Source organism: Lactuca virosa, chromosome 3 (genome assembly GCF_052849685.1).
Source record: "Lactuca virosa cultivar CGN04683 chromosome 3, Lactuca_virosa_CGN04683_v6, whole genome shotgun sequence".
In the NCBI taxonomy this organism is placed as follows: domain Eukaryota; kingdom Viridiplantae; phylum Streptophyta; class Magnoliopsida; order Asterales; family Asteraceae; genus Lactuca; species Lactuca virosa.
In genome coordinates, this window is record NC_136428.1 from 357587309 (window position 1) to 357659397 (window position 72089).

At 40.0% G+C, this 72089-nt stretch overlaps 1 protein-coding gene, 2 long non-coding RNA genes and 1 other non-coding gene across 4 annotated transcripts; 2 read left to right on the forward strand and 2 right to left on the reverse strand.

The window, feature by feature from the left end:
• Positions 1-18817: 18817 nt before the first annotated feature.
• Positions 18818-22578, reverse strand: LOC145164888 (uncharacterized). Its single transcript, XM_079083548.1, has 3 exons — positions 20890-22578; positions 18964-20421; positions 18818-18865 (listed from the first exon to the last, which is right to left on the reverse strand). Exons 1-3 carry the CDS (start codon positions 22576-22578, stop codon positions 18818-18820), a joined length of 3195 nt encoding a protein of 1064 aa, XP_078939674.1.
• Positions 22579-23182: 604 nt separating this feature from the next.
• Positions 23183-23289, forward strand: LOC145168037 (small nucleolar RNA R71). Its single transcript, XR_013741632.1, has one exon. It is a non-coding gene; the product is annotated as a small nucleolar RNA R71 (small nucleolar RNA).
• Positions 23290-35912: 12623 nt separating this feature from the next.
• LOC145163137 (uncharacterized) lies at positions 35913-37178 on the forward strand. The gene is made up of 3 exons (XR_013739597.1): positions 35913-36266; positions 36562-36714; positions 36811-37178. It is a non-coding gene; the product is annotated as an uncharacterized LOC145163137 (long non-coding RNA).
• Positions 37179-37723: 545 nt separating this feature from the next.
• On the reverse strand, positions 37724-39365 carry LOC145163138 (uncharacterized). The gene is made up of 3 exons (XR_013739598.1): positions 39040-39365; positions 38038-38221; positions 37724-37949 (listed from the first exon to the last, which is right to left on the reverse strand). It is a non-coding gene; the product is annotated as an uncharacterized LOC145163138 (long non-coding RNA).
• Positions 39366-72089: the final 32724 nt, after the last annotated feature.

The window sequence follows — 72089 nt, forward strand, 5'->3', positions numbered from 1 at the left end:
AAATTCAACCCTTATACTTTATAATATTATAAGTTAACAATATTTATATATATGTATAAGAGTAAAGTCGTCTTACCATTAGTAGGCCTCATTCACGAAGCCGGTCTATAAGGGGGGTATAAGGTTACTGCCTATAAAATGGCAGTTTAATGGGTGTCCACTCTCACCCACCGCTTCCTTGACCGGTGGAGGGTCGTTAGCCGAACGGGTAGGACAAGGACTATAATTCTCCCTTCATTAAAAGTATTAATGATAAATACTAAGTAACTAAACTCTTATTAATACCCAATCTTAGTTACTTAGGAAAATGTGAATTTGGTGCTAACCCATGAAATTACACTTTGCACTTTGCATAAGTCAGCTAGTGGAGCGTGTGTGGTTAACCGGCACACTAGCTTGATTTAACAAGGTAGGCAAAGGGTAACTTAATGTTTATCATAGTATCGCTGGAGCGTGTGTGGTTAACCGGCACATCTATTGAGGGGTAAATATTAAGGGTACCAAGTATATTTGCATGGTTATTCACACCTTGTTTTGTGATCCTCGGCATCCCAATCACAAAACCTGAAGGGCACACTCGAGATTGAAACATTCCTTTGAAAAGTTCAATGAATCTCAAAAGAATCTAGGAGTTTCAAAACCAATTAAAACCTAATAATACATTTCGTTTATCGTGGTGGAAATTGGTGAATCGTCATTCACCTACCTTCAAATATTTTATAGCTTGGATTACGGCATCCCTCTTCCAAGTTATAAAATAGTTTGTTGGGTCCTAGCCTTAATATTTCATATTGGGTGTTATATTAAGGACTTTAGATCAACTATCTTGAATATCTCCCAAAAAGATGTCTGGTTCAGACATCTATGATCCTCCTAAATCTCTTGGAACTTCACTTCCACCACCTCCTCAAATTATTCTCCCTAACCCACAAGTTCAAGGTCACTCAAGCCCTATTGGCAAGCAAGGTCTATGTGTGATCGCATCTTGGAGATGAAGTCACATATTGACAAGCCGGGAGAGTTGGGTGTCAAACTCTTGAGAAAGTTGGTGGTTCAATCACTTTCTAAGTCACATAGTGAATTCCTTTGGGACTACTATGAAACAGACTATGACATGACCCTTAATGTTCTTATCTATTTGCTTGGTGCTTCTGAATCAGCAATAATTTGGAGCACTGGGAGAGCAAATTTGATTAGTAGATCAACTTCCCAAACTACCATGGACATTGAAAATGGTAACATTGGATATCTAGAAAAGCCTTCTCTTCCCAAGGAAAGGGATTGACCATGGTCAACTAGGTTGACCAAATGGTAAAGAGAAAGGATAAGTCTGCGATAGTCCCATGTACCATTCCCAAAGACTCCCTATGTTTCTCTTGCCAAAGGATGGGGCATTGATTGCGAAGCAGCCTATTTACCTGAAAGATCATAAGGTTGATCAAGTCAAGAAGATTGACTCTAATTCAGGTAAAGTCCACTATCTAACTCTGTTAAGTTTCTATTCTGAGATTCTTGTTACATAATGTGACTGGGTCACGTGTTGATGTTTTAAGAATCAAAGAAAAGTGAAGAAACTTAAAGGAAGTATATGCTGATTCTGATCGCGAAGATGGATCTCGATCGCATGGTTCTGTGATCAGAATTTTGAGTTGTTGCTTAGGAGTTATGATATATTGCTTAGGAATAGATAACAACAAAGTTTTTCATGTTCTTTTTCACTGTAAGAATAGTTTTTCCGCAAAGCTTTTAAAATAAAAGAAAAAAAAATTGATTTTATTTATTTTAAAATATCCTTACAATGGCATTTGTGAAAAGGAAAAAAATTGTTGCTTATATGATTCCATTAATAGCAAGAGTGGAAATATGAATTTGATTCTTTCATTTGTGGTAGTGTCTAAATTTTCCAAATAAGGAAAGATTCTCATCACCCAAGTTTCAGTTGGATAGAAACTTGGAATCATGCAAGTTGTATAGTATGATGAATGAGAACTTTCAAGCATTGGAAAATTAAGACTAATTACTTGTTCACATGGATGTGTGAGTCAAGTAAAGGACTAAGGGATCGAGTACACATTCTTGTGCACTGATCAAGCCACCACAAATGTAACTTGAGTGACACATCTTAAAGAAGGTTTATTAACACTAGTGAAATGTAAGAGTAAAAGGTTTTCTACTCTTGTACATTTGAATTTGGTAAGTTGTGATGTTTTGGATAAAACAGAGACCAACTTAGGCCAATTGTGTTAAGTGTTTGTCTTGATTAGAATCCACACTATCTCTTGAATATTTGGCAAGAAAGTCTTATAGGTCAAGGAGACAGTGGGAGTCTAAAAGATCCTGAAATAGTTTCAAGAACTAATCAAGAATAAAACCTGTATTTCATCACTAGCACACGACTAGAGGTTTATAACCTATCGTGTTGACATTTCTGTGCCCATTCCAGTAAAGTTGGCTATACATTTGAGTTCTATATGTTCTCAATTGTTTGCATAACGACTTGGAAGCAATGGCAGGCCCTGTAGTTAAGATTGCACAAGTTCAATCCATATGAGTTTGAATTTGTCACTAACCTTGTCTTTTGTCTATGGTTTTGACAAATTCACATGGATAAGAACACATATACCATAAAATCTAAGTGTCATAAGGTTTCTCTCCGACTCATGAAAATGATGGTGAGGAAACACTTTCACTAAGTAGATTTTAAGAAGATAGCAACTGTGATATTTGCAGTTCTCAAAGTCGTTAGTGGAGCGTGCATGGTTAACCGGCACACTAACATGGACTTATGAGAAAATGGAAAAGGTCTAAACAATTGAGACTATGATTACGACATCCCTTTTCATAGTTCTGAAATTGTTTAGACACACATGTGAGCTATCTAAGAAAAGGTGTATGATTTTGATAAAGTCTTATCAAAGCAATCTCATATCAGAAATCTGAACTTTGGTAAGAAAGTCAATAAATTATTGACTTCTAGAAGTCCAGCTGTTTTCTGGATACATGTCAAAGCTAGTGGGAGCAGAAGTGTTATGCTAATAATCATCATGTTAGTGGGAGCATGATAATTATGATAAGTATTGCAAGTTAGCAATGTTAATTATAGAAAACAAAAGTTTCAATTCGTGAAGTTGCAGGGGTTGAAAAAGTTGTTTTGCTATAATTAAGGGAGAGGATATACTTCATTTCAGTTCTAAAGGCTTAGATTGAGACCTTAATCATCTTTAGTCAAGAATATAGATACGAATTTCATGTTGGATTGGTTCAACTTAAGGAAATTCTATATATTGCGTTCTCAAAATTCGATTATGATTACTGCATCCCTCTTCATAATCAAATTTTGAAAACATGGCAAATAAAAATATTATAGCAAAAGACTGGTCTAGAATCATGTCTTTATGTGAGACATCATGAATCGTGTCCCATTTGCTTTGGGTACAGGATTGATTGCATGTGCTATAATATTTGTCCTTTCTAAATTTTCCAAATGCCCAGAGGCATTAAGAAGGGAAAAGGTCTAGAATTGGATATGACTAAAATGATTAAGCAATTGTCGAGGACAATCTAAGGTTTACCAAAGATTGGTTGCTCAGGGACAGTTGGAAGTATAGTGCTAATTCTGGAAAGACCATATTGACATATTCCGAAAAGAGGCATCTCTTGTTCAGAAGTGATAGTCAAAATGAGAATATGGATTTGTCTCCATAGGTGGAAGTTATCTGTGTAAGATTAGAAAACTTAATGCAAGAAGCATGTTCAAAGCAATGTACTTTGAATATGAGACTTAGTTTCCATGGAGTGGATCTCCATTGGAATACCTTATAATGATTGTTGACAAGTCTTTGTGACTTTGTACATATTCATTACAAGAGGGTCAGTGCATATAAGTTTAAAATCTAAACAGATTTCGATAAATGATAGGAATTTGAAATTCTCACATTTTTCGATAAGGATTTGGGAGTGTGAAATTAGAATCATTGAAATTATGTTCAATTGGTTTATTTCACAAAGTAAGGATCATAGAAAAACATAGAGTGCATACTTGGTGTATGGCAAAGCTATTGTTTTGAAAAACATAGTGTACTTGCTTGGAGCATGGGACAACTAGTGTTTTAATTCAAGTATAAAGTTGATAAAACCGAAACAATGAATAATGAGTAATCAGTATGGTGATAAATGAAAAGTGTTTTATTTATATTCATAGGTTTTGATACCGTATTAGATTCATTTATTCTTGTGTTTCACTTTGCATGTTTTGACTTCCATAATAACTAGGTTATTCTTCCGGAATGACTAAGTTATTCAAACCATCCACAGTCGATCATATGTTGGAAGTAGATATGAATCAAGACTGTCATGGGTTGGCTTGTAGAGGTCCAAGTTGGCGGACAAAGTTGTGTTACAACACTCATGAGTGCTCATAAGTTCTGAGTACTGGATTCAACCCGCACTCATTTGAATCACTTCATGGATTTTATCACGAGTGATCATGAGACGATAATATCTTATATTCTTCAAACCTAGAGATATGAGTTGTTACTATGATTTGGTTGTACATTGATTGCACGAAAACGCATTCGGTAACTCGATGTTATAAAACGTGCCTTTGTGTATGATTCAACAAGTAGTAGAACAAGCCATATGAGTCGAAGTTTATCCATTCCTTTTATCTTCGGGATAAAAGCAATATCTGTGGGCCCCTCGATGATTTAATGATGACACATGTGAGTGCTTGGCCAAGCCAGGACTGATTTGATTTGTTCAATCAGTCAGTCGTCATAAATCGGAAATCAAGAAACAACAAATGGACAGAGAGAATGATTATAATCCATGTCTCAGTCCATATGATATCTAGAATGGAGGAATATATGATCCCTTATCTAATGGACAAGTCATTGACAAAGGTCAAAGTTCGTTGACAAGATCAAAGTTCGACAGCGGCTTTAAGAGCTACGATTGCCAGTTGGTTTTTGAAGTCATACTCAATAATAGTTTTAGACTTATCCAAGTGGGAGACTGTTGGATTAATGTCTAAGTCCATAACTATATTTGGTATGTACTTGACCCGACCCGGCATGGTCCATTTGGGTTGCACTTCATCGGCACAATTTATATGGATAGTCTTTTGAGAATAGTATATTTATGATTTATATTAATATATTATAAGTTCTAATATGTTAATATATAATCATATTATTTAATTAGTATTGATCAAGAATTAATTTATAATTAATTAAGTGATCAAAAGGAACTAATTAAATATGGACTCTTAGATATATATGTGTAGTGGGCCAAGTTCATTTAGGTTGGGCTAAGTCTTCATGGATAGTCCATGGAGCTTTAACCCATGGATCCTAGGAAATGAAAGGTCATGGGTATTAGGGTTTAACCCTAATCCTCCACACTATATAAAGGGTCTTATGGTTCATGAAATTAGGCTAGTGGCTAGTGTGGATACACTAAAGAGGGCAATAACTGATTTCACAAGTGTGAGCCAAGTATCCATATTCTCTAAAGTCTTCCAAGGTGTTTTGGTGATTTGTGATTCCACTTGAGGCTTCCACACTATTGGGGCTAAGCTCTTAAAGTTCAAGACTTCAAGCTTCATTAAAAGGTATGTATTCTAACTTGTTATATTACCCAAGTATCAAGGATTGTATGCTAGATAGGGTAATACCTTGGAATATTCATATTTGCATGTATAATAGAGAAAACATAGATCCAAGGTATTTAGGGTTGCATGTACACTTAGGAGTGTTAGAATGCTCAAAACCCAACAATGTTCTAGCGTTATTTTTTATGTTTTTCAGTAAGACCGCGAAAATTTCATTTTCGGTAGGTCAATATGATGTCGATGTTTTTTTCCCAGAATTTGGTATATTGTAGACCTGTTTAGGGCCAAGTTTTCCAGACTTTATGTATTCAATATGCCAATTTAATCAACATGCATTTTCATACTCTTTGAAAAATAACCACTCAATTTCATATCATCCTGTTGCAAGTTGTACATGTTGTAGACTTCTATTTCCAATTCATTACAAGATTCATGTTGAACTATATGTTTTAGTTCAGAGATATCAAATTCATATTCACTCTTGATATCTTACCATATTTGTATCTTTTAACTTTTATAGAGAAAGATCCCTCCTCGTAGAAATCCAAGACGTAACATTGTTAATGAAGAACCGACGCCACCTCCGCCACCACCTCCTCAGTTGGACGCTGCTATGTTCCAAGAAGTGGTCACGGAGGCTGTAGCGGCTGCCATGTCTCATATCAATACTCCTGGTACTAGTGGGTCGGGAGCTGGTGCACATCCTTCTAACCATGGCGAGAGTCATGGGCATTCACGAGAGTGCACTTATAAAGATTTTTCGAATGCCAAACCCAGGACCTTTAACAGGACTGGGGGAGTTATGGCATTAAGACAGTGGATTGAGAAGACAGAAGCAATTTTCGAAATCTGCTCCTGTCCAGAGAGCAGCAAAGTCAAATTCGTTGCTTGTACCTTTTAGGATAGAGCTTTAACGTTGGTGGAAAGGCCATGTTAAGTCGCTGACTCTCGTAGTGGCTAACTCGATAAGCTGTGAGAACTTAAAAGCCATGCTAATGCGGGAATACTGTCCGCGAGGGGAAGTTCAGAAACTCGAGCAAGAGCTCTGGGGTCTTACAATGGTTGGTTCTGACATATCAGCCTATACCAGTAGATTCTGTGATCTGGCAATTCTTTGTCCGGATATGGTTGCTCTGGAGAGTAAAAAGATTGAGAGATATATTTGGGGAATGTCGCCCCAAATTCAGTCAAGTGTTTTTGCTTCAATGCCTGTTACTTTTGACAGCGCTAAAGAGCTGGCATAATCTCTTATTGACCACAGAGTCCGTCAAAACTCAGTGGTTGCTGCACCAGAACAACCGAAGGGAAACAACAACAACAACAATAACAACAACAACAGCAAGAAGAAGGGTTGGAACAAGAGGAAGCGAAAGTCTTCACCGAAATCCTCAAAGAAGCAACAGCTAGTTGTGGTCAATGTTGCTACTGTACCTGCTGCTGTTCCTGCTAACCCTGCACCAGCTAAGCCTTATGCTGGTAACCTCCCCAAGTGCAACAAGTTCAATTTTTACCATAATGGAAATTGTCGGGAAATGCAGTGTCGTAACTGCAACAGAAAAGGGCATACTGCCCGATTCTGTAGATCACCACCCCAACCGCTTAACCAAATACCTGCCGCTAGAGTAGGTCAAGCATGCTACCAATATGGTGATGTGGGGCATTTCAAGAGAGATTGTCCAAAAGATGGAAATGCCAGTGGAGTTGGGAGAATTTTAGCTTTGGTTCATGAAGAAGCGGTAGCAGACCCTGCAGTGATCACGGGTACGTTCCTTCTCAACCACACTTATGCATGCATTCTATTTGATTGTGGTGCTGAGAAGAGCTTTGTGAGCCATAATTTCAAACACTTGCTAAATCAAAACTCCCAACCACTAAAACAAACATTCACAGTCGAAATGGCTAACGGGAAATCTGAATCCACCAATGATATATACATAGGATGTACTCTTACCTTGAATAACTTTTCGTTCCCAATAGACCTTATGTCGGTCTCTATCAAAAGTTTCGACGTCATAATAGGTATGGATTGGTTGTTCCCTAACCATGCTGACATCCTATGCTTTGAAAGAGTCATTCGTCTGAACTTGCCAACTAATGAAACTCTTGTTATTTACGGCGACAAACACGGAACAAACCTTCAGATCATTTATTGCATCAAGGCACAGAAGTACCTTCGCAAAGATTATTGTGCTTTCTTAGCTCACGTGGTAGACAAAAAGCAAGAAGTGAAAGATATCGCGAGCACTCCTGAGGTCTGCAACTTTCCCGTTATTTTTCCCGATGATCTTCCAGAAGTGTCTCCCCAACGACAAGTCGAATTCAGAATCGACTTAATCCCTGGGGCTACCCCTGTAGCCAAATCCCCCTATCGTCTTGCACCTTCTAAAATGCAGGAATTATCCAGCCAGCTTAATGAACTCCTCAACAAAGGTTTCATAAGACCAAGCTTCGCACCCTGGGGAGCACCGGTTTTGTTCGTAAAGAAGAAGGATGGATCATGCCGTATGTGCATAGACTACCGTGAGCTGAATAAACTTACCATCAAGAATCGATATCCTCTGCCTCGCATTGACGATCTGTTCGACCAAATTCAAGGTGCGAGATACTTTTCAAAAATAGACTTAAGATCCGGGTATCACCAGTTACGGATTTTGGAGGATGACATTCCCAAAACCGCATTCAGAACTCGTTATGGTCATTATGAGTTCGTAGTGATGTCATTCAGATTGACAAATGCACCTGCTATGTTCATGGATCTAATGAACAGAGTGTGTCGTCCATTCTTGGACAAATTTGTCATAGTCTTCATTGACGACATCCTTATCTACTCAAGAAGTGAAGAGGAACATGGGCAACATCATCGTCAAGTATTGCAAACTCTTAGATCAGAGAAACTCTATGAGAAGTTTTCAAAGTGTGAATTTTGGATCAGGAAGGTTGATTTCCTAGGTCACGTGGTTAGTTCATAAGGAATACACGTTGACCCTTCCAAAATAAAGGCAATTGAAAACTGGTCAGGACCCAAAACACCTATAGAAATCCGTCAATTCTTAGGTCTTGTTGGCTATTATCGTTGATTCATCCCGAATTTCTCTCGAATAGCTAAACCTCTTACCACCCTGACGCAAAAGGGTGTAAGTTTTAGTTGGGGAGAAAAGCAAGAAATAGCGTTCCAAATGCTGAAGCGAGCTTTGTGTAGTGCACCAATCCTGTCTCTTCCTGGAGGGACAGAGGATTTCGTAGTGTACTGTGATGCTTCTAATCAACGGCTTGGATGTGTTCTTATGCAAAGAGGAAAGGTTATATCCTATGCCTCAAGACAGCTAAAGACACATGAAGTCAACTATACAACACATGACCTTGAACTAGGAGTAGTGGAATTTGCTCTGAAGATCTGGAGACATTACTTATATGGCACGAAATGCACAGTATTCACGAACCATAAAAGTCTACAGCATATCTTTGATCAGAAAGAGCTGAACATGAGACAACGACGGTGGGTGGAGCTACTGAACGACTACGATTGTGAGATTCTTTATCACCCTCGTAAAGCTAACGTAGTAGCTGACGCCCTTAGCAGAAAGGAATACTCGGGATGCAGAGTAAAGTCGTTGACCATGACAATCCATTCACATCTGTCCACACAGATTAGAGAGGCTCAACTAAAGGCCTTAAAACCTGAAAACGTGGCAGGTGAAACCTTGAGAGGAATGGATAAAAACTTCAAAGTCAGGGATGATGGAGTCTATTGTTTAATGAACCGGATCTGGACACCAAAGTTCGGTGGTTACAGAGACGTGGTTATAAATGAAGCACACAAAACCCGATACTATATTCATCTAGGTTCAGACAAGATGTATATGGACCTCAAGAAACTATACTGGTGGCCTAACATGAAGGCCGAAATTGCTACCTTTGTGGGCAAGTGCCTTACTTGTGCCAAAGTCAAGGTAAAATACTAGAAACCTTCAGGTTTATTGCAACAACCTGAAATCCCTGAATGGAAGTGGGAGCGGATTACAATGGATTTCATAACTAAGTTACCCAAGACATCGGGTGTATATGATACTATTTGGGTAATCGTCGATAGATTAACCAAATCCGCACACTTATTACCAATCAAAGAGACCGACAAGATGGAGAAGTTAACAAGAACTTACCTCAAGGAAATCGTTAGACTGCATGGTGTGCCAATATCTATTATTTCTGACCGAGATAGTAGATTCACTTCTCGTTTCTGGCAGTCTTTACAAAAATCCTTGGGAACTAGGCTAGACATGAGTACAGCCTACCATCCACAAACTGAAGGACAAAGTGAGAGAACGATTCAAACTCTAGAAGATATGTTTCAAGCTTGCGTGATTGACTTTGGAAAGGCATGGGATACTCATTTACCCCTTGTTGAATTCTCTTAAAATAACAGTTATCACACTAGCATAAAGGCTGCTCCTTTCGAAGCTCTCTATGGCCGCAAGTACAGATCACCTCTGTGCTCGGCTGAAGTGGGTGACACGTAGCTAGCTAGAAGTCAGGTTCCTGAAGGTGCTCTCACTGGTCCGGAAATCATTCGCGAAACTATGGAGAAAATCGTACAAATACGAGAGTGACTTAAAGCTTCCAGAGATAGATAGAAAAGCTACGCTGACAAAAGAAGAAAACCTTTGGAATTCCAGGTTGGTGACAGCGTCATGTTGAAGGTCTCACCCTGGAAAGGCATGATACACTTTGGAAAGCGTGACAATTTGAATCCAAGGTACATAGGACCATTCGAGATTCTTGCTAGAATCGGTCCAGTAGCTTACAAACTCCGACTGCCTCAAGAACTAAGTAACATACATCCTGTTTTCCACGTCTCGAACTTGAAAAAGTGTCTGTCCGACGAGACTCTTGTAATTCCACTCGACGAAATCGAGATCGACGAGAGCCTCAACTTCGTGGAAGAGCCAGTAGAGATCATGGACCGAGAGGTCAAGCAAACAAAGCAAAGTCGTATTCCTATAGTGAAGGTTCGCTGGAATGCCAATGGGGACCTGAATTCACTTGGGAGCGCAACGATCAAATGAAACTGAAATATTCTCATCTTTTTGCTTAGTTATTTGTAATTTATTAATTGCTTAAACTCTAATTTAGGGACGAAATTCTCTCTAACAGGGGGATAATGTGACAACCCGAAATTTCTATCTTGTACAGTTATTCAATTTAATCACAGTCAGACTCGTTTCTGCTATCTTTTAGCATTGTTTAGGGTCTCTTTGAGTGTTCTAAGCCTAGTGCATTCAAGGTTTGGGTTTAGGGATGAGATAACTTAAGTTCATCGTATTGCATTCGGGCGAAACACTTCTTCAAGAGGAGTGTACGGCCGTACACATGAGTGTACGGCCGTACACCCAAGGTGGTCGTGAACCCAAACCCATATATAAGCTTTTCCCTCATTCTTTCACACTTTCTCACACTTTCACCTCAAGAACCTCCATTCTCTCTCAACTACAAATCAGGAACACTTCATCTAATCTTCAAAAGTGGTAAGTGATTCTTCATGTACCTTGTTATACTTGAAAGACCAATAGATCCAGGCCTTAATTCTTCATGATTCAACATCCCTTCTTGATCTTGAAGGGAGTACGGTCGTAAACCCTTCATAGGTTTGCCGTACACACCTTAAAAGGGGTCCAAATCCATTGTTTTGCCCATCTTCTTGTTGAACATTAGACCCACTAGTTTCCCCATGGATCAAATCACCCTTTTTGCATGTTTCTTCCATGAGTGTATGGCTATACACTCATTGGTCGTACATTCAGTGTAACATCCGGATTTCTATGTATCATAATTTAAGTATTTATTTCTGAGTTAAGAAGAGGGACTCGACGAGTTGACGCCTAAACTCGCCGAGTAGGATTGCGACTGATGACTCGGATTAATGAAGGGACTCGACGAGTCGGTGAGTCAACTTGACGAGTCCACGCTGTTGGCAGAAACCCTAAATCTTTGGGCCTGAGCCCTATTTAAAGGCATTTATAGCCTTCAATTGCGGCTACGTTCCCAGAAGAGAGAACCCTAGCGAGCTTGAGTGTGTAGACTGAGAGAAAGAGCTATCTTGAGCGTTTTGGTGTGATTTTGCAAGAAAGGAGAAGAGTTCCAGCAAGAGGGGCCAAGGAAGGTTATTGTTCTGAGTCATCCAAGAAAGGAGCTTCTTTCTGAGGTACAAAATCGAACCCCTTTCCTTCCCTATTGTGTAGATTCCATTTTTGGGGGTTAGGGCTTGAATCACTTCATCTTTGGGGTTTTGAATGCCTCAAACCCCTCTTGCTAGTTTGTGTTTTAGATCTCGACCCTTCTAGGTCTACAGAGCCGAGAATATGAAGCTTTAGTAGAGTAAAACCTTAGTGTTTGAAGCTAGGAAGCATGTATGGGGTTTTTATGGTATATTATGCAAGATACACCATGCATGGACACCAAGTTCAGACCTTTACATGATTTTTGGGTGTTAGAAGGCTAGATCTATAAGTTAGAGAAACAGATCTGACCTCAGAAGGTCAAATGAGTATTGACATGGAGGAAACTCACCGAGTCCATAAAAGGACTCGACGAGTCGAATCGGGTTGCCCCGCGATTCGTGACCAGTGGTAACCCGATGAGTAGAGAGGTTAACTCGACGAGTCGAGTGAGGCCTTAGGAGGAGTCAGTGGACACGTATGGACTCGCCGAGTCACCCAAGTGCACTCGGTGAGTCTGGTCAGAGTTGGAGCGTTGACTGGAGTTGACTTTCATTGACTTTTAGGGTTGGTCAGCATTTGTATAATTGGACCATTGGAGGGGTAAAATGATCTTTTTCCCTTCTGGAAGAGTATAGGTAGGGATTAGTCTAGCCTATGAGAATCGTTGTTAATTAGAGACAAATTACTTTATGTGATTAGGCGGAGGCTAGATCGGGGATATCGAGCATGAAAGTTTACTAGACATCATATGAGGTGAGTCTTCTCACTATACCTTACCTTGAATGGTAATTATGTGTGACCGGAAGGTCTTATGTGCTATGACGAGTATGTGATATATGTTTCCATGTGATATGTATATGTTATGTATGTTATGAGTAGTATGGTATGGACCGGAAGGTCAGCAGTGGATGGACCGGAAGGTCAACATGCTCTGGACCGGAAGGTCAGCAGTGGATGGACCGGAAGGTCAATATGGCATGGACCGGAAGGTCGACAGAGTAGGACCGGAAGGTATACTCAGGTTGTGGGACCGGAAGGTATACTCAGGTTGTGGGACCGGAAGGCCCCTGAGACACATTGACCGGAAGGTCTCGTAGAGCTATAGCCTCGAGTGGCTTATGTGTTGTATGTAGTATTTTGGGGAACTCACTAAGCATGCGTGCTTACCGTTTATGTGATATATGTTTCAGGTACTTTAGAGGACCGCGGGAAGGCACCGGCATGATTGTACACACACACTATGTTTTGGGAAGAGCTACTGTGGATCCTGGATTTTATGAGATGATTTTTGAAAACTTTGTTAAATGAATAATTGGTGTTGAACAATATGATATATGTCTTTATGAATTAAAAATGAAAATTTTGGTTTGAATTTTCACGATGTTACAAGTTGGTATCAGAGCCTTGGTTTGAGGGATTCGGATACACCTTCAGGTATATCTGAACTCAAACTGAGGATTTGAGAAAAGTTTTCAAAAGAAACAATTTTCTAAGATAAGTAAAAGATTTTCAAGAAAGCGGAAAAGAGCAGTGTGTACAATCAGCCAGCGCCCGAACGGTGATTTCCCAAAATACCCTTAAATTATGTGTTATGAGACTAGAAACTTAAACACACCACCTACCAAGTAATTAACTAATCAACTAAAACAAGTAAAAATTCACCAAATTTAATAAAGGGTTTCTGTTTAGGTCCAACCAATTCACTCCTATGGTTAATTTTATGATAAAGTGATAAATTAATTGTTATTGGTTACCAACTATAGTGGTTAGATTCGCATTCACTATTACTAACCCTTAGAAAATTAATCAATTCAAGCAGTGGCCAATTGTTTAAACTAATTAACTCCCTAGTTCAATTATTTGGATTAAATAAGATTTGTAATTGGTTAATCAAATTAGTAATTCAACTAACCTCTTGTTTGTTGGTTTCTCAAACAAGCTCACACATTAATTTACCTATTCTCTAGTTAATCCTAGTTTCATATTCACTAATCCTAGGCATATAATGAAGTGTTCACATAAATCATATGAGGTTAACAATTAAGAGATGTTCATGCAGCCTAATTGTCTTCCAATTAACAGATAATAGTTATGGTTAATGCATAAGGTTCTTTAACAAACTTAATTTAATAAAATCACCAATAATCAATCAATAAAAGTATAAATCAAATCATAGGAGTAACTTGGTCTTTCCTAAACAGAAACTATGAAAATTCAGCTCGTGATTACAGTAAGAACAAGCTCAAAAATGAATTTAGTTGATATAGACATGATTCACTTCTAAGATTAAGTGGAAAATTTAACCTAATTCGCCTTGAGTCTTCAAAAGATCAAAGATTAGGGTTCTTCAGGTCTCCAAAGGTTTCCTCAGTCGCAAGTTATCGTCCAAGAAAAATCAGAAAGTCTTCTTCAATTCGGAATAAGATCCTTTATTTATACTTATCTCAAAACAGGGGCAACTCAGCGAGTAAGTCTCCAACTCGCCGAGTACCTTTGAGAAGTCCGTGTGCGGTAAGGATTCTGGATATTACTTCGCGAACATTCTTCGGCACTCCCCGAGTAGCTTCGTGGACTCGCCGAGTAGCTCCAGGTTTTCTCTTCTTTCTTCATTCTCCAGCTTCTGATTGCTTCTCCTTCTTCCTTTTTGCTCCAAGCATGTCTTCTGGACTGAAAATATAATTTAGACCTTATTAAGTACCTTTTGTCCATATTATGCAAATAATTAGCTAAAAAGTAATAAAAATCTATACTAAACATATAGCTAATTATGCACATATCAAAATACCCCACACTTGACTTTTGCTTGCCCCCAAGCAAAACTGAATTTTAGCACATTAGAATCACATAAGACAACTCCAATTCAACCCAGCCATTATGCCAAGACCGCAACGCATACATTTGTGTCTAAAATTTTCCTAAAGAGCCCCCAATACTCTAAATACTCACAATCCTCATAAACACTCGCCCACTTCTTTTGAACGATGCTCATTTTATGCATCCCTCCGAATCCATCCGCAGAAAACCTCCTAGCCTCAAGGTATTTTTGGTTGAGCAACCCAAGCATACATATTCTAAAAATTACAATTTTCGATACCACTATGGAGCTTTTTGGAATTCTTCACTTTCTTTGATAGTTTGTACTTTAATTTCTTTGAATTCTTCAAAATTTGCCACCTTTTGATTTTCTTTGATTTTTGGGTATCTTCAACTTTTGAACTTTGGAATTTTGATCTTTTGATCTTTACTTTAACTGCTCCAAAATTTCTTCAAACTTTTCTTGTAATTCTCTCATGTAACTCACTTTTTTTTTCTCACTCAATACCTACATGCTTAAGCAGGGGCGCTCAACTTCAACCTTTATTGATTAAAGATAAAAATTTTCCTGGATACATTTCTGGTACACGATGCTAAACATATTGCATCCTTCAAACTAAGTGAGGTTATGTTTTTGTCCCATGATTTCACTAGAATAAGGAGGCCACAAATGCACTAGAACGTGTATAAGCTCAACTAAACATTTGGGTCTTCATGCAATCATCAACATAATTCTAACATGGAATCCTAATTGTTTTTACCAAAGTTTTCTAAGTTAAGTCCTAGGCAAAAAAAAATTTATGCAAGAATTTTAAAATTATGCCTAAAATTAAGATTCTAAGTTAGCTAATGTAACCAACCCCCTACCCCACACTTAATTCATGCAATGTCCCCATTGCATGTTATGCATGATAAAGAACAATACTAAAGTAAAGGGGAAATTGGAACAAACTCCCCTGTGATAGTAGTGGCGAGGTTGATCATCTTCAATTAAGCTCCTACTTCAAATGACTTTAAGCATGGGAACAGCTCATCCATGCCTTGGGTGTCATGTCGCGTGTGGTAAACATCTAAGTAGCTCCAAATGCTTAGGAAAAAGCACTCAGAAATCTTCCAGGAATGAGTCTCCACATAAGACATGGATAAGAACTGCAGTGAATGTGCTCAAAACAAATTCTGAGTGTGAAATGTTGATGGACTCGGCGAGTCAGGCGTGAACTCGGCGAGTAGATCGGCATTTAGCAGATAATCGCGGATTTACACATGCACTCGGCGGGTTCCCTAGGTGCACTCGGCGAGTAAGTCGCTGAGTCGAAAATAAATTTCCCTGTTGTTGGTTCTTGACTGAGGTGCTAACTCAAAATACTTCAGTGGCTCTTCTTCTATTTCCTTCAGTGATAACACATTGTGTCACTCTCAATCCTAACGGACTCAACCTTAAATGTAACAATTCGCACTCTCATCTAAACCAATCCTCACTTTAGTCTTGACCAATGAGACTCCTAAATGCATCCTAATCTTCAAACCTGAAAAACATATATCCACAAGTGAAAGCAAACAAACCAAGGTCCTAACAATCCGAGTTCAACAAAGTTTAACATCAAACAAAATAAAACACATCCAAATAAAAACAAATTTCATGCTTCTTCTTCCACGTCTGCCCCTCCTGCGCCACTTCCTCCTGCTTGATTGTTCCCCCTTTGCATACGCTCCTCCCAACTCATGATGTATGGATATCCGGGCCCGGGCCTTGGGGCGATGTTCATTTATTGAAAGAGATAATTGAATGACTCATTGTTATAGTTAACACCTTGACCAATGTCATCCAAATACCTCATATATTCCACTTGATTCCATCCCTCATTCTCATCTTCCACCGGAATAACCGGTGGGTCTTCTCGGGCCCGTTCGTTCCTTTGCCTAACTCTTATTCCCGGCCTCTCGGGAGCAACCACCTCATCTACATGTGGAATTGCAAATGAATCCCCAAATTTTTCCATAATCCTTGCCCTCCGGAATAATGTAATGCTAAACGGAGGAGGAGAAATTACAGTCAACGCCCTTGCCTCTTGCATGTCCAAAATGCCATATGACCTTGCGAGTCTTGTCACAAACATACCCCTATTAATTTTGGAGTTAATCTTCTCTTTAACCGCTCCTTCCGCAAGGTATTTTGCCAAACAATAAGGCAAGTTGCAAAAGACGTCCGGGGTAATGATGCTCCACAAATAAAAAATGTCGAGGGTAGGAACTTTGTCATCATCCTTCCTCATATTTATGGTACTAGCGATAAGGCGGTGGATGAGACGATGGATCGGAGAACGAATATGGCCCTCTTGAGCAGAAGAGGGAATATAGACCCGGTTTGCAATAGTATTCCACCAAGTGGAGGCAACGACTCCCTCGAGAAGATCCTTGTGACATTGCTCCAAAAATGTTTCAAAATCCTCCGTCATGATGACATTTTGGTCATAGATACCAACCCTCCAGGCGAGTTCCGCTATGCTGCAGTGGCGCAGCTCCCCTCCGAGGAAAAAAGTGATAATGTTGGTGTTATAATATTCACTACCACCCCGGAATGAGAGAGTAGCGAAGAATTCCCAACATAGTTCTGCAAACACAGGCTCTTGTATTTTGAACAGCTGCAACCATCCATCACAAATTATTGTTGATCCACCCACGTCAAAAGATTTCATCAAATAAGGTGTCAATTCTTCTTCCAACCCAGTTTTACCCAACCAATCCCAATTAATTGCATTGGGTAGATGAATCTCTTTCTGCTTCAAAACCTCCAACCTATTCTTCGCCCTAACTTGAGAAGATTTTGAAGTGATTTGTGGAAAAGTAAGCCATGGAATGTCTCCTTGACCCCCTCCTCTTGAACTCTGACCTCTTCTGGACATGATTTCTGCAGAAAAACATCAAGAAAACAAACAAAACCCAGCAATTAAAGTTAACCATAACAGGTCTATCACAGCATCTACTCGCCGAGTTCATGACCTACTCGGCGAGTAGGATGAACTGCGAGAACAGATTTCAATTGGACCATATTAGGTCAATCAAAACACATAAATTTGCAAAGGGGTTTGTTGTTCTAAGTCCCTTAAACACAAATCCACAAGAAATTTTGTCCAAATCTTCCTAATTCATAGTAAAATCGAAACCCTAGAATCGGAGTAAACCCCTAAATCTGGATTTAAGCAAAATAAGAACCAAGAATTGATAGAGTTATAGCCTTTAACAAGAATACAAAGGAAAAATCATACCTTTTTGCCTTGTGGATGGAGATTCAACAAAAATCAAAGGAATGGCTTGAGAGGAAGAGAATGCTCGGCGAGTAGGAATGTGTTGGTGAAAATGAGTAAAGTAAAAAGAAACCCTTTTTTACAGATTGTAAAAACCCGTTTAAATGCTTGTACTCGTCGAGTAGAAATTCCTAATCGCCGAGTAGGGACGCGTGTTCGCGTTTTGTCATGATTTTCAAAAGTTACTCGCCGAGTAATCGTATGAACTCGGCGAGTATATCATTCAGTTTGAAAAAAAACTCAATTTTTTTTTTAAAACCACCACCCCATACTTTGAGCATTGCTTGCCCTCAAGCAATCATTGTAAGCAGAATTTTAGAAGAAGAATGAAAAGAAAACAGATCCTAAAAGTGAAAAAGAAAAACAAAGGGAAAAGAAATGCAAACTCTAAACTCGGGTTGCCTCCCGGAAGCGCTTCTTTTTAAGGAGTCGTTAGCTGGACTCCTTCCGTTCTACGTTTCTGCCATGCCCTCCAGCAGCAGCCCTTCTTCTATGTCTTCATTCCTCGGGATTCCTTCTTCATATTTTTTCACTCTATGTCCATTAACTTTTACAGGAGTGCCATCTCTTGATAATAACTCGATAGCTCCATGTGGAAACACCTTCTTCACTAGAAATGGACCATCCCATCTTGACTTTAGTTTGCCCGGAAAGAGTTTGAGCCTTGAATTAAAAAGTAAAACTTTTTGCCCTTCATGAAAGTCTTTATTACCCTTGATTCTTTTGTCATGCCAACGCTTGGTTTTTTCTTTATAAATCAAGGAGCTAGTATAAGCCTCATTCCTAAGTTCTTCTAGAGCATTCATTTGCATCAACCGGTTTTTTTAAGTTCAGCTATATCAAAGTTGCATATTTTTAAAGCCCAAAAAGCTTTATGCTCTATTTCCACCGGTAAATGACATTGCTTCCCATAAACTAGCCTATATGGTGTAGTACCAATAGGTGTTTTGAAAGCTGTTCGGAAGGCCCAAAGTGCATCATCTAGTCTATCCGACCATTCCTTTCGATTGCTACCCACCGATCTCTCCAAAATTCTCTTTAATGCTCTATTTGTCACTTCAGTTTGCCCACTAGTTTGTGGATGGTAAGATGTAGAGAATTTATGGGTTACCCCATATTTCCTTAACACCTTTTCTAATTGATCATTGGCAAAATGAGTGCCTCGGTCACTTATAAGGGCTTTAGGAACTCCAAATCTTGAGAATAACTTCTTCAAAAAGCGCACCACCACCCGAGCATCATTAGTTGGTAAAGCTTGTGCCTCCGCCCACTTGGATACATAATCAACCGCCACCAAAATATATTTGTTGCCCTTTGAGATTGTAAATGGTCCCATGAAATCGATCCCCCATACGTCAAATACTTCGCACACTTGAATACTATGTTGTGGCATTTCGTTTCGGGAGGAGATGTTTCCCGCTCTTTGGCATGCATCACACTCTTTGACATATTGGGTAGCATCTTTAAAAATGGTGGGCCAATAAAACCCAATATCAAATATCTTCTTTGCCGTGTAATGTGCTCCATGATGTCCACCGGTGGGCCCGCTATGGCACTGCTCCAAAATTTCTCGGCTTTCATTCCCGAATACGCATCTCCTTATGATCCCATCCGCGCAGCTTCGGAAAAGATATGGCTCATCCCAAAAGTAGTATTTTATTTCCGAAAAGAATTTCTTCTTTTGTTGGCGGGTAAAGTCTTTTGGGATGTACTTGGTAGCTAAATAATTAGCTATATCTGCAAACCATGGCTCTTCCCCCGTGGTCACCAAAATGTATTCGTCCGGAAAATCATCTCCAATCTTTTCTTCTTCCAATGACTCCAAATGCGGGTTTTCTAGCCTTGATAAGTGGTCGGCTGCTACATTCTCCATTCCCTTCTTATCACGTATCTCGATATCAAATTCTTGTAGAAGTAGGACCCAACGTATCAATCTTGGCTTTTCATCCTGCTTGGCAAACAAGTACTTAATAGCAGAGTGGTCAGTAAAAACAGTGGTTTTAGATAAAACAAGATAAGGGCGGAATTTGTCAAAAGCATACACCACTGCTAGTAATTCTTTTTCAGTTGTGGTGTAATTTTCTTGGGCCGGATTCAAAGTCTTACTTGCATAATAAATGGGTCGAAAGTGCTTATCAACCCTTTGACCAAGGACAACTCCTAATGCAAAGTCACTTGCATCACACATTATTTCAAAACGTAAGTTCCAATTCGGGGCAATAATGATCAGGGCATTAGTTAATTTTTCTTTCAAAAATTCAAAAGCGTCTAGACACTCTTTAGTGAAATTAAATGGTGCATCTTTTAAAAGCAATTGTGTTAGAGGTCTAGCTATTTTAGAAAAATCTTTTATGAAACGGCGGTAAAAACCCGCATGTCCTAAAAAACTCCTAATGCCCTTTACATTAGTTGGTGGAGGTAATTTGGCAATTGTATCTATTTTTGCCCGATCCACCTCAATTCCCGATTTGGATACCTTGTGGCCCAAAAATATACCCTCTTTAACCATAAAGTGACATTTTTCCCAATTAAGGACTAAATCGGTCTTTTCACACCTTGCAAGCATTAAATCAAGGTTAGTAAGACAATCATGGAAGGAAGATCCAAAAACAGAAAAGTCGTCCATAAATACTTCCATGAATTTTTCCACCATATCGTGGAATATGGCCGTCATGCACCTTTGAAATGTCGCAGGTGCATTGCATAACCCAAAGGGCATGCGGCGATAGGCAAAAGTCCCACTCGGGCAAGTGAAAGTGGTCTTTTCTTGGTCCCTTGGGTCTATGGGTATTTGGAAGTAGCCCGAAAATCCGTCTAAGAAACAATAATAACTATGGTCGGACAATCTTTCAAGCATTTGATCAATAAAAGGTAAAGGAAAATGGTCTTTACGAGTGGCATCGTTTAGCTTTCGATAATCGATGCACACTCGCCAATCGGTTACCGTTCGGGTCGGAATAAGCTCGTTCTTCTCGTTTGTCACGACCGTCATCCCTCCTTTCTTGGGCACCACTTGAACAGGACTAACCCATGAACTATCGGAAATAGAATAAATGATCCCCGCATCTAAAAGCTTGACTACTTCCTTTTTGACCACTTCTTGCATGTTTGGGTTCAATCTTCTTTGGTGTTGCACTACCGGCTTTGCTGCTTCTTTCAGGTTAATCTTGTGAGAGCAATAAGAGGGGCTTATTCCCTTGATATCGGTGATACTCCATGCAATGGCACTCTTCCTCTTCTTCAAGACTTTAACTAATTCTTCTTTTTCAGATTTGGAGAGGTCAGAAGCTATTATAACAGGTTTTTGTTGACCATCTTCAACGAATGCATACTCCAAGTGATCTGGTAGTGCTTTGAGCTCAGTTTTTGCGTTCTGCATGCTGAACACGTCGAGTACAGGTAAGGGACTCGTCGAGTCCTCTTCAAAATTTGCGATTTCTCGGGATTCTTCAACTGGACTCGGCGAGTAGATCGCTTCAACTCGGCGAGTAGGTTGCTCCATGGTCTTCATTAGCTCATCATAATCAGCTTCTTCCAGCAGTCTCTCTATTTCCAGTAGGTCTTTTTCAGCATCAAGTTCTTCAGTAAAGGGGATGGTGGACTTGTTTGGATCTTCATTATGCCATTCCTCCATCAATTCATCCAACATATCAATTGAAAATGATGTGTCATCACTATGCCTTGCATGCTTCATGGCTTGATCAACCCCAAAAGTGACTGAATCATCCCCCACCCGTAGAGTAAGTTTTGAATCTCGCATGTCAACTATAGCGCTTGCGGTGTTAAGGAAAGGTCTTCCAAGGATGATCGGGACTTGAGGATCTGCTTCCATGTCTAGAATTATAAAGTCCACGGGAAATACGAACTTATCTACCTTCACCAATAGATCTTCACATATTCCTCTTGGGAATGTAACAGTTTTGTTTGCTAAGTGGATTGCCATTCGGATTGGCCTCGGTTCCGGGAGATCTGGTTTCTTGAAAAATGAATAAGGCATGAGGTTTACACTTGCTCCTGAATCGGCTAAAGCATGAATGGTGGCCAAATTCCCAAATTGACAAGGCAATGTTAAGCTTCCCGGGTCACCCTTCTTCTTCAGTAGCTTGTTTAACATGGCAGCTGAGCAATTCTCATTAAGAACTACTTCACTCACTTCTTCCATCTTCCTTCTATTAGTTAGAAGCTCTTTGAGAAACTTAGCGTATTTTGGCATTTGGGCAACCGCTTCTATGAATGGTATGTTGATTTGAAGAGCCTTTATATGTTCTAGAAACTTTTGACTTTTCTGATTAGGTAATGGCTTTGCAGGAATCTGACTTTTCTGATTAGGTAATGGACTCGTCGAGTCCATATTCTGGACTTGGCGAGTAGGGTCTGTGTCATGCAGATTTTGATTTTGGCTTTGTTTTTCTGCATCCTCCTTTTGTAACTGCTTGGGCTCTTCAGACTGAATTGGGGCCAGAGGAGTAATTATCTTTCCACTTCTTGTTGTCACGATATTTATATGTGCGCCTCGTCGGTTGTTTTCGGTTTTACTAGGAAGTTCTCCCGGTGATCTTTGATTAATTTGTTGAGCAAGTTGCCCCAGCTGTGTCTCAATGTTGTGGATAGATGCTTGTTGATTTCTAAGCATTGTTCATGTTTCTTGGATTGCAGCATCATGATCATTATGTCTCTTTTCTGAAGCAGCTACAAACTTAGTAAGCATCTCCTCCAAACTTGGTTTCCTTTCTTGTTCCGGCTCCTCCTTTTGGTAAAAACCTCTTCCTTTTTGTTTAAACTTCTCCTCCTTAGCCCTCTTGTACTCATCATAAGGAAGCCACTCTTTCTTGGGTTTCCGTCAATATTCATCATATCGGTCACCACTTGAGTAACATACTTGCACCTTCTTATTCCCATTCTCGTCCAAGTCACAATCTCTAGTAAGATGAGGTCCATTGCAATTCTCACAACCCACCCGAATAGCATGTATCGTTTGATCCATTTTATCCATCCTCCTATCCATGGTTTTCAACATAGCCATGACTGCTGACAAATCTTCTGAAGCTGCATAAGCTGATCCTCTTGTCACATCATTCTTTGGGTTGTGGTATTCTCTAGAATGCTTAGAGAATTCTTCAATTAGTTGCTTTATCACCGGGGGTGCCTTCTTTGTTAGTGGACCTTGCGAGTCAAGTAATTGCCTTGTTGTAACATTTACTCCATCATAAAAAATGGAGACTTCTTGTTGACTATTGAGGTCATGATGTGGGCAATTCCTTAGCAGACTCTTGTACCTCTCCCAAGCTTCATAAAGTGACTATCCAGCTTGTTGTTCAAAGTTGGCTATGGCTTTCTTTAACTTAGATATCTTGGAGGGTGGGCAAAATTGATCAATAAACTCTTCTTTCATCTTGGCCCATGTAGTGATGGATCCGAGGGGAAGTGACTTGAGCCAATCCTTTGCAGCACCCTTCAATGTAACCGGAAGCATGCGAAGTAGCTGAGTTTCGCGAGGCACGTTTGGAACATTAAAATAATCAGCTACATCATTTACTTCATCCAAGTGTTTGTAAGCATCTTCGTGGTCTTTTCTGTGGAAGGGGATCTCCTTGAGTAGAGCAAGAATGTGACCCTTAAGCTCAAAAGTGGCAGTTGCGGGAATTGCGGGTTGCACAAGTCCCGGCCCGGTATCATCGCGTATCCTCTTCTTCCATTCCCCCATGGGGACTTCATCGATGTTAGCCATAGGGATAGCTAATTCGTCGTCGGAATCGGAAACGTGCCCGAATGTAGGGTCTTCTTCTCCTTCGGTTTCATACTCGGTATCCTCTTTGATTGGGTCTTCGCTTGCTAAAGAGGCGTTGGATGCTCCTGATTTGGTGCTCTTCTTCTTGCTGAAAACGGACTTGAGATTCTTCAAAGGTGAATTCTTTGAAGAAGCGGATTCTCCAACGGTTTTTCCTTTGTTCTTTCTTAAAGCGGACTCCGGGTCTTCAAGTGGAGGAACCAAAGACGTATTGGATCTTCGGTTCATGTAACAACTGCAACCAAAGCAAGAAACGCGTAAAAAGAACAAAAAGAAAATAATAATAATAAGTGCAAAACTGCAATGGACTCACCGAGTAGCTTCGAATGCACTCGGCGAGTTCAAGGCAGAAACAAAAAAAAAATTAAATTAAAATTCTAAAACAGAAAACTATTAAAATTAATCCTAATAACTAAATTACTTAAAAATAACTTTGTGCAAGATAAATCTCACACGAAGGATCGATAAAACTAGAAATTAGTGCTAATTTTTGAACCGTTCCCCGGCAACGGCGCCAAAAACTTGATGTGTGTAAAATGCACTAGTTTTATTCCTACTTTAAAAATATAGATTTAGCACACAAAGGCAGTGAACCTGTCTTTTAGTGGTATAGTTGGATAAGTAGGGTGTCGAACTCAGGGAACGGAGATTAAACTAATAACTAATTTTAACTAAACAAATAATAAAAGTAAAGGGTTTTTCTCTAGTTTTACAAGACTAGAAACTTAAACACACCACCTAACAAGTAATTAACTAATCAACTAAAACAAGTAAAAATTCACCAAATTTAATAAAGGGTTTCTGTTTAGGTCCAACCAATTCACTCCTATGGTTAATTTTATGATAAAGTGATAAATTAATTGTTATTGGTTACCAACTATAGTGGTTAGATTCGCATTCACTATTACTAACCCTTAGAAAATTAATCAATTCAAGCAGTGGCCAATTGTTTAAACTAATTAACTCCCTAGTTCAATTATTTGGATTAAATAAGATTTGTAATTGGTTAATCAAATTAGTAATTCAACTAACCTCTTGTTTGTTGGTTTCTCAAACAAGCTCACACATTAATTTACCCATTCTCTAGTTAATCATAGTTTCATATTCACTAATCCTAGGCATATAATGAAGTGTTCACATAAATCATATGAGGTTAACAATTAAGAGATGTCCATGCAGCCTAATTGTCTTCCAATTAACAGATAATAGTTATGGTTAATGCATAAGGTTCTTTAACAAACTTAATTTAATAAAATCACCAATAATCAATCAATAAAAGTATAAATCAAACCATAGGAGTAACTTGGTCTTTCCTAAACAGAAACTACGAAAATTCAGCTCATGATTACAGTAAGAACAAGCTCAAAAATGAATTTAGTTGATATAGACATGATTCACTTCTAAGATTAAGTGGAAAATTTAACCTGATTCGCCTTGAGTCTTCAAAAGATCAAAGATTAGGGTTCTTCAGGTCTCCAAAGGTTTCCTCAGTCGCAAGTTATCGTCCAAGAAAAATCAGAAAGTCTTCTTCAATTCGGAATAAGATCCTTTATTTACACTTATCTCAAAACAGGGGCAACTCGGCGAGTAAGTCTCCAACTCGCCGAGTACCTTTGAGAAATCCGTGTGCGGTAAGGATTCTGGATATTACTTCGCGAACATTCTTCGGCACTCGCCGAGTAGCTTCGCGGACTCGCCGAGTAGCTCCAGGTTTTCTCTTCTTTCTTCATTCTCCAGCTTCTGATTGCTTCTCCTTCTTCCTTTTTGCTCCAAGCATGTCCTCTGGACTGAAAATATAATTTAGACCTTATTAAGTACCTTTTGTCCATATTATGCAAATAATTAGCTAAAAAGTAATAAAAATCTATACTAAACATATAGCTAATTATGCACATATCGGAACGTTTGGCCCAGGAGTTCTTGTCCCTCAAGCAAGGGACGGAGTCTGTGACGGTGATCACGCGGATGTTTCATGAGAGGGCGTTGTTTTGCCCTGAGCACGTGTCTACTGAGTAGGCACGCATGAGTCGATATTTGAGCATACTGAGGAGAGACATTCGGGAGTTCCTGGCGAACTCGATGTACCGAACATTTGCCGAGCTCCAGGCAAATGCTCGGAAGAGGGAGATTGAGCTAGAGACTCAGGCCAGGGAGGAGGCCGAGTCTCAGAGGAGGGATAGGCGGCCGGTGCAGTCTTAACCGGCAGCCAAGCGGGCAAAGCCCACCGATATGAGATCTGGAGGCCAGAAGGGTCGCACTTATGGGAAGTGCGGTAAGGGACATGATGGAGTTTGTCGAGCAGGTGCTTGCTACAAATGTGGCAAGGAGGGGCACATAGCCAAGGATTGTCCCAAGGGATTCATGGTTTGCTTTCACTGCAACCAGACTGGCCATCGGATGCGAAGGCCGAGGCACCAAAGGCTCGCGGGAGAGCCTTTCAGTTGACAGTGGAGGAGGTGCGCGCAGCGCCCGATGTCGTGGCTGGTATGTATTCATTTATTTACTTATACTGAGTTTGAGATATTGTCCTTATATTGTGGTATGCATAGGTACTTTTCTTGTGAGTTATGTACCTGCTTTAGTGTTATTTGACTCGGGTGCGAGTCCATCTTTCGTGTCATTTGCGTTTAGCCAGCACATCAGTATCCGACGAGAGGCGTTGAGTCGACCTCTATGAGTTTCTATAGCCGAGGAGTGAGCGGTGTATGCTACTGAGGTGATTCGAGGATGTGTACTCGAGATCTTCGGTGTTGAGTTCCCGATAGATCTAGTCCCGATTGTGATGGGGGACATTTGTGTCATTGTGGGCATGGATTGGTTGAGCCGATTTAGAGCTATTATAGACTGTGAGCGTCAGATGGTGACGATACGAGACCCTAGTGGGGGAGTGCTGACAGTATATGGCGAGGGTACCCGATGTGGGTCGGCATTTTGCTCGGCTGCCAGGGCGAGACAAAGTATACAGCAGGGCTGTAGGGGGTTTGTAGCCTATGTGATGGATACACGAGTTGCCGCAGAGAGGCCGAGTTCTGTCGGTGAGGTTCCGATAGTGTGAGAATTTCCGGATGTTTTCCGTGAGGTCCAGTTCTTGGGACATCTCGTTAATCAGAATGGGATATTGGTCGATCCGGCCAAGATTGAGGCTGTGATGACTTGGGAGGTGCCGAGATCCCCCACCGAGATCAGGAGTTTTCTGGGTTAGGCCGGCTACTATCGGAGATTTATCAGGGATTTCTCCAAGATTGTCGTTCCCCTCACCAAATTGACCGGGAAGGGCGTCGCTTTTACTTGGGGACCAGAGCAGCAGACCTCGTTTGAGACTCTTCGCCAGAGACTGTGCGAAGCCCCGGTGTTAGCCCTTCCCGAGGGAATAGAGGACTTTGTGGTTTACTGCGATGCGTCTATATCAGGGTTGGGTGTGGTACTCATGCAGAGAGGGCACGTGATAGCATACGCATCGAGGCAGCTGAAGCCTCACGAGACGAGGTACCCCACCCATGATTTAGAGTTGGGGGCAGTGGTGTTATCCCTCAAGATATGGTGCCATTATTTGTATGGGGTTCGGTGTACCATATACACGGACCACAAGAGTTTGAAGTATTTGATGGATCAACCCAACCTGAATATGCGCCAGAGGAGATGGTTGGATGTGGTAAAGGATTACGATTATGAGATCCTGTACCACCCGGGCAAGGCTAACGTGGTAGCTGATGCTCTAAGCCGTAGGGCGGAGATTGCCCCGATTCGAGATATATGTATGAGGATGAAGGTGATGACTCCGATGTTGGATACCATTCGAGAGGCCCAGGCAGAGGCCGTGAGACCGGAGAACCGCAAGAGGGAGCGGGTGATTGGACAGGTATCCGAGATTGTGACGGATAGCCAAGGACTTATGACCTTTCGTGGTCGGATTTGGGTGTCGTATACGGGCGGGGCACATAGCACTCTGATGGAGGAGGCGCATAGATCGAGATTCTCGATCCATCCCGGGGCCACTAAGATGTATTTGGATCTGAAGAGAGATTATTGGTGGCCCTGTATGAATAGGGATGTTGCGTGGGTAGTTGAGAGGTGCTTGACCTGTCACCGGGTTAAGGCCGAGCACCAGCGTCCGCATGGTAAGTTGCAGCCACTAGAGGTTCCCCAGTGGAAGTGGGAACAGATTTCTATGGATTTTATCACCAAAATGCCGAGAACCGCGAGGGGTGTTGAAGTAATTTGGGTGATTGTGGACCGGCTGACGAAGAACGCTCGTTTCCTTGCTATCAGTGAGAGCTCTTCTGCAGAGAGACTGGAAGAGATGTATGTGAGAGAGGTGGTGTCGCGGAATGGAGTGCCGATCTCGATTGTGTCAGACCGAGATTTACGTTTTACTTCCAGGTTCTGGAAGAAGTTTCATGAGGAGTTGGGTACGAGATTGCACTTCAGTACTGCTTATCACCCATAGACGGATGGCCAGAGTCAGTGAACGATACATACACTCGAGGACATACTTTAGGCATGTGTTATGGACTTCGGTGGAAGTTGGGACACATACCTACCTTTGGCTGAGTTTTCTTACAACAACAGCCACCATTCGAGTATTGGTATGCCTCCCTTTGAGCTTTTATATGGGAGGAGGTGTCGGACTCCCATCTGTTGGGGAGAGGTAGGGCAGCGAGTGATGGGTAGCACTGAGATAGTACTTAATACGACTGAGCAGATACAGCAGGTCAGACAGAGGTTACTGACAGCCCAGAGCCGCCAGAAGAGTTATGTGGATAGACGGTGATCCGAGCTCGAGTTCCAGGTTGGAGATTTCGTACTCCTGAAGTTATCTCCTTGGAAAGGAGTGATCCGATTCAGAAAGAGGGGCAAGCTGGGGCCCCGATACATTGGTCCGTTCAGGGTGACCGCGAGAGTGGGTAAGGTAGCATATCGTTTAGAGCTACCTGCGGAGTTGAGCCAGATTCATGATACCTTCCACATTTCCCAGTTAAGGAAGTGTATAGCCGATGAGACGGCAGTAGTGCCGCTAGAGGATATTCAGGTGGATGCGAGCCTAAATTACATTGAGAGGCCGATCGTGATATTGGATCGGAAGATCAAGGTTCTGAGGAACAAGGAGGTGCCGCTGGTTCAAGTCCAGTGGCAACATCGGAGAGGGTCCGAACTGACTTGGGAGCCGGAGACAGAGATGCGGGAGCAGCATCCAGAGTTCTTTGCAGAGTAAGACTTCGAGGGCGAAGTCTGATTCTAGTGGGGGAGAATTATAACATCCGGATTTCCAGGTATCATAATTTAAGTATTTATTTTTGAGTTAAGAAGAGGGACTCGACGAGTTGACGCCTAAACTCGTCGAGTAGGATCGCGACTGATGACTCGAATTAATGAAGGGACTCGACGAGTCGGTGAGTCGACTCGGCGAGTCCGCGCTATTGACAGAAACCCTAAATCTTTGGGCCTGGGCCCTATTTAAAGGCATTTATAGCCTTCAATTGCGGCTACCTTCCCAGAAGAGAGAACCCTAGCGAGCTTGAGTGTGTAGAGTGAGAGAAAGAGCTATCTTGATCTTTTTGGTGTGATTTTGCAAGAAAGGAGAAGAGTTCCAGCAAGACGGGCCAAGGAAGGTTATTGTTCTGAGTCATCCAAGCAAGATGCTTCTTTCTGAGGTACAAAATCGAACCCCTTTCCTTCCCTATTGTGTAGATTCTATTTTTGGGGGTTAGGGCTTGAATCACTTCATCTTTTGGGTTTTGAATGCCTCAAACCCCACTTGCTAGTTTGTGTTTTAGATCTGGACCCTTCTAGGTCCAGAGAGCCGAGAATATGAAGCTTTAGTAGAGTAAAACCTTAGGGTTTGAAGCTAGGAAGCATTTATGGGGTTTTTATGGTATATTATGCAAGATACACCATGCATGGACACTAAGTTCAGACCTTTACGTGATTTTTGGGTGTTAGAAGGCCAGATCTATAAGTTAGAGAAACAGATCTGACCTCAGAAGGTCAAATGAGTATTGACATGGAGGAAACTCGCCGAGTCCATAAGAGGACTAGACGAGTCGGATCGGGTTGCCCCGCGATTCGTGACCAGTGGTAACCCGATGAGTTGAGAGGTTTACTCGACGAGTCGAGTGAGGCCTTAGGAGGAGTCAGAGGACACGTATGGACTCGCCGAGTCACCCAAGTGCACTCGGCGAGTCTGGTCAGAGTTGGACCGTTGACTGGAGTTGACTTTCGTTGACTTTTAGGGTTGGTCAGCATTTGTATAATTGGACCATTGGAGGGGTAAAATGGTCTTTTTCCCTTCTGGGAGATTATAGGAAGGGATTAGTCTAGCCTATGAGAATCGTTGTTAATTAGAGATAAATTACTTTATGTGATTAGGTGAAGGCTAGATCGGGGATATGAGCACGAATGTTTACTAGACATCATACGAGGTGAGTCTTCTCACTATACCTTACCTTGAATGGTAATTATGTGTGACCGGAAGGTCTTATGTGCTATGAAGAGTATGTGATATATGTTTCCATGTGATATGTATATGTTATGTATGTTATGAGTAGTATGGTATGGACCGGAAGGTCAACAGGGTATGGACCGGAAGGTCAGCAGTGGATAGACCGGAATGTCAATATGCTATGGACCAGAAGGTCAGCAGTGGATGGACCCGAAGGTCAATATGGCATGGACCGGAAGGTATACTCAGGTTGTGGGACCGGAAGGCCCCTAAGACACATTGACCGGAAGGTCTCGTAGAGCTATAGCCTCGAGTGGCTTATGTCCTGTATGTAGTATTTTGGGGAACTCACTAAGCATACGTGCTTACCGTTTATGTGATATGTGTTTCAGGTACTTCAGAGGACTGCGGGAAGGCACCAGCATGATTGTACACACGCACTATATTTTGGGAAGAGCTACTGTGGATCCTGGATTTTATGAGATGATTTTTGAAAACTTTGTTAAATGAATAATTGGTGTTGAACAATATGATATATGTCTTTATGAATTAAAAATGAAAAATTTGGTTTAAATTTTCACGATGTTACACTCAGTCGGATTTTTTAAAACCAATGTTTTAAAACTCAGTTTTTTAATTGAACCGGTATGGTGACCGGTTTTCGGTTTAACCGGTACGACCGCCGATTCAACTGGTTTCTATAGTTTTGATATTTTTCCTTTTTTCTTACGCACATAGATCTCCAAATGTAACATTCCAAAATTCCAATAAAATTCTTCATTTTTAAGTAACGAAATCGTTTCCATAAAATATAAAATTCCAATCACATTTGTTTTCAAAATCCATAACATCGGACAATTTATTAGTAATATCAGAGTGTCCCAAATAAAAACGCTAGAGAGTGCATGTCGCGCCATCACGCCGAGCTCTTTCCCTTAGATCCGAAAGTACCTGAAACAACCAACGAACTGAAAGCTAACACTTAGCAAGTTCCCCAAAACATACCCACACAATCCACATAATCACATAAACCATACCTGTCATAAAAGCTACATATGTCATGCATATAAACATATAAAGATGCCATGGAAACCCTCCAAGATCTTACACCAGGTGCCACTGGAACCCCCACGTGGTCTTAACCCACTCCCATGGGAACCCTCCGGGGTCTTCCATGTAAGTATCACAAGGACATCTAGCATATCACATATCACAAAATCAACTATCATTCCACATAACACATAATGGGTCGGCCTTGTTGCCTTCGACCCATTGGTATGGTGAGGAGACTCACCTTAGTCTACTGAACACGAAAGCTGCTCGCCTAACAGTCCGAAACCACCCATGAAGAATTATAAAACCATTAACCCAAAATTAGGATTAAATGTGATCAAATTAAAGAACCCAATTACCTAAGCCCAAGGCCTTCCATAATGGCCCAAGAGTCTTTCCTTTGCTAATGGGCTCAAACTCCATGTCCAAAGCTATTGATGGGCCACATGGCCCAATAAGGCCCAACCAAAACAGCCATGGCCCAAAACAGACTAATCGGACCACTAACCCAAAATATGACCAGGCCCAAAACTGATTAAGGCCCAAAGAGTTTACAAGCCCATACGAAGCACAAAACCAACTCGGGTGCGTACGCCAAGCGTACCACTTAAGTACGCTTAGCGTACTGAGTCCTTGGCTGTACGCGCTGCGTACTCTATATTAAGCCCAACGTAAAAGCAGATTAAGCACCACATCCTTTAAGTGCTTAATACTTGATGCTCTAACTTCCAATATCATATATGAGCTCATTAAGACGTCCTAGGGCATAAAGTTGGCAACTTTATGCCCTTGCATGCTATAAGAGACTTCAAAACTTCATTCTTCACATTAGGACTTTATATAAAGCTTCAAACTCATGCATGGAGTCTAGATAACCTTCAAGCTAGCATCTTTATGCATCTAGCATGCTCACAAAACTCAGATCTAACCACCTTAGTCTCTGGAGTTGCTCAACTCTCAAGAGAAGATTCAAGAACCAAAAAGGGGACCATATAGAAAACCGTAACTCGATCTAATGTATAAGATGGCAAGATTAAGACTTTATACCTCCAGAAGCTCCTCATGGTGAACTAGATGCAGGTTCTTGAAGCTCAATGCCACACCAAGTTTTCTCCCTAACTTCTTCTTCTTGAATAAGCTCCAAAATGGCCACCAACACACTTCTATGCTCCAAAATCACACTCTCAAAGGAAAACTGAGGTAAAGGGACGAAATGAGACTCTAGAGGCTGATTAGGGTTTGGTCTAAGTGGCTTAAGGATTAATAAATAGGTCTCAAGTCTGGGTTTTAGGGTTTTGGTCCTCTGTCGCGTACGCCCCGCGTACCTACATGTATGTATCGCGTACTCAATATTCCTTCGTGATCCTCCCTCCATAGTATGCTAAGCGTACACTTAGGTACGCTCAGCACAGAAGGGACCATTTTTTCCAAATTAGATCATTTCAAGGGGTTAGAACGGGTTACCTGATTTGGAGTGTTACACCAAAAGTTATACATTAAAAATACACATAAATACAAGTTTTAGATCAATCAAACTACACTAAAAAACACATAACCATAAGTTTTATATCAATCCATGCACATCAACAAGAAAATAAAGTGTAATATCGAAACAAATATAATATTTAGATGAATACAAACGGATTAAAAAACTTCATAACATTTACATGTGTTTTTTATTCAAAGAAATCTAAATAGATGTGACAAAAAAAACATGAAAGTTTGTTATGCAAAAGGATTCATTTCCATGTGTTTTTATTTATTTTAACCGGTTTAATTTAACCGGCTCAACCGAGTTTTTATAAAAACCGACTGGTTCACTGCGGTTCAGAAATAGACATAAAAAACATGAAAGTTTTTTATGCAAAATGATCCAACCAATTCGACCGGCTGATTCAAACTGGTTTTTAAAACAATGGTATAAACGTGAAAATAATAATATATATAATTTTAATTTTTTCATAACACGTTATAAAAAAATAATATCTATATATAATACTTATTGTTGTATTAATCGAAAATTGATTGAACTAATATGTATACGTTTATATGATCATCCTTCCATTAAATTCATATCATTGTTGGTTTTTTTTTTTTTTTTTGACTAAAATGTTAATATTATTATAATAATCTAATTAAATATTATCTTGGACACATGCATATCAAAATATTGTTTTATATTTTGATAGTAGTTGTAATTTTCCTTGGAAGATTATTTTTATTTTTATTTAATATACCTCATTTAAAATTCCCATAAACAGATATAATTAAAGACAATACAATATAATACAGTAATATATGAAAAGTAGTAAACGAAAGAAAATGATATTTATAAACTTAACATTATTAAACGATTAGAACGTACTAAAAATATCCCATACCCAAAAATAATTTCGACTAATATAATTTCATAAATCTACTAATTTTGCTTAGTTATAATAATTTAATTAAGTTACGGTCCTTTCCTAAAAGTAATTTTTCAAATTTGATTTTGTAAAAGTAACAAAAGTTCCATTGAATGTTCAAGAAAATATTGTCATGGTTTTTAACCGGTCAAAGCCGGTCACAAAACGCCTAGTGGCTCTTATCGCTGACTAGGAGTTGAGGTGCACAAACTACGTCAACACAAGGTGTATTGGAAAATTTTAAATCGAAATTGAGGATGTTGACTAGTGACGGAAGGAATCGAACCCACGACCTCCGCCAAAAAACGTCCAGCGCCTTTACGACTAGGACGAAGAGGGATTGTTGTTTCATTTCCTGAATACTTAGAATCTTATTATTATTATTATTATTATAATTATTATATAAATAAGCTTAAAAACCTTTTTACGCACAATTAATATATATATATATATATATATATATATATATATATATATATATATATATATAAACATTTTCTATACATTTTGTACGTGTATATATAAATATGTTTAAAACAACTATGCATACTTTATATATAAGTATACTTTTTATAAATATTTGTATGAATACGTAAGATATAAAACGTTTTTTGCTTATAAATAACATTTTTATCCGTATAAAAATATTTTTATATATTTAACTACGTCTTATCTATGTATATTATCATTTGAATATGCATTTTGACAAATAAAAAGTTATGTTACATTTAAATATGTATAAAAATATTATTTATACACATAAAAATATTATATATATATATATATATATATATATATATATATATATATATATATATATATATATATATACACGTTTTGATGCATGTATATAATATTTTTATACAAATTCAAATATATAAATATATGTTTTTACCCCTAAGTATATATAAAAATATTATTTACATGTATAAAGATGTTATTTATACATATAAATTTCCAAAAAAGTGTTAGTCATATAAAAAAAAACACATGTTAAAGATTTATATATATATATATATATATATATATATATATATATATATATATATATATATATATATATACACACGTTTTGATGCATGTATATAATATTTTTATACAAATTCAAATATATAAATATATGTTTTTACCCCTAAGTATATATAAAAATATTATTTACATGTATAAAGATGTTATTATACATATAAATTTCCAAAAAAGTGTTAGTCATATAAAAAAAACACATGTTAAAGATTTAAATACAAGATATGTATTAACAATATAATGTGTTTATATAATAATAGTAATCATAAAAAATTACAATAATAGTAATAATATGAATAAAATGGTAATAATGTAAATAATAATAATAATAATAATAATAATGATAATAATAATAATAATGATATCTTCCGGTATGTTAGATGTTTTATAGATTGAGTATAGAGTTAATGGGTTTGTGTTTTAGAGTTGTTGAGTTCGATTCTTCTATACTCCATTTCCTTTCATTTTTTTCTCAAGTAAAGGAAAGCGTTGATGTAGCTAGCTTCGCCAGCTCCACATCAGGGAAAATTTCATGCAACCGCCACCTAGGCAAAAAATGACCGACAATGGAGAGGTAAGTCGGTTAAATGGCATAAATGGAAAAAAGTTTGAACATGTTAGGCATAAATGAACTTAAAATCGTCACAGGGACTTAAGCACACAAAATTGGAAAACTTAAGGACTTTCATCTGACATGGGTAATTTGGCATAAACCTTCTCGCAAAACTATAGTTTTTTAGTCATAATTTTTAATATATATATATATATATATATATATATATATATATATATATATATATATATATATATATATATATATATATATTATATATGGTTAGGTTAATGTGAGACGACCTAATTTTGTGAGACCGTGAGACGCAATCCTAGCCATTCATTTGGTATAAGCTTAGGTACCAAACTCACTGTATTACGTCGTTTTGTATCATATATACATTGTAACTGTCCAATGTTCTTATAATTCAACTTCTAACTTGATTTACTTTCAAGATTTTTATAAATTTCATATTTATCTTTCTCTTACATAATTTTAATTTTCAACTATAATATATATAGCCTAGTTGGTGTTCGGTAAAAAGATGTGATGTAAAAGGAAGATTATAACGAAATTTTGAAAATGTTGAATGTAAATAAAGTTAGGGTTGAAGTTTAAAAACATTATAATAAATATATCAAACAAAACGGTGTATTATAATAAGTTTGGGTACCTAAAATTATTATAACGCCCTTGAGGTATATTCACTTTCCATATACAGGGAAAAGTGAATATTCTTAACGGTATATACCCTAACTAAAATCCGACGTTGTTCCAAGTTAATCGGTCCTTTTTCTGCCTCGTACTCGCATGTATCAACGGAGCCACCAATCTTCGGTAACTCGTGTCCTCCGCTACCTATTCCACCAGGAAATTTCGTCGAAATAGTATGTTGGAGGTGATTGTTGGGGATTTGAATCAACAATGTGCAATTCGATCGTCCAATAGGTGCCCACATCAAGTTTTCAATTTATTTATTCGGTTCAAGGAGTCACAGTCGACTACCGTTCCAATTGGTTCGCCATTTACCTGATTGCACACCCATGAGTTATCCAACCAGGTTCGTGAAATGCACTCTTAATCCGAAATAAAGCAATATCATATTCTTTTCTTCTTTCCCTTGTATACTGTGTATATAGTGAGTTAGGTCTAGTGGGCAATGTGGAATCAACATCATTACAGGAAATTATAGGCTAAATTACTGAGTAATTCTATAACTACCTACCAGGTGTTCGATTAAATGCCCCAGTGACATTTTCTGTCTATATTGCCCGAAAGGAATATGCTCTTATTTTTTCAATGAGAGTGATTAGTAGAATTTTGACATGGTTAATATGTATGTGTGTGTGTTGCAGGAATGGAAGTTTTGGAATGAAGGAAGGTCCCCAGAACTGATGGAACCTGTATTAGGTAACTTAATCATTTAGGAGGATGAGGTTGTAAAGTGTTTACATGTTGGTTTGTTGTGTGTCCAAAAACAGCCTGAAGATCGGCTTATAATGTCTGAGGTGGTTCCCCTTTCATTGCACCTTGTTGTTTCACAAGGCTCTTCTTCTCATTGGATTTTTAATGTGATTCTTGATTGATTTTATTTTATATCGAAGGGCAATACGCATCTTCTGTTGCCACACGGGCACCCATGCTGACAATGAAGTGTTTGATGAAAGAACCCAAACACAGGCCGAGTGCTGATGAGTTGGTTAAAGCATTGTAGCAGATTCAGGAGTTGAAGAAATCATTGGAGAATGTTAGAATGGAATCAGTCAGAAAAGAGAATTGGAATGGGAATGGGAAGTGTGATTCCCTTTAAAAAGAAATTTGATTTTCATTAAACAGTGCAGATCATGGTTAGAGTTTGTTTGAAGGATAATTGTTTTTAGAGATGAACTTGTTAATTGTATCAGAAGATATAATGTGAACATAATTCGAACATCACTTAATTAATTCAAGCTCAAGTATTAATTTCTGGCTATTTTGGTTATTTAATTATTGCATTTTAAGAGTTTTATTTATATACCTTGTAAAGAAATGAAAATGATTTTATATTCATTTTATGCCAAAAAATATTAGGCCGTTAATCATCTAAATCGGAAGTTAAAATTCAAGCATATAAAAAACTGAAATGAGATCAAACAATAATCATCTTGAGGATTACATACCCTCTTTGGGACAGGGGCAAAATCGTCCAACAAGGTGAGAAACCATCAAACTTGTGTGTAGATTAACACAACACTAACCATAATCATGGACATGGACATGGACATCATTATAGAAAAGTTTCTTTTTTAACCCAAAACGACAACCTGCTTTTATTTTTAACCCATAATTACAGAAAAAATTTGTTTTTAACCCAAAATGATAGCCTACTTCCATTTTTAACACAAAATTGCAGAAAAGTTTCATTTTTTACACAAGATGACAACCTACTTTCATTTTTTACCTGCAGTTGCAGCAACATCAAAGCAACAAACATTTTTTGTTTAGAAATTAATCAAGTTTGACCATTCAAACATAATCTGAAAGGAAAATTGATTTTATCATAACAAAACCATCTGAAATTTTGAACATTCCAAAATATTAAAAATACTCATATCATAAAACTAGTCTTAGCATAATTTGTTTTAAACAAGAAAAAAAATTAAAGTTCAACACATAAGAACAATCTTGTCTCGTTCCCACCCGGGTGCAGCTGCGCCTTCAACTTGTGGTACTAGAGAAACAACAACCTCCCACACATCACCGCCTGAGTTGATTAAAAAACCAAAAAGTATAATTAGAAAAATACAAATCACATCTTAAAAAAAATCAACTGAATTATTATGAATCATTACCCTCAACCCCTTGTTGGACGATTTTGTCCCTGTCCATGACAGCAAACAACAGTTGCTTAATTTATTGAGTTTATGAAGGGATATAACATGTGTGGATGTTGAGTCCTGTTTGTGTCTGGTCGGGAGTCTTTTGGATTGGGCTTCTAGTCTTTTGCTATTTTCCTAAAACATCTTTTAAGTGTACCTTACATCAAGAAAAAGAAAAAAATTTAAATTAAAAAAATAAAAAGTTGTCTTCTTTTAACAGCCCGTATCAAATGTCCATGAGGTAGAAAATGAAGTAGATAAAATATTAGGTTGCAATTCCATGCCCTTAATTTATTCAAATATAAGGAATACCAGCATCATGAAATGAGAATCATATACAAGATTCAATGATGATGAAGTCATTATTACTCACTCCATATAGAGAGCCATATTAGAAAGACTTGAAGTTATGATTAGGAACATAGCAAACACAACCACTACAAACATCCAAGTATTGACAGAAATGATAATTATCATTTTACATAAAAGAGTGAACTGAATCTTCTATATTAACAATTTCAAACAATGCTAAATCTAGTACAAATAAAACCATGTCCATGAGTATTTAAGAAGAACATCATGAAGAAGAGCCTGCAATGAATGGTCCTGATCCTGACTTTCATAGATGTAGAATTCCATAATTCACATTTCAAAAATAAAAGAAGTATGTAGGTTAAGAATTTGAGTTTATTTATCAAAGTGAGATTCCATAATTCATATAGAAAGAGCTGATGGGATCTCAAAATTATGCTACCAAATTCAACTATTACATGTGTTTGACTACATCAAACTCTAGTTTCAAAAAAATCAAAGAAATATTGGAGAAAGAATCGAGTAAGCATTCAAGTTCCAGTTTTCTGAATTTGGGCATTTCATCGAGCACCTTATGTGCACAGCTTACCTTCTTCCTCTACTAGCAATTTAAATGAGTAAAGTACCATACCTGACCAAGATACACAATCACAAGTACATTACCTTCCTATGGTGGAGTGGAGACAGGGGGCTTCCAGCCTCGTCTCGTCGGGCCGACCTGAAGATGCCTTGCTTCGTAGGTGAGATAGTCGGAAAAGAGGGGAAGGGCTTCGATTGTATACGATGAGGGCTGCCCAGATGTGTGAATGTCGAGGCTAGCGCTGGAAGAGACGAAGATGTATGAAGTAAATCAAAAAACATGTTTGTGGGATTAATCGGGAACAAACCATGTGAAATCAGAAAGATATCTCTGTGTTTAATGATATCAGTCGATTATGGAAATTGTTATTTTTTTTCAAAAAATTAAAGGAGATATCAAAACGGTGAGGTTTTGTAGATCGGGTATGTAACCTTATATACCTTAAGGGTACATTCATATTTTCATATATATATATATATATATATATATATATATATATATATATATATATATATATATATATATATATATGATGTGACATAGATCTGAACCACCTCTTTACTCTCTTTTCATCTCTTGATGGCAGCTAGGGCAGAGAGATCTACTAGTCACAATCAGAGAGATGCGTTAGAGCCGCCCCAGGGACTGTGTCCCAGGAGCAGGCTCCGACGATCAAGTTAGATCAACTTGTAGATCTGAGATGGTTCTCTTTAGCTAGAGAGAACCATCTTGGTGCTGTTGGTGGTGTATGGTGGTTGACGGCGGCGGGTGGTGTGACAACCCGGAATTTAGGGCTATTATTATAACCGACAATCTATCCGTGAATCTCTTGTTTATCCGAATTACTGATTTTTAATGCATCTAAAGTAAAACAAATAATTTTATTTCAATTATTATATGATGTGATATGATACATTGCTTCCGAGTGTGTAAATTGTCAACAGAATCAAACCGCTTAAACGACAACGCTAATCAATGCGTCTGAAAAACTGAAATTTTGCATTAAGCAGTTTTGAGAAAAACAAACATTAAAATATTATAGTACATGTTCCCCTGTTTCCGAAAATATAAAGAACGTCCAAAACGGAGTTCGTATGCAAAAGATACGACAGTTTTAAGAAAACAGACAGTAAAACACTGTTTTTCTTTAATCGCGTAAAACCGAATCGATCTGTTGAGGCACTTACGTTTTGCCGACGGGATTTTCGAGAGCGTTTTTGGACTCAGGATATAGTCTATTATTTAATTTCACACTTAAAATATTTTTAATAAAGATATTTACAAAAGTCGCGAAAACGGACACCACGAGCCGTTTAAACGCAAAACCTTCAAACGCAATTTCCCGAAGTTCCGTAACTCCAAAAATTAATCTGTTTGATGATCTAGAATCCTTGAATTAAACTCTATCCAATGGTACTTTCAAAAAAAATTATCGACTTTCGGATCCCGATACACCCGATTTAGAGTGTTTTTAAGTAGTTAATGGGGATGTAACGACATGTGGGGGCCACTAGGCTTATGAGAAGCAAAAACTCACAGCTCATTTCTCCTTGTACTCCCCACGTGACCTTGCCCTTCTTTCTTCCTTCTTGGTTGCTTGCACACCTCACTAACCTAGTACAAGGCATGGCTCTCAAGAGGGTGTGTGAGACCCTTCAAGCTATAAATAGAAGGCTCAAGACCCTCTTCCATTCATCAATTCGTCAGCCATCTTCCCTTCCTCTCTCTCAATCTCGATCTTCTCCCTAAACTCTCTCTCTCATTCCCGGTTTCAAACTTCACCCCACTGCCACCCCCTTGTAGTACTTGTATATCTAGTATATATCTATTTTATAAATACTTTGTTTAAACAAACAACACCACCGTTTTTATGCAATATAAATCACACGGAAATAGTATTTATTACTCTACTATTTACAGTACAGGGAATCTGGTTTGAAGGGCCGAATGGGTTGCTGGATTTCAGAAGTGCTATAATGCCAAAATGGTCCTGCCCTCGGTGTTTCATGTCTGGCCCTCGTCTGTACATGATAAGTACGTGTACTAAGTAATATTTATCATATGAAATACACAAAAAAATATCATTGTTTTGTGTAAATACTTTACCAGTTTTAGAAATAATTGTTTAAACGCTTACATGTTAAGTAAACAAAATTGTTTTAAACCTCAATAGCTACATATGTTATGTTGTTAAAGATAATACAACTAATAAAAATAACATATACATTCCAACTAAAACTGTGCTATGACTGTATAGCAAGTTATCAACTTGGTAGTTTCATTATACCTCATACATACACAAAAATATATATGTTTATATATTTTTACGAGTTATAGAGCTCGTATCTTAGGCTCATTTATGTGCTTGTACTCAAAGTTTTATCAATTGTTTAAAAAAGTATCGTACTCTTCAATGTGTACGCTTATCAAATATACTTGTCAATTACCTGTTTATCCATATTTGTGGTTGTTAAGTTCAACCTTGGCAGATAACTTTATCCGTATATCCGTATGTCTGTTTATGACATAAATATACAGGTTTATACATTTATACAAGTTATAGAACTTGTATCTTAGGTTCATACATGTGCTTGTGTACACTATATTAAGTTTTGTCAATTGTTTAAATAAGTATCGTACACTTTACGTGTATTCTTATCAAATATACTTGTTGTTTATCCGTATATGCGGTTGTTAAGTTCAACCTTGGCAGATAACTGTATCCGTATATCCGTATGTTTGTTTATCCGTATCTGCGGTTGTTAAGTACAACCTTGGCAGAAAACTTTATTCGTTACTCGTACAACCATGTATTTGGTTGCTTTCAAACACAGTTTTAAGTATGGAATTACTTATGGAACATAACATTTTGGCTTCAAAGATTCATTACAAACACAGTTTTAAGTATGTAATTACTTATGGAACATAACGTTTTGGCTTTCAAAGATTCATTACAAACACAGTTTTACGTATGGGTTTACTTATATAAACTATACATTTTGGCTTTTAAAGACTCATTGCAAACACTGTTTTAACTGTTGTTATACATACAACGATAATACTTTTTAGACTTATTAAAAGTAATACTGCGTTAGCAGAAAACCTGTGACACTCACCAATAAAACTATTATTAATAATAACACTACTCGAAAGAGGAATACAACTATAGCAGACTAGCTTCTAATAAAACTATTATTAATAATAACACTACTCGACTACTTACGACATTTGATGTCTGGCCGTCATCTATGCTCGGTAGTCGGGAAGTACAAAACAAAAAATAATAATACTACAAACCCCACCAACCATAATATATAAGAGTTTATATATACTCTGACCCGCGATGAGAACACTTAATAAAATTTTAACATCCCTTCAACTAAAACTACCAACTCAACCCTTCAGGTCAAAAGCCTCAACTAAGGTTTGTACCGTACATAAGTCATACCATAAATAAATCTGGAATGCGCACCTATGTTGTTTCTGGTCGGGCCGACACACTACCAACCTTAAGCAAGGAGTTTGACAGACTACAACGGTTGAAAGTTTTAGAGATTGAAGGATGTTCTCCAGATTCGCTACAGCAACCGAGTACCTTAGAATCCATATATACATTTTAAAACACTTAATTAGCAATTAAGGTCCCCTTTCCATCATTTGGAAATCTAGAGGATTTCTAAACCAACCACGTTCTCCTTATCATTTGGAAATCTAGAGGATTTCTAAACAAATCGCCTTCTCATTATCATTTGGAAATCTAGAGGATTTCTAAATCAATCCCTTCTTCTTATAATCCGTAGGATTTTACGAACAAACTATACTAATACGTTATCATAAAATGCATCCCATAAATAATTGTTAGGACTTTATAGTGTTAACACAGCTTAACATGTCCGTTTTGAACATATTAGAATGATGGCCCCACGAAAAGAACCACACGTTCGTCCACCGCCAACTCCCCGAGGCAACCCGAGGAGAACCCCGCCAGTAACTCAAACATCAGTGGAAACTACAAACCAGGGAGGAGACCCAGAAGTAACAAATGTAAACCAAACATTCCAGATGAATTCCGATATGATGCAGAACATGCTTGCACAAGGAATTTCTACGGCCTTGGCAGCATACGAAGCAGCTTGAAATGGAAACATTGGGAATAGTGGAAGTGGCAATCCCACAACTCACCAAAACAACCCTAGACACTGCTCCTATAAGGATTTCATGGGCTACAAACCTCGATCCTTCTACGGCACTGAAGGAGCTGTTGGTCTAGCCCGTTGGATAGAAAAGACTGAGGCAGTCTTTCACATCAGTATTGTGCCCCGATGATTGTAGGGTTAAGTACACTACCTGCACGTTGATGAACTCTGCCTTAACTTGGTGGAATAATAATGCAAAGTCCATTGGGATCACTGAAGCTTATGCCATGGGCTGGGAATCCCTGAAGCAGATGATGACCAAAGAATACTGCCCCCGACAGGAGATACAAGCTCTAGAGCAGGAGCTTTGGAACCTTGTCATGAAAGAATATGAAGTAGCTGCCTACACCTCTCGATTCAATGACCTTTCAAGCCTCTGCCCGGGAATGGTGACCCCGGAAGACAAGAAGATCGAAAGGTACATCTGAGGACTAGCTTCACCTGTTCAAGGTCTGGTTACTGCATCCAGACCCTCTACTTTCGATAGTGCTAAGGCATTAGCCTATCAGTTGACCGAACAGTGTGTCCGTCAAGGTACCATGGCCCCACCGACAGAGAAGAAGTATACTGGAAATACCAAAAGGAAGTTTCATGGGAGATCGAATGAGGACTCCAAGCAGCACAAGACTGAACCAGAACCGTTGGCCGTCCACGCCGCAATTACCAACACTCCCACCCCAGCTAAGTCCTACACTGGGACTTTACCTCATTGTATAGAGTGCAATTTCCACCATGTTGGAAATTGCAGGGAGGTGATCTGCAACAAGTGCAATTTCCACCATTTTTCTGAAACTTTTCAGAACTCCAGGGACCAAAACAGATGTTTTCAGAAGAATAGGGACCGAACTGCAGTTTTTCAGAAACAGAGGGACCTTTCTGCAATTTTCTGGAACTTCAGGGGCTAAACTGCAACTTCCTGAAATTCTGGTCAATGATGACCTCACTGATGACGTCACTCCTTCTTCCCCGGCAGTCTTCTCCGGCCACCTGGTTTTTCCGACGACTTTTCCGGCGAGATTTGACCAACTTTGACCAACGATTTGAGGGCCTTCAGGTGGTCAAAAAATTACGAAAAATATATTTTCGGAATCCTTGAAACAAGCCCTTTCCAACGGTGTACTCAAAAACGGATTTTGAGACGAAAAAATTTTGACGAAAAAAACAGAGAAATTCGTAAAGAATTCCCTGGACACCGAACCAAGCTCTGATACCAGTTGTTGGGGTTGGAAAACTCTTCTATTAAACACGAAAATAGAATTACAATAAGAGGAGCAACTCTCACACTCAACTATTACAAAAAACCAACCCTCTCACTAACACTCTCACTCTAAGTGTTATACTATCTGTTTCTCTGTGTTTGGGATGCATACAACTGAAGAATGAAGTCTCTATTTATAGTCTTGGTAGCCACCATTGTAGTTGCGTCTATTAATTGTGTTCATCATAGGGTGGGAAGAAAAACTTGTCCTGTAGGTTCATTTTGTCAACAATGATGGCTACTGTAGCTTTGGAGGCTTTGGAGGCTGGAACACAACAAAATTTACATATTAACACACAACCTTACACATATGCCGGCACACACACCAACACAGAACAACAACAGTTTACAGTAACACAAAAGTTTGAACTTTTAAAACGGTACTTCCTAACTTTCTTAATTCTAGAAGATAAAAAAAAACTAATTAAAAAAGACAAAATTGCAAAAATGGTCACTGTGGTATGCATTTTTTTGGGGTTTTAGTCCAAACCCTGATTTTTTTGGATTCGTGGTCCTTTTGGTCATGTTTGTACGTAAATTTGTTCCCTCGTAAAATTGAAATGACTATAATCCCCTTCTGATATATTTTTTATGTTTTTTCTATTTAATTTAAATGAAAAAGAAAATAAATAAATAATTGGGCCCACATCTCTCTCTCTCTCTCTCTCTCTCTCTCTCAAGCTAACCCGATAAAACATAGATTCAACACAATCTAGAAAAAAAAGATGCTGGAAATCAAATCTATTGAAGTCATTAAATAAAAATTAAGAAAGAGGGAGGGGCATATTAACCGGAGGAAGAATGAGAGATTTCTGATTCACAGACACATTCAGATTCATACACACATACATGAAAGTCTACTATCGTCCCTTCTCTTCTGATAAACTCATCGCCTCCTTTAGTTCATCAAGAGTGAACTAGAATGTGTCGATTTAAACTCATCACCCGGTTACAGGTTTTGGGTTCTTCGATTTTTGTTTCTACAGTTTTTGTTATAGCTCCGGTTTCAATGATTTGTGTTTCATGTTTTGGTTTTGTTTGATCTGGGTTTCGTTTGATTTGGTTTTGCTATGAAGATGACGAACTTGTTTAGGAATAACCGAGAGAAGCCCAAAAGCATACTCAAGATTAGAAGCCTTTACATCAGAAAGCTTAGCTGAGAAGCCATGAAATCGATTTTTGGTTTAATTTGAAATCGATTTTGGGTTTAATTGTAGGACTTGAAGGTATTGCAAATTTGGGATATATATTTGATTCTTCTGTGAATCTTAATCATCGTCTAATCTTTTACAACAAATTGGAGAGTGGGGTGACCGAAGAGGGGAGGGTGGGGGAGATGTATTGGGTTTTGATGAACAAGATGAAGATCTGAATGGAGTTTTGATGAACATGATACTATCAAATATGCATTTGTATTTCTTGCTCCCCTTTCATGACTTGTTGCAATAGCAGAGGGAAGAAAAATCTAACGCACTTCTAGTTTTGGAAAACCTCAAAAATTCCCAAGAAGGATTAATGACGAAGTAAGAAGAATCTAAAAAGCTTTTCCCCTCAAATTGATATCACAACAAGAACACTTCAAACAACCCATCATCTTCTCTATCAATCTGAACCTAATTAACCTGTTTCACCTTAAAAAACATAAAGAACACTACCCCCGACAATCACCGCTACCTGATGTTGTAATATTTATACCTAAACAACCTCTTGAGTGTATAAGTATTGATTCTAGAAGAAGAAGAGTTATAGTGTTGATTTGGGGATGTATGAAGAATACGAAGAAGATGAAATTCTTCAGGAGGGAGAGAGAGAGAGAGAGAGAGAGAGAGAGAGAGAGAGAGAATGTGGGCCCCTTGTTATTTTTTTAATTATTAAAATAAATAAATTAGTATTAGATTTAAAAAGAAATGAAAGAAAAATGGAAAATAAATACCCTAAGGGTATTACAGTCATTTCACTATTCATAGGGACCAAAAACGCAATGAAACTAACTCAAAAGGATCATGAATCCAAAAAACTCGAGGTTTGGACTAAAACCCCAAAAAAATGCATACCACAGACCTTTTTTGCAATTTTGTCATTAAAAAAAACAATAAATATGTTTAAAAGAGAAATCAAGAAAGAAATCAAATATCCTTCTTGTTTCTTTTCTTTGATCGATAACCACAGGAACACAAAAACAATTTCTTTTTTTTGTGTTCTTTCTCCTTGTTCCAGTCGACAAAAAGAAATCAAGAAATCTTTTTTCTTGTACTTTCTTTCAATCGACAGCTTCTCAAAAATCAAATATCGTTTTTTTTTCTTCGTCTATCTTTCTTGGTTCGATGGTTCTTGGAAAGGTCGTGAAGTTTGGTTTCCAATTTGGATGTGAAAAACGAAGAAGAAGCTGCAGGATCTTCGAGGTTCTCGGGTTTTAATGGTGAAGTGGGGTTGTCGAAGATGGAGGAGCTCGATTGCAGCAGTGGGGTGGTGATGATGTTCTCAAAAAAATGGCAACCAAGCAGGTGGTTCTGGTCTCGGCTTCTCGATGGCAGCAGTTAGGCGAAGGTGATCGTTATCAGTAGTGTTCGAGAGGGGTTGATATAAGGTGGTGGTTGTCGGGTTGTTGGAACGAAAACGAAAGCAGTGGATGTAAGGTTTATCAGATTTTTCTTTTCTGTTGCATTTCAAATATCAGCTATTTCTTCTTCATTTCCTTTTCTTTTGTGGGTTGATGCTGGAAACGAAGATTAATAGTATCGACCTTGGTTGTAAGGCGAAAACGAAGGCAGCAGTTTGTGGCTCTGGTCTCGGTTGTAAGGTGAAAACAAACGAAATCATCATTACTTAAACTCTCAAGAATTTAATTTTGAATATTTTTAAGTTAATTTTATTTTCTGGATCTGGATTTTAATTATTAAGGTTGTGCTCATATGTATTCCATACGTCGATGTGTAATGGTGGTTATAGGCTTTTTAAAGAACATATGTGGTTTTGAATCTTCAAACTTTGTATTGAAATTTGAATGTGAAGATGAAGTGAGTTTGTGTATGGACCAAAGTTGTTAAAGGAAATAATAGTACAAAGGGTTAAACCCAATTCAATTTCTCAATTTGATTTCTCACATTTTAGATCTGAACCTTGAAAAAAAATCAAATAAAAAGAAACTCATTGTTTTCTTATATATTTGAAGACTGAAAATAATTAAAATCATAAATAATAAATTGGGATTGAAATAGGAAGCGAATGTTATCTACAAATCACAAATCACAAGTACATTATATGTATGTTTATTAAGCTTTAAGTGGGACCTATTCTTGTTTGTCAACAAATGAAAGTGAATCCTCTTTAACATGAGACACAACTACACCGAAGCCTGCTTCCATGACACCAAACTCCAAGTAGTCATCTTGATCAGGGTGAGAGATTCATGCAAACCTCTTTTTTCAATACGTCACCACCAAAATTCAGCCCCATAAGAAAACTTGATAGGTTGGCTGTAATGATGTTCAATGAAAATGGCTAACATTATGATATCAAATTCCTACCAGTCAAAAGTAAAGTATTACTGGTTTGGTTTCAAATAAAGTGGAGAATGAACCTTCTGAATGCTTAAAACATGTACAATAACCAAACGATAAATTTATAGATTTTTCTTATGCTACTTTTTATTTTGACAGGAAAAGATGAGTGTGAAGAAAGTGCTACCTGGTGGTGTATAGAAAGATAATGAGGCTGAACAAAAACAAAAAAACAAAGAAATAAAGAAAGATAAGTTGGGGCTACGTTTGAGAGTGCTTTCTAGAAAGAGAAATAATGTGATAGTATAATGCGGGTGAGAGTTAATATAATGAAGAGTCTGCTTTTTGTAAAAGTTAAACATGTAATCCTATTATTTTGATTGACTGATTCTTATTCTCAAGCATCACCATCTTAGACCATTAAAATTAGATCCAAATCATGTAAATTAGATCCAATGGCCAAAATCCACTCTCATATTTTAAGACTTAGTCTTAATTTTGGTGGGGCCCATATTTATAAACTCTTTATAAGAAGGTATAGATACTTTATTTTGATTGGTTTAAATCTATTGACATGGATCACTATCCTAACCATTCAAATGAAATCCAAAGGCCAAAAATTTATCTCATTGTTTTTAAGACTTTGGTCTTAAAACATGTATTATCTATGTATTATAAAGTAGTATATATATATATATATATATATATATATATATATGAATGATCATTTGAGAATCTATAGTTTCCCGAGAACCCGAGAACCAAACAGGGATCGTTAGATCAAAATAAACGATGGTTAGGATCTTTTGTGGCATTTTTGTATATGCCTGGGAAAGAAAAGGCACGGGGGCATGTTTTTTAAATTAATCAGGGGCATTTTAGGATAACAAAATCCATACCCTTTTATCAAATTGAATCACGCCAACTTCTACGCTCTCTCGCTCTCTTCATCCCGTCTCGATGACATTCTTCACCGATGGTGATATTATCTTCGACGAAATCAGTGGAGTTTTCGATGATGATCGTCTCCGGTACAAAGCATTTGTCACAGCTCTCCAACTATGATCGAAAAATAAATATCGACTTTGGAGTTGTCAATTGATTATCCAGGTTTAGTTTTTACAACATTTCTATAGATCCTCTCGTGATTGGTTCTCTAGAGCTTATCCAGATTGATCTGAACTTCGTATGACCTCGTTTTAGCCAGTAACGACTCTTTAATTCTCGTTAATTATGGTCTGTAGCACCTGGTTCTTGGTACGTATTTCTTTCTAAGTATTTTGCATTTTTGGCCTTCGACTCGGCGAGTTGAAGGACCAACTCGCCGAGTAGAAGCGGGACGGGACGCGAAATTTAAGTGATGTACTCGGCGAGTCGGGTCCCGGACTCGGCGAGTAGACACTGTCTGGACAAAAATCCTAATCCAAGGCTTTGCACCCTATTTAAATGACCTTATGCAGCCTTCATCGCCCCTTTATGCTCCCAAACACCTCTCATTGAAACCCTAGCCGTTATTGAAGCAATCTAAGGCATTTGGAATGATTTTGGTGCTTTTGTGACCCAAGGAAGGAAGGAAAAGCTTGAAGGATCAAGAGGAGGCTAGAAGGATACGGATTTTGAGCATCATTTGCAGTCTACAGAAGGTATAAAGTCTATACATTGTTTGTTCTTTTGATAGATCCCATTTTGTGGACTTCTAGGGCTTTTCTAAGCCATTTTGGTCACCAACCATGATTGCAAGCATGGTTTGGGGTTGATGTTTCGGATCTAGGTCCTTAGAGGGGTTACAAGGCAGAAAGGAGTGGCTTTTGCACTCAAAGAAGGCCCCATGCATTGTAAGAGCTTGTTTTAGGACCTTTTGAGCTCAAAGTCCCATGCAAGCACGTAAAGGTTGTAACTTTACGTGCTAGATCGATTGTAGAAGCATAGATCTATCTTTTGATCAAGGGTTGTACATCATAAATCGAAGATTTAGTGAGAGGATGTGACCAACTCGACGAGTCCATTCTTGGACTCGGCGAGTCCTGAGGTTCTGTCCCATATCAGTTGAGGGTCAAAAGGACCCAGTTGAGTGTGGAAAGGTTTTAGGGAGTCCCGGGGAGTGACCCAACGTTCTGGACTAAGCTATGGTTCTGGAATTCATGGGACTCGGCGAGTGCATGAACGGACTCGGCGAGTCCAAGGCAATCTTCTTAAGGATGAAGATGAACTCGACGAGTTGTTCATCAACTCGGTGAGTCGACGATAGAACTTGTTCTTTAGATGAAGGTGAACTCGACGAGTTGTTCATCAACTCGGCGAGTCAGATGAGTTTTCATGTGATGTTCATATGAGAGAAGAACTCGTCGAGTTGACGGCCCAACTCGACGAGTGGGGTCATGGATGAGGACGAGTAAAGGGTGAGGGACTCGGCGAGTTGACGGCCCAACTCGGCGAGTCGGGTCAACTGGAGGTTGACTTTGACTTGGACTTGGTTGGGGGTAAAATGGTCATTTTACCCTAAGAATAGATATCAGTTTCTAACTGAGTGTTTGTGGGGATTGTAGCCGGAGGATTTCCGGAGCAGCAGCGGACGGAGGTTTCCCGCACAGATTATCAGCAGCTTCTTGTACGAGGTGAGTTGCCTTCCAGTAGGGGTGGGTCTAAGGCCACAATGCCGGCCCACCAATGAGGAGTATTTAGAAGATGATTGTCTTTGTGATAATTATCTTGGTCTGGTTGTGTGTTTGGTTATGAGTTATATCTGTATGATATGTTACGTGCATGATAGGGATAGTTTTCCTGACAGTGGTCCTTAGGACCAAAGGGTAGGTCAGTACCCGGATATGTCTGACTGTATGCTTATATCTTGTTATTGTATGCTAGTGGTAGGGGGTGGAATAGTCCCCAGTTACCGGTTGAAAGATACCGATGATGGTTACCGGTTAAAAGATACCGATGACGATTACCGGTTGAAAGATACCGATGTTGATTACCGGTTGAAAGATACCGACGAAGACTACCGGTTGAAAGATACCGATGATATTGTATGGTATGTGGTATGATGGGGGAACTCACTAAGCTTTGTGCTTACGGTTTCATTTTTGGTTTCAGGTACCTCTTCGTCCAAGGGGAAGGAGCCGACGGCGTAGCATCGCATCACACACACACATGATTTCCGCATAGAAGTTTTCTGGGACTGTACTCTGATATGTTATTAGTTTATGACTTGGGTTTCAGACATGATACATTGTTTTATGAGACGACGTGTTTTCACAGTATTTTCTAATGGATGTTTTTATGAGTTATTTAAATAAAAATGAAATTTCTGGGCGTGAATTTTGGGCTGTTACAAGTTGGTATCAGAGCCCTGGTTTGAGGGATTCGGACACACCGTCGGGGGTGTCTGGACTCAAACCGAGGGACTAAAAGATTTTTACAAAGAAAAATGGTTTTCTAAAATCTAAATGGAAGGATTTTAAGAAAGACGAGGTGTGTGATGCATGCGACCGGCCGGGCTCAAGTAAGTTTTCCCCAAGATACCCATACTTGCTATGTTATGCTATATGGTTTTGATTCCGAAACTGCATGCTAGAATAGGACTAAGGATCTAGAAAGATGCCTTGTGTGACTGATATATGATTCTGAGAATTGCATGCTAGTTAGGGCTAAGGGTCTAGGGAGGATGCCTTATATGCCTGTTGTATGAGCTGTATGCTAGGACTGTTTAGTCAGCAGTAGGATGGCCTGTGTAGGTTATGCCTGGTTTGGTTACCCAATGCACGAATGCTGCTGGCTTTGTGCTATGGGGGTCCTAGCCATTTTCGACTAACTAAGGAGCAGATATGTAACAGTATCTGCAAGTTAGTTAGGGGGAAGTAGTGGGGACTCCTGGTGCAACTGATGGCGGAGGGTAGGTCGGAGAGTGCCCTAGGGAAGCCTAGGATGAGGTCAGTGGAAAGGGTGTCGGAAAAAGGGACTTGTCGAAGTCGAAGCAATCCTTGAGGAAAGTACAGGTAGATGTGGAAGGTAGTATGGGCCCGTACTACTAAAAGCAGAGGACCCGTACTCGAATCAAGGAGGGCCTAGATGGAACGGGGAACCTTGGAGAGTGCGTTAGACCTCTCGGGAGTATGTATGATTCTGACATTTATGCGTGTATTTTCAGCATAGTGACCACGCGACATGGAGCAGGAGGTTCCAGATCAGGATCATGATCAGGCTCGGGTGCAGGATCCGAGCAGGTTGATGGCGGGCTGCGCGAGTTCATCGCGTCTGAGATCACGAGAGGCATCCTTGAGTCGACCCCTGTCATTTTCGGGTCGATCAAGGAAGGGATTGTTGAGCTAATGGAGGATCGCCTCCGAGCATTCAGGAGTGATATGGCGTCTAGCCAGGTGGGTACGCGCACACTGTCCTTTAAGGACTTTCGAGGGAGTGGTGCACCAGATTTCCATTGGGTGAAAGACCCCATTGCTGCCAGGAGATGGATCGCAGACATCGAGTCTGTGCAGCTTACGAGCTTCTGCCCGGAGGGGTCGAAGGTGAGATATGCAGCAGGATGCTTGCGAGACAGGGCCAGAGATTGGTGGGAGTCAGTTGGTGACTCGTTGGGAGCCTCGGTTGTTGAGGCTCTGACCTGGTCAGACTTTGTGAATAGATTCAGGGCGGAGTTTGCGCCAGCTGTTGAGCTTCAACAGCTGGCTAGGGAGTTTTTGGACATGAGGCAGACTATGGAGACTGTGGCGGAGATCACCGCCAAGTTCCGGGAGAGGGCATTGTTGGTGCCCCAGTATGCAGGAGATGAGGATATGAGGAGGACCTGCTACCATGACATGCTACGAGCTGACATTCGGGAGCATGTTAGTTTTTCAGCTTGCCCTACCTTGGATTCCATGATTGCCAGGGCTAGGGAGAGGGAGATTGATCTGGAGCACATCCAGAAGAGGAAGGCAGTAGAGGGGCTGACGACTGGGGCTTCGGGGAAGAAGCCCAAGGGATCTGATGGTAGGCCGAAAGGCCAGACAGGACGGGACCGCTGTGGGAAATACGGTCGGTCACACGAGGGAGCTTGTCGCACTGGGCCGGGTTCAGGCTGCTATAAGTGTGGCAAGGTTGGGCATTTTGGTAGGGATTGTACTGCCCCCGCCCCCACAGTGCAGATGACAGACTTGATTTGCTTCCATTGCAATCAGAGGGGCCACAAAAGGGCCAATTGCCCGAGATTGTCAGCAGCGTCAGCAGCAGCGCCAGCAGCGGCGCCGGTTGCAGATGGCCGGAAGGTCAAGACAGAGGCTCCAGTGGTGCGGAGCCGAGCATTTCAGCTGACAGCCGAGGAGGCACGCGCTGCACCCGATGTGGTGACAGGTATGACTTCTTATTTATGTTTTATGGTTCACTGTTGTGATTTTGGTTATGTGATGAATGTGTCCTGTTTAGGATCGTTCCATGTGAACGGTATCCCGGTTCAGGTATTGTTTGATTCGGGTGCCACCCGATCCTTCGTCTCTCTTGCGCTTAGCAAGAAGTTCCCGGAGTCTTCGGGCATGTTAGATTGCCCTCTAGAGGTCAAGATTGCGGACGACCGATCGGTGCGAGCATCAGAGGTCTACCGGGATTGTGTTTTGAGGCTGTTCGAGGAACGTTACCTGGTGGACTTGGTTCCCATACCTTTGCGGGGGAACAAGGTTATTATTGGTATGGATTGGCTGAGCCCCAATGGGGCAGTGATTGACTGCGCGCAGCAGTCAGTGAGGATTAGGACCCCTGGTGGGGGAGAGCTGGTGATTCAGGGCGAAAGGCCACAGCGAGGGCCAGCATTATGTTCAGCAGCGAGAGCTAGGTGTTACCTTCAGCAGGGTTGCGCCAGTTATGTCGCCTATGTTGTGGATACCCGGGAGATGGGTAGGGCGACGGCGGGCGATGTGCCCGTGGTACGAGAGTTTGCGGATGTATTCCCCAAGGAGCTGCCTGGGATACCTCCGGAGCGACAGGTGGAGTTCAGAATCGACCTAGTCCCTGGTGCGGCTCCGATAGCCAAGGCACCGTATCGGTTGGCTCCTCCTGAGATGCAGGAGCTGTCTACACAGCTGCAGGAGCTGTTGGACAAGGGTTTCATTAGACCGAGCAGTTCACCCTGGGGAGCCCCGATTCTGTTTGTGAAGAAAAAGGACGGGTCGCATCGGATGTGCATAGACTATAGGGAGCTGAATAAGGTAACGGTGAAGAACCGTTACCTACTCTCGAGGATTGATAACCTCTTTGACCAGCTGCAGGGAGCATCTTGGTTCTCCAAGATTAATTTGCGTTCAGGGTATCATCAGATGAGGATCAGAGAGGAGGATGTGCAGAAGACGGCGTTTCGGACGCGTTATGGCCACTATGAGTTCGTGGTGATGCCTTTCGGGCTCAGCAATGCTCCTGCCACGTTCATGGACCTCATGAACCGCGTGTGTAGACCGATGTTAGACCGGTCTGTGATAGTGTTTATCGATGATATCTTGGTTTACTCCAAGACGCGAGAGCAGCATGAGGAGCACCTGCGAGAGGTTCTGGAGACTTTGAGGAGGGAGAGCTTGTATGTTAAGTTCTCTAAGTGCGAGTTCTGGTTGCGCGAGGTGCAGTTCCTTGGGCACCTTGTCAACCAGAATGGGATTTCGGTAGATCCGGCCAAGGTGGAGGCCGTGATGAGATGGGAGGTTCCGAGGTCTCCATTTGAGATTCGGAGTTTCCTAGGATTAGCCGGCTACTATCGGAGATTCATTCGGGATTTCTCTAAGATAGCCGTACCCCTGACCAGGCTAACGAGGAAGGTCGTGGTCTTTCGTTGGGGGCCTGAGCAGCAGGCCGCATTCGAGACATTGAGGCAGAGATTGTGCGAGGCGCCAATCTTAGCCCTGCTAGAGGGCATGGAGGATCTTGTTGTATACTGCGATGCGTCCATCTCGGGTTTGGGCGCAGTATTGATGCAGAGAGGGCATGGCATTGCTTACGCTTCGAGGCAGCTGAAGCCTCACGAGGCAAACTACCCGACCCACGATTTGGAGCTGGGGGCTGTTGTGTTCGCCCTCAAGATTTGGCGTCATTACCTCTATGGGGTTCGTTGTACGATTTACACGGACCACAAGAGCTTGAGGTACCTCATGGATCAGCCAAATCTAAACATGAGGCAGTGTCGGTGGTTGGACGTGGTGAAGGATTACGATTGCGAGATCGTTTACCACCCGGGGAAGGCCAATGTCGTGGTCGATGCGCTTAGCCGCAAGGCAGCGCCGATCAGGGATATCTGTCTGAGGATGACAGTGGTGACTCCGCTTTTGGAGCGGATCCGGGAGGCTCAGCAGGAGGCTATGAAGGAGGAACATCGGAAAAGCGAGCGGATTGTGGGACAAGTTTCCTCCTTCGACTATGATAGCCGAGGGTTATTGACATTACACCGCAGGGTGTGGGTTCCATACCTCAGAGGCGTGCGCCAGGTTCTGATGGAGGAGGCGCACAAATCCCGATTCTCCATTCATCCCGGGGCGACGAAGATGTATAGGGATCTTCGTCTTGATTATTGGTGGCCCTGCATGAAGCGGGATGTAGCATGGTATGTGGAACGGTGCTTGACCTGCAGGAAGGTCAAGGGCGAGCATCAGAGACCACACGGCAAGATGCAGCCGTTGGATATCCCACTGTGGAAATGGGAAGACATCACGATGGATTTTATCACCAAGCTTTCCAGGACAGCTCGGGGAGTGGATTCAATCTGGGTCATCGTCGATCGATTGACCAAGAGCGCCCACTTTATCCCGATTCAGGAGAGCATCTCGGCCGAGAAATTGGCCGATATCTATATCAGGGAGGTGGTGGCGCGGCACGGGGTGCCAGTTTTGGTGATTTCAGACAGGGATGTGCGGTTCACTTCCAGGTTTTGGAAGAAGTTTCATGACGAGCTGGGTACTCGTCTTCATTTTAGCACCGCCTTCCACCCGCAGACGGATGGTCAGAGCGAGCGTACCATCCAGACATTAGAGGATATGCTGCGGGCATGTATTTTAGACTTCGGAGGTAGCTGGGATACCTACCTTCCGTTGGCAGATTTCTCGTATAATAATAGCTATCATGCGAGTATTGACCGTCCTCCCTTCGAGATGTTATACGGGAGGAAGTGTAGAACCCCGATATGTTGGGGTGAGGTTGGCCAGAGGGTCATGGGGAGCACCGAAGTGGTGCTCAAGACGACAGAGAGGATTCAGCGAGTTCGGAGCAGACTTCAGACCGCTCAGAGTCGGCAGAAAAGTTATGCCGACAAGCGCCGATCGGACCTGGAGTTTCAGGTCGGGGATATGGTTCTCCTGAAGGTGTCGCCATGGAAGGGCGTCATCAGATTCAGGAAACGGGGCAAGCTGGGTCCCAGGTATATTGGACCCTTCAGGGTTATAGCCCGGGTGGGCAAGGTGGCTTATAGGTTGGATCTGCCAGCCAAACTCAGACAGATCCACAACACTTTCCACGTCTCTCAGCTGCGAAAGTGCCTGGTGGACGACTCAGCAGTGGTACCCTTAGAGGACATTCAGGTCGATGACAGCCTGAATTACATCGAGTGGCCTGTGGCAATCCTCGACCGGAAGTCGAAGGATTTGAGGAACAAGAGGGTGGAGCTCGTGAAGGTGCAATGGCAGCACCAGAAGGGCTCGGAATGGACTTGGGATCCGGTGGATGAGATGATGGAGCATTACCCAGAGCTGTTCTAGGATCGAGTAACAGACTTCGAGGACGAAGTCTAAAATAAGTGGGGGAGATTTGTAGCACCTGGTTCTTGGTACGTATTTCTTTCTAAGTATTTTGCATTTTTGGCCTTGGACTTGGCGAGTTGAAGGACCAACTCGCCGAGTAGAAGCGGGACGGGACGCGAAATTTAAGTGATGTACTCGGCGAGTCGGGTCCCGGACTCGGCGAGTAGACACTGTCTGGACAAAAACCCTAATCCAAGGGTTTGCACCCTATTTAAACGACCTTATGCAGCCTCCATCGCCCCTTTATGCTCCCAAACACCTCTCATTGAAACCCTAGCCGTTATTGAAGCAATCTAAGGCATTTGGAGTGATTTTGGTGCTTTTGTGACCCAAGGAAGGAAGGAAAAGCTTGAAGGATCAAGAGGAGGCTAGAAGGATCCGGTTTTGAGCATCATTTGCAGTCTACAGAAGGTATAAAGTCTATACCTTGTTTGTTCTTTTGATAGATCCCATTTTGTGGAGTTCTAGGGCTTTTCTAAGCCATTTTGGTCACCAACCATGATTGCAAGCATGGTTTGGGGTTGATGTTTTGGATCTAGGTCCTTATAGGGGTTACAAGGCAGAAAGGAGTGGCTTTTGCACTCAAAGAAGGCCCCATGCATTGTAAGAGCTTGTTTTAGGACCTTTTGAGCTCAAAGTCCCATGCAAGCACGTAAAGGTTGTAACTTTACGTGCTAGATCGATTGTAGAAGCATAGATCTATCTTTTAATCAAGGGTTGTACATCAGAAATCGAAGATTTAGTGAGAGGATGTGACCAACTCGACGAGTCCTGGGGTTCTGTCCCATATCAGTTGAGGGTCAAAAGGATCCAGTTGAGTGTGGAAAAGTTTTTAGGGAGTCCCGGGGAGTGACCCAACGTTCTGGACTAAGCTATGGTTCTAGAATTCATGGGACTTGGCGAGTGCATGAACAGACTCGGCGAGTCCAAGGCAATCTTCTTAAGGATGATGATGAACTCGACGAGTTGTTCATCAACTCGACGAGTCGAGGATAGAACTTGTTCATTAGATGAAGGTGAACTCGACGAGTTGTTCATCAACTCGGCGAGTCGGATGAGTTTTCATGTGATGTTCATATGAGAGAAGAACTCGTCGAGTTGACGGCCCAACTCGACGAGTGGGGTCATGGATGAGGACGAGTAAAGGGTGAGGGACTCGGCGAGTTGACGGCCCAACTCGGCGAGTCGGGTCAACTGGAGGTTGACTTTGACTTGGACTTGGTTGGGGGTAAAATGGTTATTTTACCCTAAGAATAGATATCATTTTCTAACTAAGTGTTTGTGGGGGGTAGCCGGAGGATTTCCGGAGCAGCAGCGGATGGAGGTTTCCCGCACAGATTATCAGCAGCTTCTTGTCCGAGGTGAGTTACCTTCCAGTAAGGGTGGGTCTAAGGCCACAATGCCGGCCCACCAATGAGGAGTATTTAGAAGATGATTGTCTTTGTGATAATTATCTTGGTCTGGTTGTGTGTTTGGTTATGAGTTATATCTGTATGATATGTTACGTGCATGATAGGGATAGTTTTCCTGACAGTGGTCCTTAGGACCAAAGGGTAGGTCAGTACCCGGATATGCCTGATTGTATGCTTATATCTTGTTATTGTATGCTAGTGGTAGGGGTGGAATAGTCCCCAGTTACCGGTTGAAAGATACCGATGATGGTTACCGGTTGAAAGATACCGATGACGATTACCGGTTGAAAGATACCGATGTTGATTACCGGTTGAAAGATACCGACAAAGATTACCGGTTGAAAGATACCGATGATATTGTATGGTATGTGGTATGATGGGGGAACTCACTAAGCTTTGTGCTTACGGTTTCATTTTTGGTTTCAGGTACCTCTTCGTCCAAGGGGAAGGAGCCGGCGGCGTAGCATCGCATCACACACACACATGATTTCCGCATAGAAGTTTTCTGGGACTGTACTCTGATATGTTATTAGTTTATGACTTGGGTTTCAGACATGATACATTGTTTTATGAGACGACGTGTTTTCACAGTATTTTCTAATGGATGTTTTTATGAGTTATTTAAATAAAAATGAAATTTCTGGGCGTGATTTTGGGTTGTTACATGGTCGGTTGGCTTTTGAGTTGAACTATCTATTTCTATTGTTCACTGAATTTGATGATTAAGCAAGGGAAAACCTAACATGTTCAACCAAAAAAGGGTGAAGAACGAGCTATGCGCATAAGGTGCTCGACGAAATGCTTGTAAGAAGGACCGACTTGCTGTTGCTGTTTTTCACATCAGGCTCAACCTCTCGTTTTCTTTTCTTCCTTATTCTATCTAATCAGTAATCAATCAAAGTTATTATAACATTTCCAGTCCTCAATTCATCTCCTATTCAACGCATCCTCAAACCGACTACACGAATCCGCCCTCATCTCCGTACTCATATCATTCTCAGGCGCAGGATAATAATCATCCCTCAACTGCACATCTCCCAAACTCTGAATCCTTAAAAGAAACAATTTTCAAATTACTAACTACTCCAACTAAAGGTGGATTACTTGATGAATTTCTTCCCAAATTGTCCCTTGCAATTTGTGTTGGATTAGGTGTCTAAGCCCATAACTATAATTGGTATGTACTTGAATTGACAGCAGCACAGTCCTTTTGGGTTGCCCTCAACCTAGCAACTGGACAAGGAAATTATGAAAGGAGAGATATTAATTTATAAGATTAATAAATTAATATATATATATATAAATGATTTATTAATATGTTAATGGATTAATATATTAATTAGAAATCATTATGTTTAATTAATTGTTAGCCAGAAATTAATCAGAATTGATTTTGGGGTTAAAAGAATTAATTATAAGGTGCAGGGACTAGTTTGCAATTATCTAATAGTTGAGTGGAAGGCTCTAGAACCCCCTTGGAAGAGGGTGGACGAAATCTTTAGGGGAAACCCTAATAATTTCGTCCATAGGGGCTTGGATAAGGCCCTTGGGTTTGCTTAGGCCCTAAGCAAAGGATAACTAGGGTTTCCCTTAAACCCTAGATCCCTCAGCTATATAAGGAGCCTCCTGGTTCATGTTTTTGGTCACTCTTTCTTTTGAAGAAACCCTAAGGCCGAGATTTTGCATACTCCCTCTCCTCTCTCTCTCTTCTACTTTCCTTCTTGCTAGTTTGGGTGTGACTCCATTAGAGGCATTACACTTGTGGTGCTAAAGCTTCCAAGAAGATCAAGATCAAGATCAAGGGAATATCAATTGTTTGCTATAACAATTGAAAGGTATGTAAACCCTAAACCCTAGTTTACTATTTTCGATAATAGCCTCTCTCCTCTAGGGTTCTTGTATTGCAATTCAAAGTTGTATGTTCAATAGTTAAAACATAGATCCAAAGTAGGTTGCATGTGAACTTAGGAATTGTTTTTCTAGTTTATTTGTTTTACCTAAAACTCTTCAGTGGTATCAGAGCCATTGTTGTTTTAAATTGAATTGCTACAATTGTTGAATTGCAAATTAGGGTTTATAGCTATTAAACCCTAAAGGCCAAATTTTCGATTTCTAGGGTTTTGGATCAAAGGGCTTTTTCGAAAACCCTAGCCTCCAAAGAACCCTAATCGAAATTAGGGTTAGGGTTTTGAAAACCCTAGCCTCCTCCCTTGTAAATTTCGAAATATGCTAGGGTTTCTTGTTTTTTGGATAATTGTTACTTAATTAGATTAATTGGATAATTATCCTTACCCTATTTTTCGAAATTAGAGGGATAAGGATTAGGATTAAATTAATTGATTAATTTAATTAGATAATCCTTACAAGATTTAATAATTTGATTAATAGTTAATTAATAGATAAATATTAAATCTAGTGAATTGGTTTATTTAAATTTGAATTTAACAGCTTAAATTTCGAAATTTATATAAACCCTTGAAGTTTTAAAAAGTTTTAAAACACACCTTATATATATATTATAATTAAAGGTTTAATATTATATGTATAAGAATATGGTCAGTCAAATCGCTAGTATGCCTCATTCACGAAGCTAATCTATAAGGGGGGTATAAGGAAACTGCCTATAAAATGGTAGTTGAATGGGTGTCCACTCTCACCCACCGCTTCCTTGATTAGTGGAGGGTCGTTAGCAGAACGGATTTGATAGGACAACTACTTCTCATTAAAAGTATAATGATATTAAAGAAAGTACTAGAACATTATTTTCAAAATCCCAACTCTAGTTACTTTAGGAAAAATGTGAAAAGTATGCTAATCCATGAAATTGCACATTATGCTTTATTGGTCGTTAGTGGAGCGTGTGTGGTTAACCAGCACACTAAAAGGCACTAATAAAGAGTAGCAATGGGTATCTCATAATTGTCATTTTGATGGAGCGTGTGTGGTTTACCAGCACATCAATAGTTAATGATAAAGACAATGAGGTTACCAAGCACATTTGCATGGTTATTCACATCTTGTTTGTGATCCTCGGCATCCCAGTCACAAATAGAAGAGCATAATCTGAGATTAAAACATGCCATTGAATAGTTTCAATGTATCTCAAAAGAATTAGGAATTTCACTTCGTTTGTTTCGTCTAATGGTGGAATTGGTGAATCGTCATTCACCTACCTTTATGAAATTTGCACTTGGATCTCGGCATCCCATTTCTAAGTTGTGAATCTTCATAGTTGGATCCTAACCTTGATACTATATCTTTGGGTTATTCTATTAAGGTATCTTGAAATCTAACTAAAACTTTCTTTCTTTTCAGATGTCTACTCCTGGAAACACTTCTGCTTCGTCCTCCTCCAACCAAAACTTCTCTTTGCTCAATATATGCTCCAAAGTCGTTATGGATGGCTCAAACTATAACGATTGGATGCGCAACATCAAGATGGCTCTTCACTTCGAGAACAAAGAATATGTTCTTGAAAAGGAGCTCAAAGAGCTTGATGAGAATGAAGCTACTCCTGAAGATCTTGCTGCCTACAAGAAACATTACGATGATGCTACCAAAGTGGCATGCATCATGGTGGCAACTATGTCCCCAGAACTGCAGAGGTACTATGAGGACTACTGGCCTTTCGAGATGAACAAGGACCTTATGGAAAAGTACCATAAGCGAGCTCGTCAAGAAAAGTTCGAAGTAGTCAAGTCACTCATGGCTTGCAAGATGAAAGATGGGGAGTCAGTTGTGTCACATGTGCAAAGAATGCAACGCTACATAGAGCGTTTGGTCAAGCTCAATATTCACTTTGATGAGGAATTGGCCATTGACATGGTCTTGAACTCACTTCCTGAATGTTATGGTTAGTTTATTCTAACTTACCATTTGAACAATACTGAGCAGACCTTGGCCCAATTGCACAACTTGTTGCAGACAGCTGAGGCAGGGATGAAAGGTAAAAGTATACCCTCCACACCTGCTAGTGCCCCTGTTTTGGCTATTGGACAGGGAAAAGGGAAAAAGAGGAAAGGTCCTCCCAAGCAAAACTGGAAGAGCAAGGCTCAAGCTGGGTCATCTAGTAATGGCCCAAAGGCTAAGCCCAATGGTTCCACTCCCCATGTTTCTGATCCAAAAGAGGCAGTTTGCTTTTACTGCAACCAAAAGGGGCATTGGAAGAGATCTTGCCCACAGTATCTGCAAGATATCAAGGATGGCAAAGTGAAGCCATCTTCGGCAGGTATTTACACTATTTCTGCTAATAACTCATTATCTTCTCGTTCATGGGTCCTTGATACAGGATGTGGTTTTCATATCTGTTCTGATTTGCAGGGTCTAAAGGAAAGTGAGGAGATAGAGCGAGGAAGGATAAACCTGATCATGGGAAACAGAAAGTCTTCACCAGTAACCAAGATCAGAGTTTATCAGCTTCTGCTTAGTAATGATGTTAGATTAGATTTAATAAATTGTTGTTATTCGTCTGAGATGACGAGAAACATTATTTCATTTCATGCATTGTTCAGACAAGGTTTTACATATTCTTTTAATGATTTGAATGGTTCAATTTCTGTTTATAAGAATGGTGTTTTTATGTTTGAAGCTTTGCCTTGTAATGGTGTGTATGAAACAGTGACTTGTGCTGATAGCCTAGGAAATAGTGTACTTAATATTGACTTGTCTAATAGTGTAGACAAGGCATGCTTGTGGCATTGTCGTCTTGGACACATTAACAAGAAACGCATAGCCCAACTCCAAAAGGATGGAGTGTTGGAATCATTTGACCTAAAGTCAGATGATATGTGTGAGTCTTGTCTTTTGGGAAAGATGACAAAATCACCATTCACAAGGTCTTGTGAAAGAGGTGAAGGTCTGTTGGATCTCATACACACGGATGTGTGTGGACCCTTCAGATCAACTACAAGAGATGCTAATCGATTCTATGTGACCTTCACTGACGATTATAGCAGATATGGATATATCTACTTGATCAAGCATAAGTCAGAAACTTTTGAAAAGTTCAAAGAGTTTAAGCATGAAGTCGAAAATCAATTGGGCAGAAAGATAAAGATACTTAGATCCGATAGAGGCGGGGAGTATCTTAGTATCGAGTTTAACGACTATCTGAAAGAATGTGGGATAGTCTCACAATTGACTCCTCCTAGGACACCACAGTTAAATGGTGTAGCTGAGAGGCGCAATCGAACCTTGTTAGACATGGTTCGTTCTATGATGAGTCGGGCTTCGCTTCCTATTCACTTCTGGGGGTATGCCTTAGAGACAGCCGCCCACATCCTCAATCTTGTCCCTACAAAGAAGGTTGCCAAAACACCTCACGAAATGTGGACAGGGAAAGTTCCCTCGTTAGCACATATTAAAGTCTGGGGTTGTGAAGCTTTCGTAAGACGAGAGACTCACGACAAGCTAGCAGCTAGAAGTGAGAAATGTGTTTTCATTGGTTACCCAAAGCAGTCTTTTGGATATTTGTTCTACAGGCCTAGTGAGAACGTGGTCTTTGTAGCACGAAGAGGAGTCTTTCTTGAAAGAGAGCTCATATTCAAAGAGGACAGTGGGAGCACTATTGACCTTGAAGAAATTCAAGAGTCAGCCAATAAAGGAACCTTAGATGACACTAGCACTCAACCAGAGGAAACAGTTCCTGTTGAACCAATTGATAACTCATTACCTCTTAGAAGATCCACTAGGGTGAGTGTGCCACCTGAGTTGTATGGTTTTCATATTACTTCAGATGGTGACACATTCATAAGTGACAGAACACTGGTAAAATTAGATGAACCAGTCACTTATAAGGAAGCAATGGCAGGCCCAGAGGCTTCCAAGTGGAAAGAGGCAATGAACAGCGAGATTAAGTCCATGTATGACAACCAAGTTTGGAATTTGGTTGATAGTGCACCAGGTCGCAAGACAGTTGGGTGCAAATGGATCTTCAAGAAGAAGACAGACATGGATGGGAATGTGCATACATTCAAGGCTCGACTGGTTGCAAAAGGTTTTACTCAAACCCCAGGGGTTGACTATGATGAGACTTTTTCGCCAGTGGCTAAGATTAAATCTATTAGGATATTGCTCGCCATAGCTGCCTTTCATGATTATGAAATCTGGCAGATGGATGTCAAAACTGCTTTCCTTAATGGGAAGTTGGCTGAAGATGTTTACATGAGTCAGCCAGAGGGTTTTGTTGATGCAAAGTTTCCCAATAGAGTGTGCAAGCTTGAGAAATCCATTTATGGATTGAAACAAGCATCTCGCAGTTGGAATCTTTGCTTCCATGAGAAAGTCAAAGAGTTTGGTTTCTCTAGAAGTGAAGATGAGTTTTGTGTGTATATCAAGGCTAGTGGGAGTATAGTAACTTTTCTGGTGTTATATGTCGATGACATATTACTCATTGGTAACGACGTTCCAACCTTGAAAGAGGTTAAGTCTTGGCTTGGAAAGTGTTTTGCAATGAAAGACCTTGGAGAAGCTGCCTATATTCTTGGGATTAGAATATTGAGAGATAGAAAGAAGAGACTAATTGGACTTAGTCAGAGCACATACTTGGATAAGGTACTAAAGAGGTTTAGTATGGAAAATTCCAAGAAGGGAGAGCTACCTATCCAGAGCAATACCAAATTGAGTAAGACTCAATGCCCGAGTACAGATGTTGAAATAGATGACATGAGTCGTGTACCTTATGCTTCCGCTGTCGGATCGATCATGTACGCTATGACATGTACTCGCCCTGATGTGGCATTTGCTTTGAGCATGGTCAGTCGCTATCAGGGAAACCCAGGTAGAGCTCATTGGATAGCAGTTAAGAATATACTCAAGTATTTGCGAAGGACAAAGGACTGGGTTCTTGTGCTTGGTGGCAGTGATACTTTGAGAGTAGATGGTTACAGTGATGCCAGCTTTCAGACGGATAGAGATAACTTCCGTTCTCAGTCGGGCTGGGTATTTTTACTGAATGGAGGAGCAGTTACTTGGAAGAGTTCCAAGCAAAATACGGTGGCTGATTCTACTTGTGAATCAGAGTACATTGCAGCAAGTGAAGCGTCGAAAGAAGCAGCTTGGTTGAGGAACTTCATCGGGGATCTCGGAGTTGTTCCAACCATCCAGGAGCCTATGGAACTCTTCTGCGATAATGAAGGAGCGGTTGCCTTGACAAAGGAACCGAGAGATCATGGTAAGACCAGACATATCGACAGAAAGTACCATTTCATTAGACATAGAGTTGAAGAAGGCCATCTTATAGTAAAGAGGGTGTCATCTGAAGATAACCCAGCAGATCCCCTCACAAAGGGTCTGAGTAGGGCTAAGCATATTCAGCATGCTCGGAGCATAGGACTGAAAGATGATATTAGTTTTAGTAGTTAGATTAGTTTTTGAAACTTGTAACAAAGTAAATGTAATTGACTTTTGGTGATTAAATAATAAAGTATTATTTATAAGTTTGGCTACTACCTTTTGTCAATTGTTTATTACTGTGTTTCATATTTTGCATGTTTTACTTCCTGAATAATGAGATTATTCAAACTCCACAGTCGCTCGTACTCTTGGAAGTAAGTAGTGAATTAAGACTGTCATGAATTGGATTGCAGATTGTCTAAGGATAGACATGGCAATAGAATTGCTGCAATGTTCATGAGTACTCAGAAATTGAGATTTGAGTATTGGATAAACCCACGCTCAGAGTATTACTTCATGGAATTCATCACGAGTAATACTGAGACGATAATATCTTATAATCTTGAAACGAAGATATATGAGTTGTAATTTACAAGTCGGTTGTGCATTGGTGATACGAAAACGCATCAGTAACTTGGTGTTATAAAACGTATTGTCATGCATAATTTGATGAGTAAAAGATACAAGCATATGAGTCAACGTTTATTCGTTCCTTTTGCCCTAACAGGAAAAGCGATATCTGTGGGCCCCTCGATGATTTGGTGTTGACTTATGTGCTGGGCCCAGCCAAGACTAAATTGATGTGTTCGATTAGAAGTCCTACATCATCACAAATCAGGAATCGGGAAACATAGATTCTGGACAAACAGATTGATTACATTCCATGTCTTTTGTCTGGGGATATCAAGCAGAACGAAGGGTTATATGATCACTTATCTTAGGACACGTAACTGACTGGGTCAGAGTTCGGCAGCAGCTTTTGGAAGCTACAATTTGTTGGTCAAATTTAGAAGGCATACTAGCAATTATAGTTACAGACTTATCCAAGTGGGAGACTGTTGGATTAGGTGTCTAAGCCCATAACTATAATTGGTATGTACTTGAATTGACAGCAGCACAGTCCTTTTGGGTTGCCCTCAACCTAGCAACTGGACAAGGAAATTATGAAAGGAGAGATATTAATTTATAAGATTAATAAATTAATATATATATATATATATATATATATATAAATGATTTATTAATATGTTAATGGATTAATATATTAATTAGAAATCATTATGTTTAATTAATTGTTAGCCAGAAATTAATCAGAATTGATTTTGGGGTTAAAAGAATTAATTATAAGGTGCAGGGACTAGTTTGCAATTATCTAATAGTTGAGTGGAAGGCTCTAGAACCCCCTTGGAAGAGGGTGGACGAAATCTTTAGGGGAAACCCTAATAATTTCGTCCATAGGGGCTTGGATAAGGCCCTTGGGTTTGCTTAGGCCCTAAGCAAAGGATAACTAGGGTTTCCCTTAAACCCTAGATCCCTCAGCTATATAAGGAGCCTCCTGGTTCATGTTTTTGGTCACTCTTTCTTTTGAAGAAACCCTAAGGCCGAGATTTTGCATACTCCCTCTCCTCTCTCTCTCTTCTACTTTCCTTCTTGCTAGTTTGGGTGTGACTCCATTAGAGGCATTACACTTGTGGTGCTAAAGCTTCCAAGAAGATCAAGATCAAGATCAAGGGAATATCAATTGTTTGCTATAACAATTGAAAGGTATGTAAACCCTAAACCCTAGTTTACTATTTTCGATAATAGCCTCTCTCCTCTAGGGTTCTTGTATTGCAATTCAAAGTTGTATGTTCAATAGTTAAAACATAGATCCAAAGTAGGTTGCATGTGAACTTAGGAATTGTTTTTCTAGTTTATTTGTTTTACCTAAAACTCTTTAGTGGTATCAGAGCCATTGTTGTTTTAAATTGAATTGCTACAATTGTTGAATTGCAAATTAGGGTTTATAGCTATTAAACCCTAAAGGCCAAATTTTCGATTTCTAGGGTTTTGGATCAAAGGGCTTTTTCGAAAACCCTAGCCTCCAAAGAACCCTAATCGAAATTAGGGTTAGGGTTTTGAAAACCCTAGCCTCCTCCCTTGTAAATTTCGAAATATGCTAGGGTTTCTTGTTTTTTGGATAATTGTTACTTAATTAGATTAATTGGATAATTATCCTTACCCTATTTTTCGAAATTAGAGGGATAAGGATTAGGATTAAATTAATTGATTAATTTAATTAGATAATCCTTACAAGATTTAATAATTTGATTAATAGTTAATTAATAGATAAATATTAAATCTAGTGAATTGGTTTATTTAAATTTGAATTTAACAGCTTAAATTTCGAAATTTATATAAACCCTTGAAGTTTTAAAAAGTTTTAAAACACACCTTATATATATATTATAATTAAAGGTTTAATATTATATGTATAAGAATATGGTCAGTCAAATCGCTAGTATGCCTCATTCACGAAGCTAATCTATAAGGGGGGTATAAGGAAACTGCCTATAAAATGGTAGTTGAATGGGTGTCCACTCTCACCCACCGCTTCCTTGATTAGTGGAGGGTCGTTAGCAGAACGGATTTGATAGGACAACTACTTCTCATTAAAAGTATAATGATATTAAAGAAAGTACTAGAACATTATTTTCAAAATCCCAACTCTAGTTACTTTAGGAAAAATGTGAAAAGTATGCTAATCCATGAAATTGCACATTATGCTTTATTGGTCGTTAGTGGAGCGTGTGTGGTTAACCAGCACACTAAAAGGCACTAATAAAGAGTAGCAATGGGTATCTCATAATTGTCATTTTGATGGAGCGTGTGTGGTTTACCAGCACATCAATAGTTAATGATAAAGACAATGAGGTTACCAAGCACATTTGCATGGTTATTCACATCTTGTTTGTGATCCTCGGCATCCCAGTCACAAATAGAAGAGCATAATCTGAGATTAAAACATGCCATTGAATAGTTTCAATGTATCTCAAAAGAATTAGGAATTTCACTTCGTTTGTTTCGTCTAATGGTGGAATTGGTGAATCGTCATTCACCTACCTTTATGAAATTTGCACTTGGATCTCGGCATCCCATTTCTAAGTTGTGAATCTTCATAGTTGGATCCTAACCTTGATACTATATCTTTGGGTTATTCTATTAAGGTATCTTGAAATCTAACTAAAACTTTCTTTCTTTTCAGATGTCTACTCCTGGAAACACTTCTGCTTCGTCCTCCTCCAACCAAAACTTCTCTTTGCTCAATATATGCTCCAAAGTCGTTATGGATGGCTCAAACTATAACGATTGGATGCGCAACATCAAGATGGCTCTTCGCTTCGAGAACAAAGAATATGTTCTTGAAAAGGAGCTCAAAGAGCTTGATGAGAATGAAGCTACTCCTGAAGATCTTGCTGCCTACAAGAAACATTACGATGATGCTACCAAAGTGGCATGCATCATGGTGGCAACTATGTCCCCAGAACTGCAGAGGTACTATGAGGACTACTGGCCTTTCGAGATGAACAAGGACCTTATGGAAAAGTACCATAAGCGAGCTCGTCAAGAAAAGTTCGAAGTAGTCAAGTCACTCATGGCTTGCAAGATGAAAGATGGGGAGTCAGTTGTGTCACATGTGCAAAGAATGCAACGCTACATAGAGCGTTTGGTCAAGCTCAATATTCACTTTGATGAGGAATTGGCCATTGACATGGTCTTGAACTCACTTCCTGAATGTTATGGTCAGTTTATTCTAACTTACCATTTGAACAATACTGAGCAGACCTTGGCCCAATTGCACAACTTGTTGCAGACAGCTGAGGCAGGGATGAAAGGTAAAAGTATACCCTCCACACCTGCTAGTGCCCCTGTTTTGGCTATTGGACAGGGAAAAGGGAAAAAGAGGAAAGGTCCTCCCAAGCAAAACTGGAAGAGCAAGGCTCAAGCTGGGTCATCTAGTAATGGCCCAAAGGCTAAGCCCAATGGTTCCACTCCCCATGTTTCTGATCCAAAAGAGGCAGTTTGCTTTTACTGCAACCAAAAGGGGCATTGGAAGAGATCTTGCCCACAGTATCTGCAAGATATCAAGGATGGCAAAGTGAAGCCATCTTCGGCAGGTATTTACACTATTTCTGCTAATAACTCATTATCTTCTCGTTCATGGGTCCTTGATACAGGATGTGGTTTTCATATCTGTTCTGATTTGCAGGGTCTAAAGGAAAGTGAGGAGATAGAGCGAGGAAGGATAAACCTGATCATGGGAAACAGAAAGTCTTCACCAGTAACCAAGATCGGAGTTTATCAGCTTCTGCTTAGTAATGATGTTAGATTAGATTTAATAAATTGTTGCTATTCGTCTGAGATGACGAGAAACATTATTTCATTTCATGCATTGTTCAGACAAGGTTTTACATATTCTTTTAATGATTTGAATGGTTCAATTTCTGTTTATAAGAATGGTGTTTTTATGTTTGAAGCTTTGCCTTGTAATGGTGTGTATGAAACAGTGACTTGTGTTGATAGCCTAGGAAATAGTGTACTTAATATTGACTTGTCTAATAGTGTAGACAAGGCATGCTTGTGGCATTGTCGTCTTGGACACATTAACAAGAAACGCATAGCCCAACTCCAAAAGGATGGAGTGTTGGAATCATTTGACCTAAAGTCAGATGATATGTGTGAGTCTTGTCTTTTGGGAAAGATGACAAAATCACCATTCACAGGGTCTTGTGAAAGAGGTGAAGGTCTGTTGGATCTCATACACACGGATGTGTGTGGACCCTTCAGATCAACTACAAGAGATGCTAATCGATTCTATGTGACCTTCACTGACGATTATAGCAGATATGGATATATCTACTTGATCAAGCATAAGTCAGAAACTTTTGAAAAGTTCAAAGAGTTTAAGCATGAAGTCGAAAATCAATTGGGCAGAAAGATAAAGATACTTAGATCCGATAGAGGCGGGGAGTATCTTAGTATCGAGTTTAACGACTATCTGAAAGAATGTGGGATAGTCTCACAATTGACTCCTCCTAGGACACCACAGTTAAATGGTGTAGCTGAGAGGCGCAATCGAACCTTGTTAGACATGGTTCGTTCTATGATGAGTCGGGCTTCGCTTCCTATTCACTTCTGGGGGTATGCCTTAGAGACAGCCGCCCACATCCTCAATCTTGTCCCTACAAAGAAGGTTGCCAAAACACCTCACGAAATGTGGACAGGGAAAGTTCCCTCGTTAGCACATATTAAAGTCTGGGGTTGTGAAGCTTTCGTAAGACGAGAGACTCACGACAAGCTAGCAGCTAGAAGTGAGAAATGTGTTTTCATTGGTTACCCAAAGCAGTCTTTTGGATATTTGTTCTACAGGCCTAGTGAGAACGTGGTCTTTGTAGCACGAAGAGGAGTCTTTCTTGAAAGAGAGCTCATATTCAAAGAGGACAGTGGGAGCACTATTGACCTTGAAGAAATTCAAGAGTCAGCCAATAAAGGAACCTTAGATGACACTAGCACTCAACCAGAGGAAACAGTTCCTGTTGAACCAATTGATAACTCATTACCTCTTAGAAGATCCACTAGGGTGAGTGTGCCACCTGAGTTGTATGGTTTTCATATTACTTCAGATGGTGACACATTCATAAGTGACAGAACACTGGTAAAATTAGATGAACCAGTCACTTATAAGGAAGCAATGGCAGGCCCAGAGGCTTCCAAGTGGAAAGAGGCAATGAACAGCGAGATTAAGTCCATGTATGACAACCAAGTTTGGAATTTGGTTGATAGTGCACCAGGTCGCAAGACAGTTGGGTGCAAATGGATCTTCAAGAAGAAGACAGACATGGATGGGAATGTGCATACATTCAAGGCTCGACTGGTTGCAAAAGGTTTTACTCAAACCCCAGGGGTTGACTATGATGAGACTTTTTCGCCAGTGGCTAAGATTAAATCTATTAGGATATTGCTCGCCATAGCTGCCTTTCATGATTATGAAATCTGGCAGATGGATGTCAAAACTGCTTTCCTTAATGGGAAGTTGGCTGAAGATGTTTACATGAGTCAGCCAGAGGGTTTTGTTGATGCAAAGTTTCCCAATAGAGTGTGCAAGCTTGAGAAATCCATTTATGGATTGAAACAAGCATCTCGCAGTTGGAATCTTTGCTTCCATGAGAAAGTCAAAGAGTTTGGTTTCTCTAGAAGTGAAGATGAGTTTTGTGTGTATATCAAGGCTAGTGGGAGTATAGTAACTTTTCTGGTGTTATATGTCGATGACATATTACTCATTGGTAACGACGTTCCAACCTTGAAAGAGGTTAAGTCTTGGCTTGGAAAGTGTTTTGCAATGAAAGACCTTGGAGAAGCTGCCTATATTCTTGGGATTAGAATATTGAGAGATAGAAAGAAGAGACTAATTGGACTTAGTCAGAGCACATACTTGGATAAGGTACTAAAGAGGTTTAGTATGGAAAATTCCAAGAAGGGAGAGCTACCTATCCAGAGCAATACCAAATTGAGTAAGACTCAATGCCCGAGTACAGATGTTGAAATAGATGACATGAGTCGTGTACCTTATGCTTCCGCTGTCGGATCGATCATGTACGCTATGACATGTACTCGCCCTGATGTGGCATTTGCTTTGAGCATGGTCAGTCGCTATCAGGGAAACCCAGGTAGAGCTCATTGGATAGCAGTTAAGAATATACTCAAGTATTTGCGAAGGACAAAGGACTGGGTTCTTGTGCTTGGTGGCAGTGATACTTTGAGAGTAGATGGTTACAGTGATGCCAGCTTTCAGACG

Excerpts from the sequence above, each read along its gene's own strand:
- LOC145164888 (XM_079083548.1), bottom strand. The coding sequence starts at position 22,578 with ATGCTTAGAAATCAACAAGCATCTATCCACAACATTGAGACACAGCTG. Across the intron at positions 20,422-20,889 it reads AGCTTATTCCGACCCGAACG|GTATCCAAATCGGGAATTGA; the intron begins GTAACCGATTGG and ends TTGGGCCACAAG. Across the intron at positions 18,866-18,963 it reads AGAGAATTTTGGAGAGATCG|GCTAGTTTATGGGAAGCAAT; the intron begins GTGGGTAGCAAT and ends TACACCATATAG.